At 42.7% G+C, this 72,089-nt stretch overlaps 2 protein-coding genes across 5 annotated transcripts; both read left to right on the top strand.

Annotated features, from left to right (window-relative positions):
• The first annotated feature begins 33,527 nt into the window (after positions 1-33,527).
• LOC123043872 (rho GTPase-activating protein 7) lies at positions 33,528-44,764 on the top strand. Of its 4 annotated transcripts, none has more exons than XM_044466462.1 (22): positions 33,528-33,998; positions 34,982-35,018; positions 36,669-36,745; positions 37,426-37,496; positions 37,656-37,734; positions 37,842-37,986; positions 38,079-38,198; positions 38,324-38,401; positions 38,526-38,581; positions 38,697-38,766; positions 39,952-40,039; positions 40,401-40,644; positions 40,788-40,997; positions 41,397-41,717; positions 41,929-41,978; positions 42,198-42,258; positions 42,337-42,420; positions 42,620-42,733; positions 42,821-42,921; positions 43,789-43,858; positions 44,084-44,266; positions 44,366-44,764. In XM_044466462.1, the coding sequence occupies exons 1-22, from the start codon at positions 33,960-33,962 to the stop codon at positions 44,552-44,554; spliced, it is 2,487 nt and encodes an 828-aa protein (XP_044322397.1). In that variant the 5' UTR covers positions 33,528-33,959; the 3' UTR covers positions 44,555-44,764. The 4 variants fall into 4 exon arrangements, with proteins under 4 accessions (XP_044322397.1, XP_044322395.1, XP_044322396.1 ...); XM_044466460.1 differs by having other exon boundaries at positions 33,529-33,998; positions 42,821-42,981; XM_044466461.1 differs by having other exon boundaries at positions 33,529-33,998; positions 42,815-42,921.
• A 3,454-nt stretch (positions 44,765-48,218) lies between these two features.
• LOC123043873 (uncharacterized) lies at positions 48,219-54,398 on the top strand. Its single transcript, XM_044466463.1, has 6 exons — positions 48,219-48,594; positions 51,257-51,389; positions 51,506-51,612; positions 52,352-53,173; positions 53,266-53,418; positions 53,824-54,398. Exons 2-6 carry the CDS (start codon positions 51,293-51,295, stop codon positions 54,205-54,207), a joined length of 1,563 nt encoding a protein of 520 aa, XP_044322398.1. The 5' UTR covers positions 48,219-48,594; positions 51,257-51,292; the 3' UTR covers positions 54,208-54,398.
• The last annotated feature ends 17,691 nt before the right edge of the window (positions 54,399-72,089 follow it).

Raw genomic sequence — 72,089 nt, 5'->3', positions numbered from 1 at the left:
AACCAAACTCAACAAGATTGATAGTAACTACTCCCACAAGCGCCTAGAGGCTAAATCATGCATTAAAACTACTTTGGACCATATAAATTTGACATGCAAGCTCAAGAGCAGGGTCACCTCAGTAGCAAAAATTGCAATAAATAAAGCATTAGAACAAAAACTAATTGGACCATTGGAGGAGTCACATACCAAAGAACAATCCCCCAAAGCGGTTTTGTGAATGGAGCTTTGAGCAAGGAGATCGAAAATGGCAGCAAAACGAGCTAGAACGCGGGTTTGAGCTATGGGATGATTTTTCTAGAGGAAGACGAAGTATGTGGGTGCTGGAATAAGTGGAGGGGGCCACGTGGGGCCCATGAGTTAGGGGGCGCGCCCTAGGGGGTGGTCGCGCCCTATGCCCTTCTGGCGAAATGGTGGGGGCCCCTGGTGTGTTCTGAGTGCTAGAAAATCTTAAATATTCAACAAAAAATCATACTCCATTTTCAGGGCATTTGGAGAACTTTTATTTTTGGGGTATTTTTTATTGCACGGATAACTCAGAAAACAGTCAGCAAAATACTACTTTTGCTTTATTTAATCTAAATAACAGAAAGTAAAAGGAGGGTACAGAGAGTTGTGCTTTCTAACTTCATCCATCTCATGCTCATCAAAAGGAATCCACTAACAAGGTTGATCAAGTCTTGTTAACAAACTTCTTCCGAATAACACGAAACCGGAGAATTTTCGAACAACACTTGGTTACCTCAACGGGAATATGCATGTCCCCAACAATAAGAATATCGTATTTCTTCTTGACAGTAGGAAGAGGGAATTCAAAACCTCCAATAGTAATCGTTGAAAATTTTCCAATAGAATTGATACTATGAACTTAAGGTTGTTTCCTTGGAAAGTTTACCGTATGCTCATTACCATTAACATGAAAAGTGACATTGCCTTTGTTGCAATCAATAATAGCCCCTGCAGTATTCAGAAAGGGTCTACCAAGGATAATTGACATACTGTCATCCTCGGGAATATCAAGAATAACAAAGTTCGCTAAAATAGTGATGTTTGCAACCACAACAGGCACATCCTCACAAATATCGACATGTATAGCAATTGATTTATCGGCCATTTACAAAGAGATTTCAGTAGGTGCCAACTTATTCAAATCAAGTCTACGATATAAAGAGAGAGGCATAACACTAACACCAGCTCCAAGATCACATAAAGCAGTTTTAACATAGTTTCTTTTAGTGGAGCATGGTATAGTTGGTACTCCTGGATCTCCTAGTTTCGTTGGTATTCCACCCTTAAAAGTATAATTAGCAAGCATGGTAAAAATTTCGGCTTCCGGTATCTTTATTTTATTTGTAACAATATCTTTCATATACTTAGCATAAGGATTCATTTTAAGCATATCAGTCAAACACATACGCAAGAAGATAGGTCTAATCATTTCAGCAAAGCGCTCAAAATCCTCATCATCCTTTTTCTTGGATGGTTTAGGAGGAAAAGGCATGGGTTTTTGAACCCATGGTTCTCTTTCTTTACCGTGCTTCCTAGCAACGAAGTCTCTCTTATCATAACGTTGATTCTTTGATTGTGGGTTATCAAGATCAACAGCAGGTTCGATCTCTACATCATTATTATTACTAGGTTGAGCATCAACATGAACATCATCATTAACATTATCACTAGGTTCATGTTCATTACCAGATTGTGTTTCAGCATCAGAAATAGAAATGTCATTGGGATTCTCAGGTGTGTTTATAACAGGTTCACTAGAAGCATGCAAAGTCCTATCATTTTTCTCTTTATTCTTCTTAGAAGGACTTGGTGCATCAACATTAGTTCTCCTTAGAATCTTGCTCAACTCTCTTAGGATGGCCCTCAGGATACAAAGGTTCCTGAGTCATTCTACCACCTCTAGTCATAACTCTAATAGCATTATCATTGTTTTTATTATTCAACTCATTGAGCAAATCATCTTGTGCTTTAAGCACTTGTTCTACTTGAGTGGTAACCATAGACACATGTTTACTAATAAGCTTAGGGTCACCTTTCAGTCTAGACATATAATCACTCAAGTGTTCAACCATATAAGCATTACGTTTCAATTGTCTACCAACATAAGCATTGAAGTTTTCTTGTTTAACAATAGAATTATCGAACTCATCCAGGCATTGGCTAGCAGACTTATAACGAGGGATATCACCTTCATCAAATCTATAGAGAGAATTTACCTTACTACCTGTGTCGGGTTATCAAGACCAAGTATTTCTTCAATAGGTGGTAAATTCTTAACATCTTCAGCTTTAGTACATTTTTCTTTCATAGATTTCTTTGCCTCTTGCATATCTTCAGGAATGAGAAATAGAATACCCCTTTTCTTCGGAGTTGGCTTAGGAGTTTTTTCAGGAAGTGTCCAATCATTATCATTGCTCAATATATTATTTAATAGTAACTCAGCTTGCTCAACAGTTATTTCCCTGAAAACACAACCATCACAACTATCCCGGTTGTCTCTGGAAGCCTCGGTTAGTTTATTATAAAAGATATCAAGTATTTCATTTTTCTTGAGAGGATGATCAGGCAAGGCATTAAGTAATTGGAGAAGCCTCCCCCAAGCTTGTGGGAGACTCTCTTCTTCAATTTGCACAAAATTATATATTTCCCTTAAGGCAGCATGTTTTTATGAGCGGGGAAATATTTTGCAGAGAAGTAATAAATCATATCCTGGGGACTACGCACACAACCAGGAGCAAGAGAATTAAACCATATTTTAGCATCACCCTTTAATGAGAACGGAAATAACTTAAGGATATAGTAATAACGAATTTTTTCCTCATGAGTAAATAGGGTGGCTATATCATTCAATTTGGTAAGATGTTCCACAACAGTTTCAGATTCATAGCCATAGAAAGGATCAGATTCAACAAAAGTAATTAACTCAGGATCGACAGAGAATTCATAATCCTTATCAGTAACGCAGATAGGTGAAGTAGCAAAAGCAGGGTCATATTTCATTCTAGCATTCAGAGACTTTTCTTTCAGCTTAGCTAATAGTTTCTTAAGATCATATCTATCGTTGCAAGCAAAAAGGTCTCTAGCAGTTTCTTCATCCAAAACATAACCCTCAAGCACAACAGGCAATTCATGTCTAGGGGGAGAATCTTCATCATCACTTTCATCAATATTATCAGTTTCAATAATTTCATTCTCTCTAACCCTAGAAAGTTGTTCATCAAGAAATTCACCTAATGGTACAGTATTATCAAGCATAGAAGTAGTTTCATCATAAGAATCATGCATAGCAGAAGTGGCATCATCAATAACATGTGACATATCAGAATCAACAGCAGGTGCAAGTGTTGCAAGTTTACTTAAAACAGAAGGTGAATCAAGTGCAGAGCTAGATGGCAGTTCCTTACCTCCCCTCGTAGTTGAGGGAAAGATCTTGGTTCTTTCATCTTTTAAGTTCCTCATAGTGATCAACAGATATAAATCCCAAGTGACTCAAAGAATAGAGCTATGCTCCCGGCAACGGCGCCAGAGAATAGTCTTGATAACCGACAAGTATAGGGGATCGCAACAGTTTTCGAGGATAGAGTATTCAACCCAAATTTGTTGATTCGACACAAGGGGAGCCAAAGAATATTCTCAAGTATTAGCAGTTGAGTTGTCAATTAAACCACACCTGAAAGACTTAATATATGCAGCAAAGTATTTAGTATCAAAGTAGTATGATGGTAATGGTAACAGTGGCAAAAGTAACAGTAGCAGTTTTGTAGCAATCGTAATAGTGGCAACGGAGAAGTAACTAAGCAAAGATCAATATGTGAAAAGCTCGTAGGCAAAGGATCAATGATGGATAATTATGTTGGATGCAATTCATCATGCAACAGTTATAACATAGGGTGACACAGAACTAGCTCCAGTTCATCAATGTAATGTAGGCATGTATTCCGAATATGGTCATACATTCTTATGGAAAAGATCTTGCATGACATCTTTTGTCCTACCCTCCCGTGGAAGCGGGGTCCTATTGGAAACTAAGGGATATTAAGGCCTCCTTTTAATAGAGTTCTGGACCAAAGTGTTAGCACTTAGTGAATACACAAACTCCTCAAACTACGGTCATCACCGGGAAGTGTCCTGACTATTGTCACTCCGGGGTTTGCCGGATCGTAACACGTAGTAGGTGACTATTGACTTACAAGATAGGATCAAGAAATCACATATATTCATGAAAACATAATAGGTTCAGATCTGAAATCATGGCACTCGGGCCCTAGTGGCAAGCATTAAGCATGGCAAAGTCATAGCAACATCAATCTTAGAACATAATGGATACTAGGGATCAAACCCTAACAAAACTAACTCGATTACATGCTAAATCTCATCCAACCCATCACCGTCCAACAAGCCTATGATAGGATTACTCACGCACGGCGGTGAGCATCATGAAATTGGTGATGGAGGATGGTTGACGATGACAATGGCAACATATTCCCCTCTCCGGAGCCTTGAACGGACTCCAGATCAACCCTCCCGAGGAAGATTAGGGCTTGGCGGTGGCTCCGTATCGTAAAATGTGATGAATCCTTCTCTCTGATTTTTTTCTCCCCGAAAGTGAATATATGGAGTTGGAGTTGAGGTCGGTGGAGGTCCAGGGGCCCATGAGGGAGGGGGCGCGCCCTTCACCCTCGTGGACAGGGTGTGGGCCCCCTAATGTTTATTCTTTCGCCAATATTTTTTATTAATTCCAAAACATATCTCTGTGGATTTTCAGGTTATTTCAAGAACTTTTATTTCTGCGCAGAAATAACACCATGGCAATTATGCTGAAAATAGCGTCAGTCTGGGTTAGTTCCATTCAAATCATGCAAGTTAGAGTCCAAAACAAGGGCAAAAGTGTTTGGAAAAGTAGATACGTTGGGGATGTATCTTCGACTACATGACACTTCACCATATTTGGGCATAAGGGTTGTGAAGTAGTTATTAGATGATGGGTTGTGAGAGTGACAGAATCTTAAACCCTAGATTATGCGCTATTCCGTAAGGGACCGATTGGATCCAAAAGTTTAATGCTGTGCTTAGAATTTATTCTTAATACTTTTATGGTAGTTGAGGATGCTTGCAAGGGGGTTAATTATAAGTAGGAGGTTTGTTCAAGTAAGAACAACACCTAAGCACCGGTCCACCCACATACCAAATTATCAAAGTAGCGAACACGAATCAAACCAACATGATGAAAGTGACTAGATGAAATTCCCGTGTACCCTCAAGAGCACCTTGCTTATCATAAGAGATTGTTTTGGCCTGTCCTTTGCCTCAAAAGGATTGGGCTACGTTGCTGCACTTTTGTTACTACTACCGTTACTTGCTCGTTACAAATTATCTTGCTATCAAACTACTCTGCTACTTATAATTTGCAGACATTACTTTGCTGAAAACCACTTGTCATTTCCTTCTGCTCCTCGTTTGGTTCGACACTCTTACTTACCGAAAAGGGTACAATTGATCCCATATACTTGTGGATCATGAAGCCACCACCGTGGCGGGATCGGAGCAACTTCCTCCTCTGCATCCGGCGGAGTTCGACGATCGCCGTCACTGCATCCCACGCCTCCTCGAGCAGCTCCCCGTCACTGCTGTGAGCAGCCGTTCGCTTCCCTGCCTTTCCCCTTTCGTTTTTCTACCCGAGGTTTGCCTCGCCGCTCAACCGCGAGCTCGGTGTTGCCGTTCATGTCGTCGCCCCAGCCACTGCTAGCCCCGCTCGCGCCTGCGGAGTGCACCGTGCTCCTGAGCTCCCTAGGAGGATAACGGGCCCCTCGGTACCGCTCGTTGTGCCCCCTAGCACCGTTACCGCCGACCTCCCGAAGCCGCTGCTGTTCATCGCCGTTGCCATGCTCGTCTCAGGCCATGCCAACTGCTCCCACCCCTTCCATTCGACGCGACGCGACGGCCGTATCCGAATGTCGCTGTCCGCTTGCCTTCCCAAGCCCGGCAGCCCCGATCCCGTGTTCTCCCAACCTCGGTGCCCGCCAAGCTCGACGCCGACAATGTTTCCAGCCTCCCCACCACAGACCGTCAGCACCACTCAAAGCGGCTCCCTCCCAGCTTCCAAACGCCGCCTCGCGCGCAACAAACGGAGAACTGTAGTGCTTTTCTGGCTAAATCTGGCGAGGAGCCGCCATGAGAATGCTCGCCAAAGCCCCATCTGGCACCGGCCGACGTGGCTGCCCCGGGGCCACCCCCAGGGTCACAGCCCGGTGGCCCCAGGACCCCCTTGACCTGTTGACTACGGCCAGCGCTGACTTTAAAACTCCCCTTAAGCTAATCAAAACAGTTTTAATTAATTAATATGATTAGTTAAGCTAAGTAGGCACTGGATGTGGGTCCCTATTAGTTAAATAGATAATTAGTTTAATTTTAAAACTCGGTTAGCCTCATTGTGAATGACAGGTGGGTCCCCCACATCAGTTTGACCAGTCAACACCCTGTTGACTGTTGACGGCATGATGATGTCGGGCTGGCGTCCTATTTCTGTTCTTTTGAATTAAGTTAAATAATAACAATTTCAGAATAATGTTTAAACTTTGAAAATTCATTTAAAATAATCCGTAACTCAGATGAAAATAATTTATATATGAAAGTTGCAAAGAAAAATCCAACGAGTCTGTATTTGCAACCCATTCATCTGTCACATGCCCCTAGCATGTTGAACATGGAACCGTCCCCCTCTTTTCATCTGTCTAGAAAATGCCAAATGCCGGAACAACCCCTCTGGATGGTTTCCTTCTCCGTCTTCAACGTGTAGTACTGCGTTAGGTCACCCCTAGCACCGCGTATTGCCATATTATGCTTTGTGATGCTTTGATTGCTCTATTATTTATTGTGTTCCCCCTCTGTTATTTCTTTTCGGTAGACCCCGAGACCGCGGATGAACCAGTGATCGGCTACTTCACCTTCGAGGGTCTGTATCTGCCTGTAGAGCTTCCAGGCAAGCAAACCCCCATTGATCATTCTAATATCGCCCATTTCTTTCCCTCTCATGCTTGCATTAGAACTGCTACTACTTTTGTATGATCCTATTCTGATGCATAGCCTATTTTTGTTACCTGCTTTCATACCTTACCTGTTTATCCTAAACTGCTTAGTATAGGTTGGTTAGTAATCAACCAGAGACCCCTCTCCTTGTCCTAGTCGCCCCCGCTTGACGACCGATGACTCGATCAACGTGATCGATGTCCAGACCCCGACACCACACATCACCCCACTTAGTTGTACGACTCTGCAGGGCTACTATCGGGTGCCGAGGGTGATACCTCATCAGCACTTCTGATGTTAACCCTGTAGTGTAACTATTCGATCATGGTCATCAAGGGTGATTCCTCCTTCACCACTCCCGATAACGACTCTGCCATGCAACCCCTCAAGTGTGGACCATCGAGGGTGATTCCTCCAAGTCCACCTTGACGGTTACATCGAGTGGGAATCCATTGACGTTGATTCCTCGGGTTTCCCCCTTACTGTTTCAGACACATGATTACATTGACTTAACACAGAACCATGATAACATCGAGTCGGCCCCGAGGGGTACCCATGAGTGATGTGAAGTCGGGTTGACTTGCAGGGTACCCAAGAGATAATTATGTGGCGGCCCTTGCTGTAAGCCCACGAGACGGGGCGACGGGGTCACATGCTCGTGAGTCTCTGCTCATTACCACGCACTACCAAGACACTGACGGTTTGGATATTTGACCCGAGTAGGCCTCTGGCCTTTTCGCACTGACCACCACATGGGAATAAGTATGGGCACTCTCAGAGTTATAGTAACGAGTCGAGTCGAGCTAGCTCGTTAACGAAACAAGCTCTAGTGAGTCGAGCCGAGCTGGCTCGACTCGGCTCGAGTTCCAGCCCTAGCACTCTACATCGTATGTATCAACTGAATGCTCAACGGATGTCAGCGATGGAGTGGCGCGCGCCGGGTTGGACTGTGTAAGCACCTTCCTTATTTAAGGAGGTAGCTAGGTCTGATCACCGGCCGCGTTCGCAATGTGCAGGAGTGCAAAGGGCAAGGGGCCCAAGACCCCTGCGCGCTTAGGATGTAGACTGGCGTGGTGGCCTCTTTGGTGAGCCTAGGGATGCGGCGTATTGATCGGCCAAGGCCGGTCATGACCTGATGGTGTGTCCGAACGGAGTTGATCGAATAGTTGTGTCTATTCGAATAGTTGGGTAAGTATGTGCACCCCTGCAGGGAAGTATTTTATCTATTCGAATAGTTGTGTCCACGGTAACGGACGCTCGGAGTTGCATAGCGATCGATACAACTAGAACTGGATGCTGAGGCATGAGAAATGGATATGATGGCTCCGAGATTTTTTCTCGCAGGGAGTCGAGGAAGTGATTTCTGGGCGATGTTACAACATACCTACTAATAATATAATATGCTACTATTATGTCTTCTGATGCTGCAAGATGCTTGAAGATGCTAGTCTTCGATAGGTTAGGCTTTCCCACTTCACTTCTGGCATTCTGATGTTCAGTCCACAGATACAACCCATTTCATTGATACCAATGCATATGTAGTGTAGATCCTTGCTTGCAAGTACTTTGGATGAGTACTCACAGTTGCTTTGCTCCCTCTTTCCCCCCTTTTCCATTCTTACCGGATGTCACAATCAGGTGGTGGAGCCCAGGAACTAGACGCCACCGTCGACGACGACTACTACTGCCACGAGGGTGCTTACTACTACATGGAGGCCGCCGCCGACCATGAATAGTTAGGAGGCTCCTAGGCAGGAGGCCTCGCCTTTTCGATCCATGTTGATGTTTGTGCTAGACTTCTTAAGGAAAACTTGTCTAATTTATGTCTGTGTTTGGATATTGTTGCTTCGGCTAACTCTTGTGTATCTGAGCTTATGTATTCGAGCCCTGGAGGCCCCTGGCTTGTAATATAATGCTTGTTTTATTTTAATTTGTGTCTAGAGTTGTGTTGTGATATATTCTCGTGAGTCCCTAATCTTGATCATACACATTTGCGTGTATGATTAGTGTACGGTTGAATTGGGGGTGTCACAGGTTGGTATCAGAGCCGACTGCCTGTAGGTAGTCCCCTTTCCAACTCTGATGTCTACTACGCAACCTTCTTCTTGTAGACGTTGTTGGGTCTCCAAGTGCAGAGGTTTGTAGGACAGTAGCAAATTTCCCTCAAGTGGATGACCTAAGGTTTATCAATCCGTGGGAGGCGTAGGATGAAGATGGTCTCTCTCAAACAACCCTGCAACCAAATAACAAAGAGTCTCTTGTGTCCCCAACACACCCAATACAATGGTAAATTGTATAGGTGCACTAGTTCGGCGAAGAGATGGTGATACAAGTGCAATATGGATGGTAGATATAGGTTTTTGTAATCTGGAATTATAAAAACAGCAAGGTAACTAATGATAAACGTGAGCGAAAACGGTATTGCAATGCGTGGAAACAAGGCCTAAGGTTCATACTTTCACTAGTGCAAGTTCTCTCAACAATAATAACATAATTAGATCATATAACAATCCCTCAACATGCAACAAAGAGTCACTCCAAAGTCACTAATAGCAGAGAACAAACGAAGAGATTATTGTAGGGTATGAAACCACCTCAAAGTTATTATTTCTTATTGATCTATTCAAGAGTCCGTAGTAAAATAACACGAAGCTATTCTTTCCGTTCGATCTATCCTAGAGTTCGTACTAGAATAACACCTTATGACACACATCAACCAAAACCCTAATGTCACCTAGATACTCCAATGTCACCTCAAGTATTGATACGTCTCCAACGTATCTATAATTTTTGATTGTTCCATGCTATTATATTACCCGTTTTGGATGTTTATGGGCTTTACTTTACACTTTTATATCATTTTTGGGACTAACCTATTAACCGGAGGCCCTGCCCGAATTGTTGTTTTTTGCCTATTTCAGTGTTTCGAAGAAAAGGAATATCAAACGGAGTCCAAACGGAATGAAACCTTTGGAAGCGATCTTTTTGGAACAAATATGATCCAGAGGACTTGGAGTGGAAGTCAGGAAACAAGCGAGGTGGCCACGAGGGTGCCCGACGCGCCCCCTACAGGTGGGTGCGCCCCCCACCCTCGTGGGCCCCTCGAGCGTCCACCGACCTACTTCTTCCTCCTATATATACCCACGTACCCTGACAACATCAGAAGCGACCACGAAAAACTATTTCCACTGCCGTAATCTTCTGTATCCACGAGATCCCATCTTGGAGCCTTCGTCGGTGCTCCGCCGGAGGGGGAATCGATCATGGAGGGCCTCTACATCATCTCCAAGGCCCTTTCGATGAGTTGTGAGTAGTTTACCACAGACCTTCAGGTCCATAGTTATTAGCTAGATGGCTTCTTCTCTCTCTTTGAATCTCAATACAATGTTCTCCTTGATCTTCTTGGAGATCTATTCAATGTAACTCTATTTGCGGTGTGTTTGTCGAGATCCGATGAATTGTGGGTTTATGATCAAGTTTATCTATGAGAAATATTTGAATCTCCTCCGAATTCTTTTATGTGTGATTAAGTTATCTTTGCAAGTCTCTTTGAATTATCAGTTTGGTTTGGCCTACTAGATTGATCTTTCTTGCAATGGGAGAAGTGCTTAGCTTTGGGTTCAATCTTGCGGTGTCCTTTTCCAGTGACAGCAGGAGAAGCAAGGCACGTATTGTATTGTTGCCATCGAGGATAAAAAGATGGGGTTTATATCATATTGCATGAGTTTATCCCTCTACATCATGTCATCTTTCTTAATGCGTTACTCTGTTCTTTATGAACTTAATACTCTAGATGCATGCTGGATAGCTGTCGATGTGTGGAGTAATAGTAGTAGATGCAGAATCATTTCGGTCTACTTGTCACGGAAGTGATGCCTATATACATGATCATGCCTACATAATCTCATAATTATTCGCTTTTCTATCAATTGCTCAATGGTAATTTGTTCACCCACCGTAATACTTATGCTATCTTGAGAGAAGCCACTAGTGAAACCTATGGCCCCCGGGTCTATCTCTTATCATATAAGCTTTCAATCTACTTTTATTTGCATCTTTTACTTTTCCAATCTATATCATAAAAATACCAAAAATATTTATCTTATCATATTATCTCTATCAGATCTCACTTTTGCAAGTGGCCGTGAAGGGATTGACAACCCCTTTATTGCGTTGGTTGTGAGTTCTTGTTTGTTTGTGTAGGTGCGTGGGACTTTTGAGGAGCCTCCTACTAGATTGATACCTTGGTTCTCAAAAACTGAGGGAAATACTTACGCTACTTTGCTGCGTCACCCTTTCCTCTTCAAGGAAAACCAAGCAAGCTCAAGACGTAGCAAGAAGGATTTCTGGCGCCGTTGCCGGGGAGGTCTTCGCTCAAGTCAAGACATACCAAGTACCCATCACAAACTCATCTCCCTCGCATTACATTATTTGCCATTTGCCTCTCGTTTTCCTCTCCCCCACTTCACCCTTGCCGTTTTATTTGCTCCCTCTTTTCAAATATCCTCTATTTTCACTTGCCTTTTGCGTGCTCGTGTGTTAAATCATTTATCTCGTCGTTATGGCTAGTCCTCCTATCCTCGTTATTACTCCCGAACATGAAATTCTTAATTTTAAGCAAAAGGAGGGAGAAAATCTAAAAGATGCTTGGCATAGAATTTGTAATGCTCAAAATAGATCTACTAGGAAGCTTTCTATTTCCGTTCTTCTTCGCAATTTTTATGTGGGTATTACTCCGTCGAATAGATGCATTCTTCATACCAGTACCGGAGGAATTTTTTTGGATAGCCATACCTTTGATGCTTATAATGCTATGTTAGATTTGTTTGGTCCTCCTCCTCTCTTGGTAAATGGGACTATTTTGACTCTAGAACATGTGATGCAAAGGCTTGAAATTATTGAAAATAAAATTGCCACTGTTGAGTTAATTGAACATCTAGATGAAAAGATTCATAACCAAATTAACCAGTATGGATCTAGGGTTGGAGTTACTTTGAAATTTTTTAAAGAGAAAGAACCTATAGTTAATGAAAGAATAGATCTAGATTCTACGAGAATCGGTAAACTTGAGGATATCATTACCAACTTAGGGTCGGCCTTTTTATCCGTGAAAAACACTCCAAATCCTCCTACCGAAACTTCCAAATTTATTTAAGTTCCTAAAAATAAGGGTGAATCTTCTAATAAGGGAAATGCGGATCTCAAATCAATAAGTGTTCATCCCAAATGCGGACCTTTTGCTACAAATGAATTTCTTGAATTCTTCCCTAAGGGTTTAATCGTTGCTAAAAAGGGAGAAACCCCTAAATATTATAAGTGCTCCATTGAGGAATTAGATGCCAAAGATGGCACTACTTAGATCTATCCTCGCTTTTATGCCTAGCTTGGGGCGTTAAACAATAGCGCTAGTTGGGAGGCAACCCAATTTTATTTGTGTTTTTTGTTTTTGCTTCTGTTTAGTAATAAATATTTCATCTATCTTCTATTTAGATGTTTTTTCATGTTTTAATTAGTGTTAGTAGAACCTATAGGATAACCTGTGGTGATAGTTAATTTGATTCTGCTGAAAAACAAAAACTTTGCATGGACGAAAATAATTTTAGTAATTAACAGAAATGTGATTTTGCGTTGATTCTTTTTGCAGTAGATCAATAGACAAATTTCCCAGGACTTCCTATTTTGGTAGGAGTTTTAGAGTTCCAGTAGTATTCGGAAGTTACAGATTGCTATAGATTGTTCTGTTTTTGATAGATTCTGTTTTTCGTGTGTTGTTTGCTTATTTTGATGCATCTATGGCTAGTATCGGGGGGTATGAACCATAGAAAAGTTGGAATACAGTAGGTTTAACACCAATATAAATAAATAATGAGTTCATTACAGTACCTTATGTGGTGGTTTTTCTTTCTTGCACTAACGGAGCTTATGAGATTTCCTGTTGAGTTTTGTGTTGTGAAGTTTTCAAGTTTTGGGTAAAGATTTGATGGACTATGGAATAAGGAGTGGCAAGAGCCCAAGCTTGGGTATGCCCATGGAACCCCAAGATATTCAAGGACAACCAAAAGCCTAAGCTTGGGGATGCCCCGGAAGGCATCCCCTCTTTCGTCTTCGTCTATCGGTAACTTTACTTGGAGCTATATTTTTATTTCACCACATGATATGTGTTTTGCTTGGAGCGTCTTGTATGATATGAGTATTTGATTTTTAGTTTACCACAATCATCCTTGCTGTACACACCTTTTTGGAGAGACACACTTGATCTGGAGTTTATTAGAATACTCTATGTGCTTCACTTATATCTTTTGAGCTAGATAATTTTGCTCTAGTGCTTCACTTATATCTTTTAGAGCACGGCGGTGGTTTAATTTTGTAGAAATTGTTGATCACTCATGCTTCACTTATATCATTTTGAGAGTCTTATATAACAACATGGTATTTGCTATGGTTATAAAATTGGTCCTAGAATGATGGGCATCCAAGTTGGGTATAATAAAAACTATCATAGAGAGTGAATTGGATGCTATGATCAATTTGATGCTTGATAATTGTTTTGAGATATGAGGATTGTGATATTAGAGTCATGCTAGTGGAGTAATTATGAATTTGAGGAATACTTGTGTTGAAGTTTGTTTTTCCCGTAGCATGCACGTATGGTGACCGCTTTGTGATGAAGTTGGAGCATAATTTATTTATTGATTTTCTTCCTTATGAGTGGCGGTCGGGGACGAGCGATGGTCTTTTCCTACCAATCTATCCCCCTAGGAGCATGCGCGTAGTACTTTGTTTTCAATGACTTGTAGATTTTTGCAATAAGTATATGAGTTCTTTATGACTAATGTTGAGTCCATGGATTATACGCACTCTCACCCTTCCACCATTGATAGCCTCTCTAGTACCGCACAACTTTCGTCGGTACCATACACCCACCATATACCTTCCTCAAAACAGCCACCATACCTACCTATTATGGCATTTTCATAGCCATTCCGAGATATATTGCCATGCAATTTTCCATCGTTCCATTTATTATGACACGCTCCATCATTGTCATATTGCTTTGCATGATCATGTAGTTGACATCATATTTGTGGCAAAGCCACCATTCATAATTCTTTTCATACATGTCACTCTTGAATCATTGCACATCCTGGTACACTGCCGGAGGCACTCATATAGAGTCATATTTTGTTCTAAGTATCGAGTTGTAACTCTTGAGTTGTAAGTAAATCAAAGTGTGATGATCTTCATTATTAGAGCATTGTCCCAAGTGAGGAAAGGATGATGGAGACTATGATTCCCCCACAAGTCGGGATGAGACTTCGGACTTTATAAAAATAAAAGAGGCCAAATAAGCCCAAATAAATAAATAAAATAGGCCAAAGAAGCCCAAACAAAAAAATAAAAAAAAGAGAGAAAAAGAGAGAAGGGACAATGTTACTATCCTTTTACCACACTTGTGCTTCAAAGTAGCACCATGATCTTCATGATAGAGAGTCTCCTATGCTGTCACTTCCATATACTAGTGGGAATTTTTCATTATAGAACTTGGCTTGTATATTCCAATGATGGGCTTCCTCAAAATGCCTAGGTCTTCGTGAGCAAGCAAGTTGGATGCACACCCACTTAGTTTCTTTTGTTGAGCTTTCATACACTTATAGCTCTAGTGCATCTGTTGCATGGCAATCCCTACTCACTCACATTGATATCTATTAATGGGCATCTCCATAGCCCGTTGATACGCCTAGTTGATGTGAGACTATCTTCTCCTTTTTTGTCTTCTCCACAACCACCATTCTATTCCACATATAGTGCTATGTCCATGGCTCACGCTCAGTATTGCATGAAAGTTGAAAAAGTTTGAGAATACTAAAGTATGAAACAATTGCTTGGCTTGTCATAGGGGTTGTGCATGATTAAATACTTTGTGTGATGAAGATAGAGCATAGCCAGACTATATGATTTTGTAGGGATAGCTTTCTTTAGCCATGTTATTTTGAGAAGACATGATTGCTTTGTTAGTATGCTTGAAGTATTATTACTCTTATGTCAATATGAACTTTTATTTAGAATCATTTGGATCTGAACATTCATGCCACAATAAAGAAAATTACATTGAGAAATATGCTAGGTAGAATTCCACATCAAAAATTCTGTTTTTATCATTTACCTAGTCGAGGACGAGCAGGAATTAAGCTTGGGGATGCTTGATACGTCTCCAGCGTATCTATAATTTTTGATTGTTCCATGCTATTATATTACCCGTTTTGGATGTTTATGGGCTTTACTTTACACTTTTATATCATTTTTGGGACTAACCTACTACCGGAGGCCCAGCCCGTATTGTTGTTTTTTTTGCCTATTTCAGTGTTTCGAAGAAAAGGAATATCAAACGGAGTCCAAACAGAATGAAACCTTCGGGAGCGATCTTTTTGGAACAAACGCATTCCAGGAGACTTGGAGTGGACGTCAAGAAGCAGCCGAGGCGGCCACGAGGTAGGAGGGCGCCCCCCCCCCCCTCGTGGGCCCCTCGTGGCTCCCCTGACCTACCTCCTTCGCCTATATATACTCCCGTACCCTGAAAACATCCAGGAGCACCACGACAAACTATTTCCACCACTGCAACCTTCTGTATCCGCGAGATCCCATCTTGGAGCCTTCGTCGGCGCTCTGCCGGAGGGGGAATCGACCATGGAGGGCCTCTACATCATCTCCAAGGCCTCTCCGATGAGTTGTGAGTAGTTTACCACAGACCTTCGGGTCCATAGTTATTAGCTAGATGGCTTCTTCTCTCTCTTTGAATCTCAATACCAAGTTCTCCTCGATCTTCTTGGAGATCTATTCGATGTAACTCTTTGTGCGGTGTGTTTGTCGAGATCCGATGAATTGTGGGTTTATGATCAAGTTTATCTGTGAGAAATAATTGAATCTTCTCTGAATTCTTTTATGTGTGATTGGTTATCTTTTCAAGTCTCTTTGAATTATCAGTTTGGTTTGGCCTACTAGATTGATCTTTCTTGCAATGGGAGAAGTGCTTAGCTTTGGGTTCAATCTTGCGGTGTCCTTTCCCAGTGACAGCAAGGGCAGCAAGGCACATATTGTATTGTTTCCATCGAGGATAAAAACATGGGGTTTATATCATATTGCTTGAGTTTATACCTCTACATCATGTCATCTTTCTTAATGCGTTACTCTGTTCTTATGAACTTAATACTCTAGATGCAGGCAGGAGTCGGTCGATGTGTGGAGTAATAGTAGTAGATGTAGAATCGTTTCGATCTACTTGTTGCAGACGTGATGCCTATATACATGGTCATGCCTAGATAATCTCATAACTATGCACTTTTCTATCAATTGCTCGACAGTAATTTGTTCACCCACCGTAATACTTATGCTATCTTGAGAGAAGCCACTAGTGAAACCTATGGCCCCCGGGTCTATCTTCTATCATATAAGTTTTCCATCTATCTTTTATTTGCAATCTTTACTTTCCAATCTATATCAGAAAAATACCAAAAATATTTATCTTATCTTATTATCTCTATCAGATCTCACTTTTGCAAGTTACTGTGAAGGGATTGACAACCCCTTTATCATGTTGGTTGCGAGGTTTTTGTTTGTTTGTGTAGGTACGAAGGACTTTTGAGGAGCCTCCTACTTGATTGATACCTTGGTTCTCAAAAACTGAGGGAAATACTTACGCTACTTTGCTGCATCACCCTTTCCTCTTCAAGGGAAAACCAATGCAGTGCTCAAGAGGTAGCTTACTTGGCAATAGAAGACTTGGTAGTTTAATCCTATCCATCTTACTAATGAACTGGTTCACCGAAATGAGTTTCATATACTAGTACATGCTAAACCTATTATGTGTCTTCTTGTTTCTTCTTTAAGAATGCTGACGGCATATTGGGGAAGAGTGCCTTATTAAGCAATGGTAAAGGAAGTAATGCAGATAAGGTTTAGGATAGTGACACATCCTTGTTGGTCTCCAACAAAGCTGATAAAACAGCTAAGGAAGACTATCTTGAAGACAGTGAGACAACCCCAAAGTCCTGTCTTGGTTTAGTGTTCGAGTTACTGGCCACTACCGCTTGCACAAGCTATTCGAACTCACTGTTTGAATCAGTTCGGTTCTTGAGTCTCAACTACAAGATGAAAGACATCGATCAGTTGTGCTGCGACAAGAAGCGGAAGGACTGCGGAACTCCCTGGAGCATTCAGATGCATACTTTCTGGTGCAATAACAAGCGTTGGAGGATTTTAGCGCCAAACAGGACAAAGCCAATAAGCTTGCTAAGCTTATTGCCGGCATGGTGGATACCCAGGATAACGTTTCTTGAGCTCTTCTGAAGTTGTTTCTGTTATGCTCTTGTTTTGCTGCCGCATTTATTTGCACTGGTGGCCAATAATATGCTGCTTTGTTCCCTATACTTGCACTGGTGGCGAACTTTGATGCCCAGTGGATGTAATATCTGTAATAGCGGTAATAGGCTAGCGTTAATTACTTGCTTATTTATTTCCTTATTGTCTTGTTTAGTTGTTTGCTTGTAGTCACTGCAGTTCTTTTTCTGTGTTTTTCTAGTGGCCACAATAGCCTATTTTGGTAACTAGGCCCAAATAATCATGGAAACACACGGACTATTGTAACCATGGGCCTCCCGCGGGCCGTATGATCCATGGGCCTTCTATGGGCCGTAGGATCCATTGGCCTTCTATACGGGCCGTAGGATCCATGGGCCTTCTACGGGCCGTATGATCCATGGGCCTTCTACAGGCCATACAATCCATGGCACTTCTACTGGACGTACGATCCATGGGCCTTATACGGGATGTAGGATCCATGGGCCTTCTACGGGTCGTATCATCATTTTGCCAATCATGGGCCATACTATTCATGGACCATAATGGGCCATTAATAGGCCGTACTTGATAACTCTATGAAAACAGCCCAATGAGTTTTTTTGACATGAAAAAGGCCCAACGTACTAACGGGCCACAAACGGGCCGACTGTAACAGCAGGCTGAATTTGGCCCACAAGCAGAAAATGACAGTAACAGGCCGTAAGTAACCGAATGCTGGAAATGAGCCCAAGAATAAATGAGCCCTGAGAAGGCCGAAAGATAACTTGGGCTGGAAATGGCCCAATGGAATAATGGGCCGTTAATGGGGTATAAAGTGATACACTGTTCATTACGGGCCAGTTTCACCACGGGTCGTTAATGGGCCAATAGTTACAAAGGGCCTCATATGGGCCGAAAGAAGTCATGGGCCATACATGGGCCGGAAGTTGAAACAGGCTGGAATCATATCGGATGGCCCAGATGACGCTACTGGGCTAATTCGAAGAGGTCGTAATGGGCCTTAGGTTAGCAGGCTGTAAATGGGCTATATGCGAACAGGTCGTTAACAGGCTTTCCATGGGCCGGCCCGCCACCTTTTGACCAACTCAAACGGGCCGGTCTTTTCACAGAAATGGGCCTCTGTTGGGCCGTGCCATGTTTCGACATATCATAGGCGCCTTGGGTCCAATGAGTGGATGACATCTGTCCCAACGGTGAGCCGACACGTGTTTCCTCCAACCAATGATGATTTTACACGTGGAAAATCCCCATTGGTCGGGGCTGTTAACGGGTTATCGGATCCAAAACCGGACCCGATAGCTTAACGGTGTTCCGTTACGGTGGATGCCACGTGTCGGTCACCCTTGACGAAAGCACTTCTGTGACGCGTGATTTATCGTCATGGAAGTGGACACTTCCGTGATGATAATTTTGGCAATGTCATGGAACACTTCTACGACAGCACAGGTATGACTATCTTGATTCTGTCATAAAATCGTCATGGATGTACATGCATAACACAAAACGTAACCTACTGTGACAAACACGTATCATCACGGAAGTGTATTTTTTTTGTAGTGAGTACCCCCACACGAGTAGTTCGTAAAGCAACTGCAGTGCCCAAAGCACGAAGACCACCACAGCTAACCCAAACTCCACGTTTAAAGCAGAAGAGCAACTGTTCTCATGTCAGATTCCGTAGCTATTGTCCATACTCCTTTGTTGTTGCATCACTGTATTTACTCATACCAACTACTTTCGAATTTGAAGGATCCAATTGAAACTCCAATGGCGCAACAGGTATGTTTTAAACCTATTTCTTTGACTGGATTGTTGTTCTAACTTCTTGCTCTATGTTGATTTCAGTTTCAGTTGTATAAACAGTTATGTTCTCATGTGATGCACATTACAAGTGTTGCCAATGTTGTGTAGTTTCTCACACATATATTATGTCTATGTTGTTGTGTCTTAAAAATATATGAGTTGAACCGTGTCTCTATCTTGATTAGGCAACATAAACTAGAATGATATGGACAATACAGTGACCATAGTACATAGATATATGTTTGTTTCATGATGTTATCATGTGCACCTTACTACTGAACCGGTTTACCAAAAAGAGTTTCGTATACTACATGCTAAACATGTGATGTGCCTGCTTGTTTCTCGTGTAGTATGCAAACAAAATATTGGAGAAGAGCACCCCACTATGCAATGGTAGAGAAAGTAATGCAAATAAGGTTCAAGAAAGTGAGACAACCCTGTTGGTCTTCAAGAAAGGTGATAAAAACAATCTTGTAGACAGTGAGAAAACCCCACAGTCCTGTGTTGATGTAGTGTTCGAGTTACTGGCCAGTACCGCTGGCACAAGCTCTTTGAACTCGCTGCATGAATCACTTCGGCTTCTTCAGTCTCAGCTACAAGCTGAAAGGCATCAGTCAGGTGTGCTGCGGCAAGAAGCCGAAGGACTGAGGAAGTCCCTGCAGAATTCAGATGCATACTTTCTTGTGCAACAGCAAGCGATGGAGGGTTTAAGCACCAAACAAGAGAAAGTTAATAAGCTTGCTAAGCATCTTGCCAGCATTATGGGTACCCAGGATATTGTTTCTTGAGCTCTTCTGAAGTGGTTTCAGTTCTGGACTTGTTTTGCTGCGACGTTTATATGCTGCTTTGTTCCCTATATTTGCACTGGTGGCGAACTTTGATGCCCAGTGGATGTAATATGTATAATAGCCGTGATAGCCTAGCGTAAGTTGCTTGCTTATTTATTTACTAGTTGTCTTGTTTATTTGTTTGCTTGTAGTTAGTGCAGTTCTTTTTCCGCGGTTTGCTAGTGGCCGCAATAACCTATTTTTTAAAACTAGGCCACAATAACCATGGGCTACATATTTACTGTAGTGACACTGGGCCTCCTACGGGCCATAGAAACAATGGGCCTTCTACGGGCCGTATCATCGATGGGCCTTATACGGGCCGTATGATCGATTGGTCAAACATGGGCCAATAACAGACCGCATAATTATCGTAAACGGGCTAGAGTTGGAATCGTCCATTCATGGGCCGACCATAACGGGCCATCGTTAATAGGCCGTATTTGATGACGCTATGAAAACGGCCCAATGTATTAATGGGCCACAAACGGGCCGACTGTAACAACGGGCTGAATTTGGCCCACAAGCAGAAAATGACAGTAACGGACCATAAGTAACCGAATGCTGGAAATGTGCCCAAGAATAAATGGGCCCTGAGAAGGCCAAAAGATAACATGGGCTGGAAACGGCCCAATGGAATAATGTGCCATTAATGAGTATAAAGTGATATACTGTTCATTACGGGCCAGTTTCACCACGGGACGTTAATGGGCCAAGAGTCACAAAGGGCCTCATATGGGCCGAAAGACGTCATGTGCCATACATGGGCCGGAAGTTAAAACGGGCTGGAATCATATTGGACGGCCCAGATGACGCTATTGGGCCTAATTCGGGTGGGTCGTAACGGGCCCTGTGTTAGCGGGCTGTAAATGGGCTATATGCGAACATGTCGTTAACAGGCTTCCCGTGGGCCGGCCCGCCACCTTTTGACCAAGTCAAACGGGTCGGCCTTTTCATAGGAATGGGCCTCTGTTGGGCCATGCCACATGTCGACGTATCATATATAGGCGCCTTCAGTCCAATGAGTGGATGACATCTGTCCAAACAGTGAGCCGACACGTGTTTCCTCCAGCTAATGATGATTTTACACGTGGAAAATCCCCATTGGTCCGGGCTGTTAACGGGTTATCGGATCCAAAACCGGACCCGATAGCTTAATGGCGTTCTGTTACGGCGGATGCAACGTGTCGGTCACCCTTGACGAAAGCACTTCTGTGACGCGTGATTTATCGTCATGGAAGTGGACACTTCCATGATGATAATTTTGGTAATGTCATGGAACACTTCTACGACAACACAGGTACGACTATCTTGATTCTGTCATAAAATCGTCATGGATGTACATGCATGACAGAAAACGTGACCTACTGTGACAAACACGTATCATCACGAAAGTGTATTTTTATTGTAGTGAAGGTGGTTGGCCTTGGTAAGGTGGCCATCTCACATGATAGCTCCATACAAAATGTTATGCGCGTTGAATCTCTTGGCTATAATTTACTTTCTGTATCTAGACTAGCCGATTTCGGTTTCAATGTCCTATTTACTGAAGTAGATTGCCAAGTGTTTCAAAGAGATAATCATAATATGGTCTTTACCAGCATATGTAGAGGTGATCTATACATTGTTGATTTCACTAAAAAGGCTCAACCTAGAACTTGCTTAATTGCTAAATCTTCTAAAGGCTGGTTATGGCATAGATGGTTAGGTCATGTGGGCATGCAAAATCTTGACAAGCTTATTAAAGGTGATCATATGCTTGGTGTTAAAGATGTTATATTTGACCAGGATAAACTTTGTAGCGCTTGCCAAGCAGGAAAACAAGTTGGAGGAAGTCTAACATCATGACCACGAGAAGACCACTCGAGCTACTTCACATGGATCTTTTCGGTCCCAACCCCTACAAGAGTCTCAGTGGTAACTCATTTGGATTGGTAATTGTTGATGATTTTTCAAGATTTACATGGGTGTTCTTTCTTGATGATAAATCGCAGGTCCAAAAGATCTTCAAGAACTTCGCTAGGAAGGCCCAAAATAAATTTGAAGTGAAGATCAAGAAGGTTCACAGCGACAACGAAATGGAGTTCAAGAACGCCAATGTGGACACCTTTCTTGACGAAGAAGGGATTTCACATGAGTTCTCGTCTATGTACACACCTCAACAAAACGGAGTTGTTGAGAGGAAGAACCGGAGGCTCATTGAAATGGCGAGAACGATGCTTGATGAGTACAAGACGGCAAAACACTTTTGGGCGGAAGCGGTTGAGACAGCTTGCCATGCAACGAATCGTCTATATCTTCACAAGCTACTCGGCAAGACGACATACAAGCTTCTCACCGGTAACAAACCCCAAGTTGGATACTTCTGAGTATTCGCCTCAAAGTGCTACATTCTTGATAAGCATTGTCATTTGAAATTTGCTCCTAAATCTCATGAAGGTTTCCTACTCGGTTTTGGCTCAAACTCTCACACATACCGTGTCTACAACAATTTCACCCAAAAGGTTGAAGAGATGGTAGATGTGAAGTTTGATGAATCTAACGGCTCGTGAGTAGAGCAATTGCCAATTGATGTAGGTGACAAAGATCCTTCGAAAGCAATACAATACTTTTCTATTGGCAAGATTCGCCCAACGGAGGTAAAGGAGAGTACCTCGTCGGTCCAAGTGGAAGCCTCAACTTCATGCCAAGGTGAACCACAAGTTGACTTGGAGGCATGCACAAGTGGAGCACATCAAGACGATGTAAGCAAGGATGTACAACAAGACGAACCTCGTCGACCTCCTTCTCCACCTCCATGAGAGAACAATAACGCCAACAACAACAAAGAAAGACAAGAAGAAGAACAAGACAATGAAGAGGATGTTCCACCCCGACCCAAACAAAAGCTCTCATGAGTTCAAGCAAGAGTCTCAAGAGATCATCCCATCGGAAAAATCTTTGATGATATTCAAACCGAGAGAATTACTCGCTCTAAAACTTGTTTGGCTAGCTTTTGTGAACATTACTCATTAATTTCTAGTATTGAACCTATGAAGGTTGAATATTCTCTTGATGGTACGGATTGGGTGAACGCCATGCATGAAGAGCTACACAATTTCGAGAGGAACCAAGTGTGGACGTTGGTTGAAAAGCCCGATGAGAAGCACAATTTCATTGGAACCAAATGGGTGTTTCGGAACAAGAAAGATGAAGATGGACAAGTTGTACGCAACAAGGCTCGTCTCGTCGCTCAAGGCTACACTCAAGTCGAAGGTATGGACTATGGTGAGACATATGCCCCCGTTGCTAGACTTGAATCCATTCGCATCTTACTTGCTTATGTCAATCATCATAATATCACTCTATATCAAATAGACATTAAAAGTGCCTTTCTTAATGGTGAAATTGAGGAGGAATTTTATGTTAAACAACCTCCCAGCTTTGTTAATCCAAGAAACCCGATCATGTTTACAAACTTCACAAAGCTCCTTATGGTCTTAAACAAGCTCCTAGAGCATGGTATAAATGCTTGACTAAATTCTTTATTGAAAAAGGCTTTGAGATTGGAAATTTTGATTCTACAGTTTTCACTAAAAGGGTTAATGGTGAATTTTTTTGTGTGCCAAATTTATGTGGATGATATCATATTTGATTCGACTAACCCTCATTTTAGTGAAAAGTTTGGAAGGCTAATGTCAGAGAAGTTTGAGATGTCTATGATGAGTGAACTCAAGTTCTTTCTTGGTTTGCAAATCAAGCAAACAAAGGAGGGTACCTTTGTTTCTCAAACAAAGTATACCAAGGACTTATTCAAGAAGTTCAACATGCAAGAATGCAAAGGTATGAGTACACCCATGCCTACTAGTGGACATCTTGACTTGACAAAGGATGGCGAACCGGTTGACCAAAAGGTTTACCGCTCTATGATTGGTTCATTGTTATATCTATGTGCCTCCCATCCCGATATTATGCTAAGTCTGTGCATGTGTGCATGATATCAAGCGGCCCTCAAAGAATGTCATCTTAAGGTTGTGAAAAGGATAGTGAGATACTTAATTCACACACCAAACTTTGGCATTTGGTATCCTACGAGGTCTTGTTTTGATCTTGTTGGCTACTCCGATTCGGATTATGCCAGTGACAAGGTTGATAGAAAGTCCACTTCGGGTACTTGTCAATTTCTTGGTAGATCTCTTGTGTCTTAGTCCTCCAAGAAACAAAACTCGGTATCCTTATCCACCGCTGAAGCGGAATACATTGCCGCCGGTTCATGTTGTGCTCAATTACTTTGGATGACCCAAACTCTTAAAGATTATGGGATATATGTGAAACATGTTCCATTGCTTTGTGACAATGAAAGTGCTATTAAAATTGCTCATAATCCCGTGCAACATTCTCGAACTAAGCATATTGAAGTTCATCATCATTTCATTTGAGACCATGTTGCTAAGGGAGATGTCAATCTTAAACATGTTCGTACCGATAAGCAATTGACAGATATTTTCACCAAACCGCTTGATGCGAAAGTATTTTGCCGTTTGAGGGGTGAATTGAACATCATTGATGCCTCAAACTTGGAGTAGAAACTCCATTTGGATGCATGCAAGGCATGAGCCTTTCTATGACTAATCCTTGATATTTCTCTTATGATGATGATCATATGTCTCGGATATACTTGTACTCTTGCATGCTATCAAACCCTTGTAGGTACTTGGATAAGACCCACTCCATGAGATTGCAACTCAATCACAACCTAAGAAATCTCTACATCACCAAGTCTCTACAATATGGTGGTTGAAGACAAGGAAGCATGAATCCTTTCAATATATCCTTTGACAATTTCTATAACATTCCATGATTGTCACTTTGGATGCACAAGTTCTCTTCATTGCAAAACTAGCCCATGTAGGAAGATGAACTCAAACTACAAGCGGTGCTCCCAACTCTTGATGAACTACATCATCATTGAGCATCCTACACAAGTTCACCTACATGATCAAGATCAACACCACCACCAAGGTATGTCATTCCATCTTAGAGAACCTTTACCCCAAGACATGGGTCAAAGCAGCTCAACAAGATGTGAATACATCAAAATGCTTAAACGAAAAATGGCAACCCCATTTTGAGCTTAAATGATGAGTACGACCTATGATCAAGTGTCCTCACTTGACTCCTAAGTCAATATACTCTAACATAGGAGACTTTGTCGCTGACCAATTCTAGATGAAGTTCTCTAGTGTTTTTCTGTGTTCTTGCATTTGCCTCTTCCCCTTTAAAAAAACTTCATCTAGATTTCTTCTCTTGTATTTCTGCATTCCCTGCATTTAATTCATTGCAAATACTTTAGTTAATTTCCTGCAAATCTTTGTGAGATCCTATTTGCCTAGTGAGCTGAGATGACAAATTTTTTCTCCGTGTTGAACTCAGCCTCACCGATCTTTTCTTATCGGCTAGACCAAACCAACTCGGTGTCACCGAAGGAAAAGATTCGATGTTACTGATTTCACTACTGAGGAAATATTTTGCCATTTGCATCCTGCATATCTGATCTAGCTCCACTCGATGATTCTTATCCTCTACCTGCATCACAACCTACATGCTGCTTTGTCATGTGACTCCAGGACCAAACCTATTTGGCTTATACTCCAGCAGATCCCTTCTTGGAAATTGAGATATCACATCAAAGCTTAATCACATCAAAGGGAGAGAGAGAGACCCTATGAGAGAGAAAGACTTCTTAGTCTTCCCAGATGCTTGATATTCAAAGAGGAGAGAAGCCACATGTCTTTAAGAGGGGAAAGACATGTTAGTAGAAGATGTTTCTTTGTGTCTTTTGCTCTGTTTTTCATTTGCTCTGATTTTCTATTACCCTATCTTCTCCCATTATCCAATATTAGATTCAGGGGAGAAAGACATCTAAGGGAAGAAAATCTCTGGAATTCATTGCGTATCTTTATCCCTTGGGGACATGTCAACATCCAAATAGAGTACTAAGTACTCACTCTACATGTCATCCCAGTCTTGGTACTCTTGTGGTTTCTCGTTCTTGCTTTGATTAGTAGATGTTCCTGTGTTATCTAACCCTGTTTTCTCAGGTTCACCTCTTCCAAAGTCAGCTCAAGACCACAAGGTAAGTATATGCATCACACTCATGTGCATGAGGATCTCTTGCTGATGTACATATTGTTTGCAAGAAGGACTCATGAACATGAAGGTACATTTTCTGCACTTCACATCATTTGCTCTGATGCATATAGCCAAGATACATGTAACTCATTGCTTGCTCTGACATGTTTATGCATTCACATACTTTTATAATCTATCTTCACATGATTGCATACATGTAGGGGGAGCCAATGCATGTTGCATGTTCTTCCAAAGCTTTACTTGTTATACTTCATATCTTTATCTAAAGCTTTGATGTATGTTGTCATCAATTACCAAAAAGGGGGAGATTGAAAGCACAAGTGCTCCCTGGGTGATTTTGGTAATTAATGTCAACATATCTCTTGTTGGACTAATACTTCTATCTATTATATTTCAGATGAGTTCAACATTGGAGTGGCAGGACAAGAGGATGTGGAACCCCTTCAAGATGCTAAGGACAAACATTGGCAAAAGCTCAAGACTCTACATTTTAATCTTAGTGATCCACGATCACATTGAGTCCATAGGAAAGCCAATACTATTAGAAGGGGATGAGGTGTTGCTTAATGGCTTGCTTGCTCAAAGTGCTTAGTGATATGCTCCAAAGCCCTCAACCACTTTCTCATTTCCACATATGTCCTAAACCTAAAGTCAAACTCGGCCCCACCGATTTGATCTATCCGGCGCCACCGAGTTCACTTGACATAGCCACTGCCAGAAACCCTAATCAATTCGATCTCACCGATGGGATCTCGGTCTCACCAAGATGGCCCTGCAAACTCTCTGTTACCTATTGCAGTTATTTCGGTCTCACCGAGATATGCAGTCGGTCCCACCGAGTTTGCTTGACCAAGTCTCTGTTTGCTTATTGCTGAAATCGGTCTCACCGAGTTCATGCAATTGGTCTCACCGAGATGAGGTTTTGCCCTAACCCTAGCACATCGGTCTCACCGAGTTGACCTTGTCGGTCCCATCGAAAACTCTAACGTTCACATTTTGAACCAGATCGGTCTGACAAGTTTCACTATTCGGTCCCACCGAGTTTCGTAAATTGTGTGTGACGGCTAGATTTTGTGTGGAGGCTATATATACCCCTCCACCCCTTCTCCATTTGAGAGAGAGCCATCGGAATGTGCCTACACTTCTACTACTCATTTTCTGAGAGAGAACCACCTACTCATGTGTTGAGACCAAGACATTCCAATCCAACCACAAGAATCTTGATCTCTAGCCTTCCCCAAGTTGCTTTCCACTCAAATTATCTTTCCACCATATCCAAATTTGTGAGAGAGAGAGTTGAGTGTTGGGGAGACTATCATTTGAAGCACAAGAGCAAGGAGTTCATTATCAACACACCATCTATTACCTTTCGGAGAGTGGTGTCTCCCAGATTGGTTAGGTGTCACTTGGGAGCCTCCGTCATGATTGTGGAGTTGAACCAAGGAGTTTGTACGAGCAAGGAGATCGCCTACTTCATGAAGATCTATCCAAGTGAGGCAAGTCCTTCATGGGCGATGGCCATGGTGGGATAGAGAAGGTTGCTTCTTCGTGGACCCTTCGTGGGTGGAGCCCTCTGTGGACTCGCGCAACCGTTACCCTTCGTGGGTTGAAGTCTCCACCAACGTGGATGTACGATGGCACCACCTATCGGAACCACGCCAAAAATCTCCGTGTCTCCAATTGTGTTTGCTCACTCCAATCGCATCCCTTTACTTTCTTGCAAGTTGCATGCTTTACTTTCCGCTGCTCATATACTCTTGCCATGCTTGCTTGAATTGTACTGTGAATGCTTGAAATTGTGCTAATCTCCAACCTTAACTTAAAAACTTAAAAAGTTGCTACCTTTACTTGTTGAGGGTCTAATTACCCCCCACTAGACACCTCTTCACAATCCTTTAACCAGGCTTTTGGAGATGAACAAAGCTCATGGGTTTCCATACATGTTTGGCTCCATTGATTACATGCATTGGAGTTGGAAGAACTACCCGACAACATGACATGGATAATTCAAAGGACACAAAAGGATGCCACCATCATTCTTGAAATCGTAGCAGACTAGAAGGCATGGATTTTGTATGCATATTTTTGGATGACATCAATGTGCTCTAGCGGTCACCTCTCTTTGCAAAGGTAGCCAATGGGGAATTATCACTGGTGGAGTTACAAGCAAATGGACGCACATATAACATGGGTTACCACCTTGCAGATGTCATATATCTGAAGTGGGCTACTTCTGTGAGGCCAATTTCAATCCCCCATGGTAAGGCAAAACTCTACTTTCAGAATGCTCAAGCGGCCGCTAGGAAAGATGCAGAGAGAGCTTTTTGGGATTTGCAAGCCCAATTTGCTATTGTGCAAGGACCAGCTAGGTTTTGGGATCAAGAAATACTTTGGTACATCACCATAGCTTGCGTGGTCATGCACAACATGTTCATTGAGAATGAGCGTGGGATAGATTTGGATTACAACTTATGTGATCTCATGGGAAAATTTGTGCGGACGCGGAGAAGGCAAGACCGAGTCCAGCGCTTTCTTTAGGCCTACCATGACATTAGAGTTAGGGATTCCAATACACATGTAGATCTTTAAAAATATCTCATGGAGGAGAGGTGGATATGACATGAGCAACAAGACACATGGTTTATCTCCATGTTTCATGTCATGTGTGTTGAACTTTGTTGTATTATTTGTTGAATATTTTGTGTTCACTTTGATGTTGTGGATTGATTAATTTGTTGTTATGTTTGTACTATCGCCAGCAGAAGTGTATCCACAACATCGAACAAAACACAAATTATTCATCAAACAATATAACATCAAACTGAACACAAAAGGTTTCAGCCATAAGGGTATCCAAGAAAACAAAAGTTTTCAGGCATTCTTTAATACACATTGAACTATGTAATAATTAGTTGTTGTGGATTGATTAATTTGTTGTTATGTTTGTACTACTTATTTTGGATTAAATTTTGATGAGTTTGATGTTGAATTGTTGCTATACATATGCAAACTGTGAAGAAGAAATATGTCGTGCGGCTCCTGTTGGAGATACACATTTTTTTGCTGTCCTAAACTTTACTCTGAGCACTTTTTTATACCCTAAAATAGAACTGTTGTTGGAGATGCTCTAACTACCCCAAAATTTGACCTATAAATTGTGAGTCATAGCCACAAAGTGAAACATAACTCATATTTTATTTGTCAAACTTGTGGTCAACTTTTCGCAAAAAGATGTGGTCAAATTTTGGCATAAGATATAAGATTTGAGGGGACTAATAATCCCGAACGAGGAAAATATGGATCATCAAAGTAGCAAAACTTTTCTTTTTCTACATTCAAAATCCCCGAACGCTGACCAGGACATCATTCATTGATTTGTGTGGAAAAAAAAATACGTTTACATTTCAAACTAAGTCTGCAGTTGGTTGCTAAACTATACTGGCCCGGTACTGTGACAGCTGCTTTCTACGAAAGGAAAAGTCAAAAGATACAAAGAAAAAGGCAGTATACAACAAAGCGAGTTACCACAACAAAGTAACCTTTGAACGGGCACTCACTGCCACAAGCTTAACTTACCCAACCGTGACAGAAAAGTTTACCTTTCGAGGAGGGAAGTTTACAGTTACCCAGACCACCTGCTGCGAGATCTCTGCCACTCGCACGGACATCAGAAAATGCCTGAAAACTTTTGTTTTCGTGGATACTCTTCTGCCTCCTGCGAGAGGTTCGCATCGCCGGCTACGCCGAAAGTGACAAGATTCAGCCGGCCATGAGCATGCACGTGACGTGATTGTGTTGTCTCCCGGTTCAAAGCAATCTTTTTACGGACGGTGTACGTATACTATGAACTGTAATTGAGTTTACTTTCAGATTACTACTTGAATGTGTTTTTCCACGGCGTGCAAGATGATGTGAAAAATGATTGCAGGATACGGGGCGGACGCTGCTTGGGTGCCGTAACTGCACCTGCAGTTGGGTCAATGGTATGTGGGCCAGCCGTCTGTTAGGCCCACATGTCAATGGCCCAACTGCAGGTGCAGTTACGGCACTGAAGTTCAGTCCGGGGCAAGATGATAGGCCAACGTATGGCCACTGATTTGCAATCATACGCTACCGTGCCTTACGCAGTAAAAAGCTGCTAGTGATCCGCAATCATAATACCCTGTATTAGTTAGTAGAAATAGAAACATGGGATATCAAGTACTCCCTCTAAACGATCTTTCTCATGTCTCCGAACAATAGGGAAAAACAACAACAAAACAATCAAAAACCAAAAACACAATCCAACGTAATCTTGATTACCGGATTTTGGGGAGCGCATAGAGCTATTTCTCACCCGTCTCCCATGAATTTTTTTTGAAACAACAACAATAATAATAATTCAACATAATCTTATTTTTTTGGAGAAAAGGGAGTTTTATGGGGGTCCTTGACCAAGCCACGCACCAGTGGCCCGTTCATTACGACTATATAAACCTAGGATCTGCTATCCTATTTTGTTTTCTCATAATCTTCTGAGGAATAAACTCCCGGACAAGCATCTGTTACTTGATCTCTGCAACTAAGTGCTCGTACGTTGACCTAGACAATCTATTATCAGAGAGACTTCTGAAAAGGGGTTTCCCCCTGCTTTGTATTATCAGAGAGACTTGACAAAAGCTTCAGATGAATCAAACTGAACAATGATCTTGATTACCCCACCGGGGAATTTGGGAGCGCCAAGAGCTCAATCAATATCTCTCAATCATCTCACATGGAAAGCAATAGAAAAAGAAAACGACAATGAAAAAAATCAGGACGAATCTCCGTGCATACAAGTATGGCATGGATTGAGGTATAGCTATTTCTCAATCGATTGAGAAATAACAAACCCGCGAGAATCTTGGTAGAGCAATGAGGTTGCTGATGTAGACAACCATTTCCACCTTTTTCTTTTGAACCGCACAAATTATAGTAATCAATAAATGGAGTACAGTTGCACATACACGTGAAAAATATCAGAAAAACCAAGACACGATAAATGTCCAAAAAACTTTACATAAATAACCCAAAATAAAACAGTATTACAAACAAGTCATGTTGTCCCTGCAGCCAACCAGATCTAAAACCGCCGTCGACCGTCAGCACCACCAAGACGCACACCCGACAAAGAGATGTAAGACCAACAAACCGGAATCCAGGAGAGGGCCATAGCCTTGAAGCGTTGAGAGCCAAAGATCAGACCTGAAGAACATACACTTGGCAATGTGGCGTGCCGGTTGAGGAAGATCCCCACGCCAACCTGGATCTAAATTTGACACATCCATTGTCATTGCGAAGGAAGACCGCCAAACCCGCCACCGTCGTGCCACCAACCTTGAATCAGCACCAACATATCCAACTTGCCTGCGCCCCCAAGAAAGGCAGCAACCACCAGACAAGGGAAAACTTAAAGCCCACCGCTTCGAACGAACCGTGAGCAGATGAGGCCATCAACACAGTGTTGCCGTCAGAGAGAACATCACAGTGGTAAGGAGAGATCGAAGCCACCTTATTCGACGGAGCAGCAACCACATAAAACCGGCACTACTAGATGAAGACGAGCCCTAAACCAATGGACCAATTGGAAAACAAACGAGAACCCACCTCCCCTCCACCAGCAGTGGGAGCGGCGTACAAATAGGGGTGGGGATCACCGCCTCGCCGGTGTCCAAAGGAGCATAGGAACTGTAGCTTCTCTCTGTCGTCAAGGGGAGAGAGCGGAGCGGTTAGTGCTCTCATGCCATCCTTCTGATACATATATTGCAAAGCAATTTGTCGACGGTAAAAATACCTCGTGAATCTTAAAGGAAGCCTCTCTTTACCCTCCCACTAGTGATTGTCTTTTGGGTTTATAGATAGCTTCACATCACACATGCTATGTTGCCACTAGTGAAATCTCGTTGTGTAGACATCAGGCCATTTCTCTTCCAAAAGGACGACGACGCGCTCTATAGTCTTCATCTACCTCTTGACCCACTCGAGACGAGGTTAACATCACCCCATCCATCACACATCCAGACGTTCCACATTCATCCACCATCGCTTTCGCGCGACTACGAAGAGGACGCACGCATGAAAACACGCACATTCACATGAGCACGTCCACTTGGTCACGGACTGAGCCTGAGCACCAGTAACTCTCACTAAGCCCACAGTAACCAAACTCCCCCGCGGGTCCCACAAAAAGATAAATGCCCATGTGGGAGTAGATAAATAGCAGGTCCAAGTTAGATTTGTTTTACTATTTTTCTCATTTCACGAAGGAAGGATATTCATTTCAGATTCCCCTCAGCAAACCCGCCGGAGAGAAGCACCAAAAACAAATGGGTCGCCATCGGTCCGTTATTATGGCACCACCAGCCAAAAAAGCTCACTCAGCAACCCCTTCTCCCCCATCCAAACGGCGGTCCTCCACGACGCGGGACTGGCCCGGCCCGACCCGACCCGAAAGCCCCCCTGCTCCAACTGGGCCACTGTAGCAGGTAGAAATAACAGGAAAGAAAACGTTTTTTTTTACCCCACCGCTCGTTTTCTATGCGGAAAAGAAGCCTTGTATACTGGCGCGTCGCACCTAATCTCCCTCTCTCTGGCCGGGTCGCACCTACTCCCTCCCCGACGGCTCACGCGATGCCAAGAGCGGGCCTTGGGAAACGTATCGATGCTTTGCGCACCCCGCTGTTCTCGTTAATAATGATCCGTGACATTATAGTAGTATGTGCAGTTAGTTAATAACCTATCATTACAGTTTACAAGTCACATTTGCATCATGGTTGATGGCCTGGCTGACGGGTGGACGCGTGGGGGCTGTGCGGTCCGGCCAGAGTTATGGGATTGTACCGCGTAGATTTATTTGCTGCGTACAACAATGTTGTTGCCGCCATGAAAACGGTCGCGTCCCACCTACCGGATACAAGTACGCCACGAGCCTTCATGCCCTTTCGACCAATTTTTTTTTAAATTCAATTTTGCAGTAATAAAATTCCGGTGAGGCTTGTGTGAATCATACGTATATCGAACAAAAAGACGTGATTAGACGACCGAACCATATAGTAGATGCAATTTTTCTTGTGCCAATGCATGGAGCCCAGGAGACGGACCAAAATGAGCCAGCCGTAAAGCATCGTCCATGGATGCACATTTTGTGCTGGTCACGCTTCATTTCCCAACCATTTTTGCCGAGAAAAAAACCGAGGGCGCGATCTAGTTTAAGGTAAGATCCATTCCAGAGGGGCAAGGCCAGGATAGGGCGGAAAGGCTAGTCTAAACTCTAAAGCAAGTGTGGACAGCGCGGCAGCGGGCCTTAAGAAATCGAGAAAGCTTTCGGAGCAAGCTCCCCACCCCCACCCCCACCCCTCCACCCAAGCCAAAGTGGAGTGGACTCCCCCCCAAGCCCAAACTCCTCGCAGACCGGAGAGAGAAATTTTACAGAGAGAGGGAGAGGGAGGGAGAGATCGCGGCGGGCAGGCGGGCAGGCAGCCCGTGTGTGTGTGCGTGCGGTCGCGTAATCGCTGTCGCATTCGCTCCTCCACCACCTCCTCTCCTCAGCGGCAGCGGCGCCTCCAGAGAAACCCGAGCACCAAATCCTAACAACCGCCTAATCCCCGTCCCCCGCCCCCCACTCGTCGCGGCGCTTCCACCGCACGCCAGATCGGCGGCGCGGGGCTAGATCCAATGCGGCCGCTCCTGCTTCTGCGCTAGTGGCTGCTGCAGCTGCTCCGGTGGCGGCGCTGGTTGGCTGGCTGCTTGATGCGGACGATCTGAAGAGGAGGAGGAGGCGCGGCGGGGATGGCGGCTGCGGCGGGGGCGGCGCCGAGCGGCGGCCCGGTGAGTGGCCTTCTCCCTTCCTCCTCCTGTGTGCGCTCTCTCGCTCTCGGATTCCTCGCTTGCGTTTGGGGGAGATGAGGTTATTTTTGGGGGTGATGGGTTGGAGTTTGGTATCTCATGCCCGGGCGGCCGAGAGATGCTCTGCTTTGGCGTGCGGACAGGCGTTTCACTGTTTTTGTTTGTCGAATTTTCGGGGTCGAGCTCTGGGAGGCGAGATGGCGTCAGAGGAGAAATGCCGCTCAGGGGTGGTGTCATGTGTGGCGGCTCTGATGCGAAAGGCAACAGAGCTATGGATGATGCGAGCTCGCAGGGGCAGCTCCTGCCTCTGGGTTTTGGCTGGACTGGAGAGACAGAGAGTGTATGTCCTATTACTCGAGCATAAGCGGATACGGATTTAATTTGGCTTGGAGTAGTAGCTGATTAGTGATTAATACGGCACATGAATGCCAATGGAACTGTTTGGGGGTGGTTACATTTAAGGAAAATGGACGCATTCTAGTGCCATACCGACGTTGAAACGAGGAACTGTTTGTGTGTGTCCAATTGGCTCCAGAGATGTGTGAGTTCACTGATTACTTTGCAGGCTGAGGGACGAGGCTTCATTCTTAAGGTGCCCTATGACTAGATAAACAAGGATTTGTAGTGCAGGGGGGAATTTAATTTTAGGAGCATGGTGAAGAATTTGCTGGAGCTTTTCCTCGTTTCGTTTTTGTGTGCATAGGGGAACAAGCTGCGTACATTCATTCGACTACTTGGATAGCTAGCTTCCACCCGTTTCACTATGAGAGACGTCTCATGATTCAGTTTGCTCATTATGTAATCTATCAGATATGTAGGTTCCTGTTGAGCTATCACTTTAACAGTGTTTCGTTTATCTGGGTAATGAGTACCCAGTTGACTGACTTCTAAGCATTCAAGATACTGTTATGTGTTATCATTAATTCTTTGTGCTGTCTCTGACATCAAAATTACCTCATAACCAGGTATTTAAGAGTGGCCCTCTCTTCATATCATCCAAAGGTAAATTTATTTACATCACACATAAGTTAACTATCCCTTTGGGGTCATAATATGCTGCTTGCCTTATTCTGTTTGAAGCAAAGCTACATACGCAAGTGTCTACATCGAGCATTTACATTTGCTTTTAGTACTATGTTAAAGGTAGCAGTAGTGATTTTCTTTCTCTTTGTTCTTGAAAAATCACCATCAAGAAGAAATGAATTATATGCAGAGCTAAAACATGTAGTATATCTTATTGATGCTGCTGCTGAAGGTTTCTCTGTATTAGGTACAAAAGATAATTAAGATGGGGGCTAGACCAAGTCGAGTTGCTTGTATTTTATCGCTCGAGAAAACACGAAAGTCTTGTGCCTTGAATTGATAGAAAGAAGATTTCATAATTACAGCCTAATCCCCATACAACACTAAACAAGAGCACTAGTGCCCATTGCCAGGATCAGCCGTAACTCTGTCGCACCTGCTGTTTCCCAAGACCTTTCTTCCACCTGAATCTGTATGAGCAAGCACACAATATTTGGTTGGTTTCAGTCGAGGACACATGCATTCCAATGCTTCCAGATCAGCCATGTGGTGAGCTGTTTCATGGTTGCCGTTCCATCCCCTTGAACCATCGGCGCGGAGTTGATTGCCAACCTCCACCACTCAGAAATGTCGAGTTACTTGTATACACATAGTGAATCCGTTGGTTGAATTGGATTGTAGATTCGAGCTACAGATGGAGATGCATCAATTAATAATACCATTATGGCACTATAGTTTTTTTTGAGAATAACTTGTGGCACTATAGTTAGTTGTGTTTCCTGTCCATGTGGGAAAGTTCCACATGGGGCCCATTCCCAGTTTCCCCAATATGTTTTCAACATCACAGTCATCAATATCTGTTACAGGCCCAAAGTAAGAGAGGAAGCTATAGGTTCTATATTCTTTGTGACCAAGTTAGAATCCGTGTCATTGGTTTCCTTTTAATACCTTTTCTCTTATGAGTTCCCGAGTCTGCCATAAATTTTGAAGTAGTTAAGTTGTATCCTGATACCTGACTATGATTTCAGTTGTAGATCATCAAATTCAAAATTAGTACAATTAGCTAATTCCTATGAGATACTCGGAAACCCTAAACTGAATCTTGTATAGGGAGGCACTATAGTTAGTTGTGTTTCCTGTCCATGTGGGAAAGTTCCACATGGGGCCCATTCCCAGTTTCCCCAATATGTTTTCAACATCACAGCCATCCATATCAGTTACAGGCCCAAAGTAAGAGAGGGAGCTATATTCCTTTTAATACCTTTTCTCTTATGAGTTCCCGAGTCTGCCATAAATTTTTAAGTAGTTTAGTTGTATCCTGATACCTGACTATGATTTCAGTTGTAGATCATCAAATTCAAAATTAATACAATTAGCTAATTTCTATGAGATATTCGGAAACCCTAAACTGAATCTTGTATAGGGAAATTCTCATAGTTTAATTCTCATTCTAGTTATTCGATTTGTTTGATTTGTGCTTAATCCCTCTACTATATGGGTTATGGCATGAGTTTTGTCAATCTACTATGTACATATTCTTATCATTAAAAGCAAAATCAGAATTTTTCCTACTTATACAGTTTTATTTTGCTTTTACCTGAAAATGAATGTTGCTCGTGTGATTTCCAGGAATTGGATGGAAATCTTGGAAAAAGCGTTGGTTCATTCTCACCCGAACATCGCTGATTTTCTTCAAGAATGACCCTGTCAGTATTTTCATTTTTGTCCATGGTGTAGATGTAGATATTATGTATACTGGAAAGCACAAACTAAGCAGATTTATCAGACCAGAAATTATTTTTCGTTCTGCTTGTTGGTCCAATATTTCGGAACACGATCTAGTATAATATCCAGCTAGATGCTTTAACCACATTCCTTGATCACTGCCAATTTGTAAGTCTGGTTTGATGTTCTTACTTTTTTCATATGCCCTGACATTTATGTGTGTATATTGTATACCATGGTCAATTTCTTGTGTGAGTATACACTGTCTTGAATTTAGTGCTGAATAGCAGAATGGTTACTTAGGCTTTGCTGTTTTCAGTTTTCTTTTCGAGCGGAAGTTTTTTTTAGTTCAATCTCAGTGATGTCTTCTCAGCGCTTGCTGCTTGATTTGATTGCAGCTTTATTTCTTTTCTTCCGGTATTCACCAACTTCTCATGTGGTCCTTCACTTAGAAAGTAAAAAAAAATACCGAATTATGTTCAGTAGTTGATGCTTAGCTGGCGTAAACCTGCTTATTCTTGTTCTTGCCCCTACTTAAACCGTGAATGCTGTTTAATGGAGCTACTTGTTAGAATATTATACAGTCCATTCATTGGTCCATCACTCCATCGTATGAGTTAATTCTCACTTCCTTGACAAATGCTTCTTCTCGACATTGCAGAATTCCTTACCCCAAAGAGGTGGTGAAGTGAATGTTACTTTGGGAGGAATTGACTTGAATAATTCTGGGAGGTACGTGTCATAAAAAATATATTCTTTTGTTAATCTCTTGGTGCCTTTTGCAACAATATTGCTGTATTAAATGTTATTCATGGCCAGTGAAAAACAAGTCCTTGTTTTTTTTTTTTGCTGTTTTCCCAGTGTCATACTAACAGTATTTCCCGTTCACAGTGTAGTGGTCAGGGAAGACAAGAAGTTATTGACTGTCCTATTTCCAGATGGTCGTGATGGTCGTGCTTTTACCTTGAAGGTATATATTTTCCCATTTAAATTGGCAGATTCACTTCAGCAAATGCAACTTTATACCTTTTAATGCTCCTTCAAAAGCTAAATAGAAGGGCTTGCTACTTTTAACAGGCAGAAACATCTGAAGATTTGCTTGAGTGGAAAACGGCATTGGAAGAAGCTCTTGCACAGGCTCCAAATGCAGCTCTCGTGATTGGACATAATGGGATATTCCGTAATGACACACCAGATGCATACGAAGGAGCAGCTCCAAATTGTTGGTTCCTCACACTATGTTATGACTTATTGTTGCTCATGACAAACTCAATCTCTGATTGTTCGCTCATACCTCTCCTCTGACGGCTGCAGGGAGAGAGAAGAGGCCTACCAAATCCTTGGTTGTTGGAAGGCCAATTCTTCTTGCACTAGAAGATATTGATGGCAGCCCTTCTTTTCTAGAAAAAGCTTTGTGTTTTCTTGAGAAACATGGTAAGACTAAAAAGAGTCAACTATCACTAATGTTTGGAACCGTCCGCACTTTGCACTTGGTAGCCGTATGCTGCCTCACAACCAATCTGGAACATTTAACCAGAAATGTGAACATCTTCTTGCAGGGATAAAGGTGGAGGGAATTTTGCGTCAGGCTGCAGATGTGGAGGAGGTTGACAGAAGAATGAATGAATATGAGCAAGGTTTATGTCACTGCATAGTTGACATTTAGAACAGTTCTGTTATTAATTGATGTTTTTGGTTTGGTAATTTTAATGTCATTGTACCTATAGTTCAATTTGGGCACCTGTTTCTGTTTTATTCCAGGCAGGACTGAGTTTGCACCGGATGAGGATGCTCATGTTGTCGGTGACTGTGTAAAGGTACCTTGCTGTGATTCATTTGTGTCTTTTTTTTCAAGTATCATACAAGTCAATTAGAGTTTCAATAGTTCACGTTCTGCTTGCCAACTATATTCATGTGAACATACATCTGCAGCATGTTCTGCGTGAGCTACCGTCTTCTCCAGTGCCTGCTTCCTGCTGCACAGCATTATTAGAAGCTTTCCGTAAGTGCTCTATTCATGTTAATCTAAATAGGTCTTGCAAGAAGATATCTGTTAGGGTAGTTGATAGGTTATATGTTTTTACCATAACTTTGAGAACTATTAATAAATATAAGCAAATTCACTATTTTACACGATATTAGAATAAACATTTGCAGTATGCTAGATACTGCATTTAACCAACATTAAATGCTATTTAAGAATACTTGGAGTATTTACTGCTTTGCACTCGTATCCTTGACCGAGTTACCAAGTACATCTTCTAAGAAGCATGGAGGCCTTTCTTCTGTGCATCTTTCTATGTCAGGAAAACTATGGATTCATCGGCTATTAAAGCAGCATAAGGTTGGGGAGGAGCATCTCCACCTTGCTGCTGTAAAGTGTATATCACTAGTTTTGAAGGAACTACTTCAACGTGCTGCACTAGATATCGCTCTAGAAGCGAATATAGGCCAATATGACAGCAGGAGACCAGGAGTTCAGTCCAAAACTCCTAGAACACAAGATATAGTCCAAGATCTTAGATAAGAACACTTAAATTCTATTATAGATAGGGGGTGGGGGTGCATAGTCTGGTTACAAACTAGAGGTGATGACCTCGATTTATGGCTTTGGGAAGCCTTCACGTCTCAACTTCTACATATGGCTAGAACACTTCAGAAAACATTACTTAATATTACTTAAGATTCAGTATTCTACTCGTAGCTAGAAGACTCAAAACAGTGGCTAGGGTTAAGAAAACAAAACAAATACTAGACTGGATGGACTAGAAGTATCGTAGTCAAACAGATTTCACTTCTGTTTTTTTCCTTCTACTTCTCTCTATTGTTCCTCATCAGTTATATTGGTGTTGTAGGCTAAGAGCCAATTTTAAAGGGTACATTGGACTCATAGACTAGACAAAAACCAGTAGCATTAAACCTAAACTATTTGAACATCTGACTAAACTCTTGTAACATTTGGTACCTTAGCAAGTAGAATGCTCATATCATGGCCATGGATTGAGGCTATCTTATCAGAAGTTGCAGTTTAACAGAGGTAGTTAATATATGAAATTTCATAATTTTATTCATTTAAAAAGATGGCTGTAGAAACCTAATGATTGGTATATCTTAGTTATCTAATGTTTTGTGTTAATTCATATTCTGCTCTTTACCATTCTTTTTCACTTCTACCATCCTTGTTTAGGTCTAGAGAGTAAGGAATCTCGGATAAATTCGATGCGTGCAGCGATGTCTGAGACATTTCCCGAGCCTAATAGGCGGCTGCTACAGAGGTTAGTCTTCTTTTTTGGGTTGAAAATGGGTAAACAATTTTACCTGCGGGGATATCATGCCAAACATTACATTCTAAATATAATTCTTTTTATGATCAACCATATGGTGAACCTAATAGTTTATGCAACTGGAACAGAACATATGTCTGTCAGTGGTGGAGCTTGAATGCAATTTTAGGAGGGGTCAAAAGTCCAGAACATAGTTGAGGGGGAGGGGGCTACTGTGCTTGTTTGTGTGTGTGTGTGTGTGTGGGGGGGGGGGGGGGCGTTCATTTATAGCCATCAAACTTGTTAGCGACATCATTTCATTATCAGTAATCAAGTTAATTCTTCAATTAGCTCATAAGCATGATGTTTGCAGAATTTTGAGGATGATGTACACTGTTGCTTCTCATACTACTGAGAATCGAATGACTCCATCAGCAGTTGCTGCTTGTATGGCTCCTCTCTTGCTGCGTCCACTTCTGGCGGGTGAATGTGAGATGGAAGATGACATAGACATGAGTGATGACAGTTCTGCTCAGCTTATAGCTGCTGCAAATGCTGCTAACAATGCTCAATGCATTGTCACAACTCTATTAGAGGAATATGAGAGCATATTTGATGTAAGTTTACCTGATGCTATCCCAGAGTTCATTGCCCTGATGATGCTATTCTAGACAATTTAGGCTGATACATTTGCTACTTGTCCTTCCACTTCCTGAGTTACTGTAAAAGCTGCTTATCATAATGTTTATCACTTCTACAGGATGAACACCCAAGGTGTTCCCTCTCACCCGATTCTCGAATTCAAGATAGTGGAAGTGAAGAGTCTACAGATGATGAAACTGTGGATGCCAAAGATAATGGGTTTCATGATGCAGAGAATGATGTAGATCAAGAATTAGATGAGCGTATACTGAGTGGAAACTTGAGTGAAAGCAGTGCACGTACTGGTGCTGACCTCTATGACTACCAGGTTTGATATGGTTTGCAATTTTGAAGTTTCTAATCTAGAAATTCATGGTTTGATACGAATCATATATTTGCCTTATATATTTTTAAGATAGCTGATAAAATCGATTTGCTTCCAGTTTTACTGATGATGTATTTTTCTGCATGTTAATAGTGTGGATCAAATTATGGCTACAATATCCTAATCTTATAAAGCTTTTTTCCGGCTCGTTTCCCTGTAGAAAATTCCTACCTAGCCTATCCTCAGTTTATAGTTCATTTTATTAATGTTTGTGGTGTGAAGTTCCCAGTAGTCCAGTCCGAAACTGACTTGATTTTCAATGTTATTCGGCTAGCAACTCCTTTTGTGTCGATATCATTATGTGGTTTTTCCTTTCTTACTCATCTTAATGTGGCACAACAGGTAGACCCTGGTGATTCAGACGCCGAACGTTTTGTCACAGATAAGGCTTTGGAAGCAAAGTCAGATTTAAAGGATGCTCCACACAGCCATTTAAATCAAAATGGAACGATAAATGTCCAGAGATTACCGAATGGAAATGATCCAACAAATCTGGCTTCCAGTCATGAGTCTCCATTGTCAATGGGAGAGATTCTTTCGTCTTTGGATGCAGGAGTTCCTTTATCTGGTCCTGGAGCTGAACATTCTGCAGATAGGCAGTCCATCAAGTCCAATGAAACTCAGTTACATGTGAAGCGTTCTAATATTTGGGGACGGAGTAATGTAAGCGAGTCGTTACCTTTTGTTGTCTTCCTCTATATGTTTCTGCTAGTTCAGTGAATTTCATTCTGTTGACTTCCATTGTTTTGTTTTTAAAACTAGTCATGGTTTTGGAATAAATACACTCCTCTAGTTACTCTTGAAGAAGCATCTGTAGTTGTCTGCTGTAGCTTTTTTTTTTGACCTTGTGGATTTAAACATGTGGTTTACACAGGCAAGAAAGAGCCAGCAGTCAGAGTTTGCTGATTCATCGGGTGAAGAAGAGTAAGTTCCCAGTCATTCTAAGTACTAATTCCCTATTGAGAAAGTTGCTGCTATTAATTTAAAAGTTTCTGTGCTATCTTTGTGGCCTGTGCTACCATTGATGGGTGTGGCCATGCTTGTAGCGTAGCTTTTACTTTTCATTGGATCACATATAGTGACATTATCATTGAAGGGTTGATTTTGTACTTAACTATTTCACTATGCAAACGTACCTTTCAGGCTTGCTATCCAAAGACTTGAGATTGCAAAGAATGATCTGCAAATTAGGATTGCGAAAGAGGTAAGAAGGAACACATATATTCTGTAATTGTAGGCCTGTGATGTGGGATCTTGCAAACTAACTGAAAATTCTTCTCAGACTAGAGGTAATGCAATCTTACAGGCTAGTTTGGAAAGAAGAAAGCAAGCTCTGCATGAGCGCCGTTTGGTGCTGGAACAAGATGTATGCCATATTTTCCACTATATGAATCAACTACATTTCACACTTGTATGATGGGAATTTACCCATAATTTCCATCTTTTATATTTGATTTTGTTGCGATTTCTGTTCAACAACATCCCATTAAACAATTAATAAAAAATTCTGTAGGATTAAATGATGGCTTGATTATTTGTTTGATTGCAATTGTTTGTCCCTGTAGGTATCAAGGTTGCAAGAGCAGCTGCAGGCTGAAAGGGATCTTAGAGCTGCATTAGAAGTTGGATTAAGCATGTCTTCTGCGCAATTTTCTGGTTCACGTGCTATGGACTCTAAGGTACTGAAATGTGAATCTAGCAGCTGGCCAGCAGTTATCGTACTTTCAGTTTTTAGCGGTGTCTAATTTCTTTGCCTTAAGACAAAGGCAGAGCTTGAGGAGATTGCTCTCGCAGAAGCTGATGTTGCAAGGTTAAAGCAGAAGGTTGCAGAGCTGCATGTCCAACTTAGTCAACAGCGCCAACACCAGTACGACTCTTTTGTAGATGAGAATGACCGTTATCAGCATCGTCCAAGTCATCTCCCACAGTAAGACAATGATTGATGTACTCCCTTTGTCCCAAAATAAGTGTCGCTGCTTTAGTACAAATTTAGTACAAAGTTGTACTAAATCAACGACACCCAAACTGTTAGTATATCAAATTAGAAGTGGATGTATCAGGTCCAACCCAAGCTGTTATGGTTAATTGTGCAATGTGGCTTTTGTCAGGCCAGGGCATCAAACAAACATGACAAATTCAAAAAGTAAACAAATGTTGGTGTATTCTGGAGCGGGGGTTACACATTTTAGAATTTGAACTAGTGTATTAGAAGGGTGAAAAGATAGTTTTAAGTTTTAACTATTAACGTGTGCCAGTTTTTTTTTCTATTGTCCTTTTTAATTTTACTCTTAACACAAAACGAGTTTGAATTTGAAATTTATACATAGGTAATGTAAACTGAGAGTACATGGTTTTTTATTTGGGTATTTTCATATTGATTTGGGCCCTCAACAGATCAGGTACTCTTTGAACCCACCCATGAATGGTCTGTCTCGAAACCTAGATGTGCAAGCATGAGATTCCCTACTTCCGGATATAGCGGGTTACACTTGCACCTGATACATTGCCATTAAGCTAATATGTACAATTACTTTTAAATATTAACATATGGGCGGTATGCTAAATGTCCACCACGTTTTGTGCTTAGTATTTTAGTACCAAAAGCAGGATGTTTATGTAGCAAGGTATCGTATCAGCTTAAAACACATGGTTTGAAAGTTGGATGTGTTCCATTCTTGAATTATTCTTTCATATTGTAATATATTAACAATTGCAAATATTTTATTGCCACCAGGAGCTTTGTTCAACCAGGGTTTGATACTAAACTTGCTTTCTGTAATCAAGAGAAGAAGCAGAGGAACGAGGTTTGACAAAAACGCCCCTATCAATCTACTACCCTTTAGAAGTCTTCCAACCAGTTAGCTGAATCAAATCCATTATTCATTGCATTTCCATAATAGTTTACAGAGCTCAGTTTGTTTTAGTTGTAAAAGGGCAAGCCAACAATGAAAAACTTAACTGGTGTGATGTTAAACTGGTGTTGCATGAGGATCATACTAAGAATTGAAGCCACGTTAACTTTCTGGCAGGAGAGCTTGTCGGGCGCATCACACTGGAGAAGTATCAAACAGCACGTGCTGACCCAGGCTTCTTCGAAGCCCTTCTCCCGCAAGCACTCCCTGGATGCCTCTTCGAGCGATTCAAGGGAGGTGTCGTCAAGCATGCCAGTGGAGAGCGGTTCGATGTCTGCGAACAATCCAAGAGCAGGGGAGGTAAGGGAAATCATTGCATCTTACGGTCATGCCTTAACGCCAAGCACACCAATCCTTTTCAAAGCAACCAAGGTGTTCAACTCTCTTGTTGTAACGCAGGCTGTCGAGTACGGGAGACAACCGCCCGTGCCGTCGTCCACCCTGGTTGAGCTGACGACCAGACTGGATTTCTTCAAAGAACGGAGGTCGCAGTTGATGGAACAGCTCCACAGTCTTGATTTGGGACATGGATCCGCGCCGCATGGTTTTCAGTACAAGTCTTCGTCACCTTGGAACAGTCCGAGATAGGAGGTTTTGGTTTCTTCTAGTTCCACGTTTGTATATTCTTGGTAAAGGATATTCGCCCCTTCTTTCGTTAGTTGTAGCAGCTGCTAGCGAGAATGTATATTCCTTTTTCTTGTTTATTTTTTGGCTGTGCAGCAACCTCATCCGAGTGTGATTTTGTAATGTAATGTATGTACGCAACGATTTAAAGGGTTGACACTTGTTTTGAGTGCATATCTCACAGATGATGTGTAAACGCCGGTGCTCCCAGAAAACCGCCTTTTATGGCACTTCGGCAAAAAATGGTGCTCCAGCAGATGATGTATTTGCAGCAACGTTGCGGGTGATGTAAAACTCCATCACGCACCACCACACGAAAAAGGGCCGTTTACACCACCTTGTGCCAAAAACACTGTTGGAGGTGATATATATGCACAAATGCAGCCAGGAAGAAAGAAAAAGCCATTTAAGGCATCACTTTTACATTGCCTGTTTGAGCAACAATCATTGCGGTGATGCAAAAGCAAAAACCTTCCCTTTCTCCGGTCCTAAAACTAAAAACTACGGAAACACTAACGCCCACACGCGTGGATTCACGTTCATTTGTGGGTGCATGAATCTTGGCATGTTTGTGGTGCCACATAGGACTGGGCTGGTGTGTGGGCATTCATCCGGTCACCCACACGTCCGTTTCATCACACGGAAGGGCCGGCATGTGGGCATTTAGCAGTTCGCCCACACGCCAAATTTCACTCACGCACAAGGACTGATGTGTGGGCATTTGCCATCTCGCCTACACGTTCGTCTCCTCTTCCACACCCAAGCTGCCAGTTGTCATGTGTTTTGCAGTGTATATGGCAACACCCAAGCTGCCAGTTGTCATGTGTTTTGCAGTGTATATGGCAACTGCCCTAGTGTGCTTGTAAGCAGATGGCAATTCTTTTTTTTATCCAAACATGTCAGTTGCCATGTGTTTTGCAGGGTACACGACAACTGCCCTAGTGTGCTTGTAAGCAGATGGCAACTCTCTCTTTTACCCGAACATGTCAGTTGCCATGTGTTTTGCAGGGTTCACGACAACTGCCTAGTGTTAGTAGGTGGCAACTCTTAAAGTTTTCAAATCATGGCAACTGTAGTAAACAGACTATACATGGCAACTGCGTAGTGTTAGTAGGTGGCAACCCCTAAAGTTTTCAAATCATGGCAACTATAGTAAACCAGACCATACATGGCAACAGCTGCAGTTGTCCAAAAATGGCATCTGGCACTTGACTTGAGATGGCAACTGCAGTTGAGCAACCATGACAACTTCAGTTAAACGAACATGGAAAAGGGTCCAGACCATGGCAACTGCGGGCGCGTGGTGACTGTCACGCGGGACGTGCGGGACCATGAGATAGGAGGCCTGACGTACGGGCGTGTGAGCGTTATCTATTTTGCCCATTCGTAGGCATGTGAGAGGGGACCGTGAGAAAAAAAAGACGTGTGGGCATTACTTATTTTGCCCACACGTAGGCGTGTGGGCTGATCCTCTTACACCACATAAAACGTGTGGGCAGACCTCTTAACGCCCATACGTGTGGGCGTTATCGGCGTCCAAAAACTAAGGACGCTGATAACACCCACACGTATGGTGAGAGCAACACCCGCCCACACATCATGTGTGCTGTGAGTAGGAGGCAGCACCCGCCCACACACTGTGTGTGCTGTGAGCAGGAGGCAGTCCGCATGGGTCATGTGTGGGCGAACATTAGAACAACCCGCACGTGTGGGCGCACGTACTTCGTGCCACACACCCAACAAATACTACTCATCCCCACCTCGCACGTGTGGCACAAAGCAAACATGTCCACATGTTCTGACGCAGCTACGTTAGTTACCCGCGGGATGAACACTTTAGTTACCCCAGGGATGGCAACTTTAGTATCCGGGATGGCAAATGTGGTTGTAAAAATATGGCAACTCTTTCTGTTTTGGTTAATTATAGTTGGCATGTCTAATTTATGGTAGTTGTCGCGTGTAATCAAAACATAGTTGTCGTGTGTGATTAACTACTTGCCACATGTGGTCAAACAATAGTTGTCATGTGTGTTTACCTAGCCCACACATGCTGTTCAACCATAGTTGTCATGTATGGTTAATCATAATTGCCATGTGTGTTTATCTGGTTGCCACGTATGCGCAACTGCAGTTGCCATCTGTCAAGAAATTTGTAGTTGCCACATGTATTTATCCTAGTTGCCACATACGCGCAACTGCAGTTGCCATCTATCACCGTACGAGTTGTCGTGTGGGCGAAGAGCACTTCACCCACACGCGAGCGGACTAGGTAGTGAATGTGTGGGCGAAAACTGATTCACCCACATAATGCAGCCGGCAAACAGCACGCTGCAGGTCATGTGGGCGAGCTCTCTAACGTCCACACAACATGCTATGCCTATGTGACACTAAAATTCTAACAGATTTATTTAGGATTCGTGCAAAACAGAATCAAGCTGGATTAACATGTGTGTGGCCGAAGTGCAAACGTGCCACACGTGTGGGCGTTATCATTTGAGAAAACTAATTTTGTGCCATCTCAAAAAATAAAACTATTTTTGTGCACTAATTTATGCATCAAAACTATTTTTGTGTACCAACTTATACATTTGGAAATGCTCTGACGTCGGCCCTAGACACAAGAGAATAAAGACATCTTAAATGTATGAATCAAATTGTGTTCCTCATTTGTCCGTGGATATTTTTCACGCTTTTTGACATTGCTTTCTATTCTTAAATAATTCAAACAGTACTTTTTAAATAACAAAGTTCAAAATAAATATAATTCGAAGGACATGGTTCAACCACAAAAATATTCAAAGGACATATGCTTCTATTGGTTTCCATGATGCACCTAGACATGCTCCACTAGACCATTGAGAAATTGTCGATGCACTTGATCTCAATTTTTTGATGCTTTTCGAGAAAATGTTCAACCTGAACCGCCTCTTGTGCAAGTTTGGTAGTTTCCCATGAAGTGAAAATCAACATTAAGTACACCTTCACCCTATCCTTCTTGATTGTCAAGGAAAAAAACCATCCTTAGAACCCTTAAAGTTGAGGACATGCTCCTGTTTAAGTACACTCATCATCATAAGTAATTCGTCGTCCGAACAATTGATGACGATTCGATGAACTCATTGTAGAAATACTCATCATCATTGTCCACCGCGTGCCCCCTTTAGATGTACAACAAAACGGGTGGTCATGCTATGCTCGATCATTTCATCGAATAGGATGTGAGTGACAACGGTTCCAGGACGTACCAAATAACGTAAGAGGAGCGTTGAGTAGATAGAAGCGTGTGTCGAAGGACAATCTGTCCAGATTGAAGAGAGAGGCGACGCTTATAGAGAGCAGGGAAGAAAGAAGAGAGGGAGAGGGAAGTGACCCTGATGGGCGGGACCGATGTGCCCTAAGCGGATGTCCGGACTCTCCTACTCCAGTTCACGATTGATCCGAGACCGATCCGAGGGTTTTCAAATCGTTTGAACAAATTTTTTATTTATTAATTTTATTTTGAGCTCTTAGGATATCAGCCCAATAGTAGTACATGAATCCGTGTCGGAGACCCAAAAGTATCCGAACAATTCGGATATTAATTAATGTCAGAGCAGGGATCGTTTATTTATTTTCCCTGCCTCTTCTTTTCCTTTTGCCGAGCGAGACGGGAAGACCCAAATCGCATCGTTGATTTTCTCCACGCACCGCACCTCTCCATCTCGTCACGGCCGTCGCCCGTCGCGCTGCCTTCAGTGAGCGTCCAGTGCAGGCTACAGTCAGTTGCTGTCCTCACTCCGCACCCCCAGTTAGGCTACCTCCACTGTCCTTTCAGTCAGCGGCGACCGGCGGCCGGCGGCTTCACGCCCAATCGCACCCGCCCGTCCTCAATCCCGTCCACCATCGTAGGTGATCCTTCCCGCCGCCTCGACTCCGTCGACCGTCGCCGCCGACTACGCCACACCTTTGTGTCGGCATCTCCCCCGACCACCGCGCCGCCACCCCCGCGGGCCGTGGGCACGAAGGTACTACTACATAGCTGGCAAAAGAATTCCCCATTTTTAGGGCGTTCCTGATCTGTTCCCTTTTTGGGCTGTAATTTCAAATTTCTGAGTTGTTAGAAGTTTTTATTGATAATGCACAAGCTGTTTATTTTAGAGGAAAAAAGGGCACCCAGCTCCGGCTCCATTTTTCATTAAAATGAAACCAAACATTCCACATAGCGCATGAGCACGCAGCTGCAAGTCAAGCTCTGTTTTCAAGCTCCAGGCGCAATCCTGAGCTAGATGCCGTCTTCATTTTCAATCAATCCGCGGGAGGATTCCTCCGCATGTTTTGCCTGCCCAACAATGGAGGCTTCCCATCCAGCGGCATCTTCAGAAGCCGGCAATCCTGACAGAGACGAAGGCCTCAACCGACGCCCCATCAGCCTGGATCCGGCCACAGCTGTAGAGTTGGGCTCATGGCAAGCGCCCAGAGTGAAGCTGTGATCTCCAGCACGCGCTCTTTTTGCATGGCCAGAGCACAAGATTGCCCACTGAGAGAACACTACTGCTATGCCTCTCAGGATCACCTGCACACCAGTCCATGAACTTCTGTTAAAACAGAGTTCATTCCTACATTTCCACAGACCATAGAGTTGCTGCATGAACTAGGTTAATTGTCTGGTGTTTTTTGTGACTGATCCACCACTTTGCAATGTACCTCAAAGTTCACAGTAGTGTTAACCCAGCGAGGGTACTAATATTTCTCCACACCTTAGTGGCAACAGCACAGGCAAAGAATGAGCGCGTACAGGCATCTTCATTACAGAATAGGCAGGATAAATTGTCAAGATTTTGCCTTTTAGCTAGGTTATCTCTAGTGAGCAACTTATTATGAGGTAAAAGCCAAAGAAAAATATGGATTTTAGGAGGAACATTAAGTTGCCAAACAGCAGGAATATGAACAGGGACGACCCCCCTCACAACAGCATATAAAGACCGACAGAGTAAATACCATTGGATTCAAGCTTCCAAATCACAACATCGGCATCAGTATTAAGCCGAATAGACTCAGCAATATGAACAAAGTCAAACCACTGGAGGAACAATCTGTTGTCCACACACCTTCTAAAAGTAATCCTAAGGTTAACACCATCCCATGTATCAGCAATAGTGATGTGGCTATTGTACTAATTACAGAATAATACATGGCCTGTATGTGGCTAGCGTACTAATTTATAGTTTTTTTTTTTCTAATTTAGGGTCCGTTTCGATTGTTAAAAGTTTGTGTTAATTGAGCTGAAACCTACTGTTCATGGAGTTCAAAGCTCAGCTTCTTTCTCCTCCAACACGAAATCTCAAATTTCATGGTTGAAAGTTCCTATTCTGTCAGCTGGAAGTTGAAATCATGTCATTTCAAAGCTATGGATTCACATAGTTGCATGAGTTTGCTGTTGAAATCTTTTCTTTACTGAGTTGAAAGGTTTTTAAGACAAACAGGCATATGCCCTGCTTTATACTACCTCCGTTTTGAAAACTGACGTGGTTTTAGTTCAAATTTGAACTAAAGTCACGCCAGTTATTTCCGAATGGAGGGAATACTAGAAAGCGAACTTTTTTTTTGGTCTTCTGGGTCACCAGGACATTCTTCCTCCTGAAGCAAACGGTAGCAAAAAAAGAAAGCACACAACACCCAACTTAAGAAGGACGAACAAGCACTCCAACTGTCCCACATAAGATAGAGATAAACTCAAAGCTCCCCGCAACTCCATACAAGTACTCCCTCTGTCCCAAAATAAGTCTCAACTTTAGTACAACTTGTACTAAAGTTAGGACAAAGTTGAGACACTTATTTTGGGACGGAGGGAGTATCATACAGAGCAGAATCCTAGGCATACCAAGAACACAAACCACTAAGCTGAAAGTTGTCACATGGAGTGTTCTTTTTTTTACCCATTGTCTCCTACGGTGGCAGATTGCGGGAGACAGAAGAGGATGGAGTGAACAGGGAGCCATCACACCTTTTCCGTTTTTAAGCCTGAACCAGTGAGTTTAAGTGCTTCTGATAAAATCCAAAAGATGTTGGGACTCATTCATTCAAAGTTCACAAATTAGGCTCCCTGTTTCTCACTCCATCGTGTTCTCTGTCCCACGGTGACCTCTTTAGCTCCCTCTATTGTTGTTGTGTTCGAAAGAAGGGTGACGATTTTTCTTGGGCCATGGATCCTTGTGTGAGAGGCGGTGGAGGAGGCATGAGACCTCTCCGCCTGCCCCATATCATACTCCTGTCCAGGTCACCCTGGAGACATCGATATTTCACGGTTCAAGTGTGCCTCATGTAAGTTACTATAATATTATGTTGGCTTCACTTTGATGCTACCTCTATAGTTTCTTATCCAGGTTGAAAAATAGCTTTGCGGCAACTCATGAATTTATGGATTGTTCAAGTCTCTTGACCCCACGAGACTTTAGATCTGGAATAAACTGATGCCATGAATGATTTTCTTTGATTTGGGTTTGTTTTTGAAATGAAATTTGTGTGCTACCGTGTGCTGAGATGGAGTTGTCACCTGTATACAATATGTTGCGTTACTGCATGCTATTTCTTCTGCCATTAAACAAATGCTTATTTTTATGCTATTACATTAGTCGAGTTGGTAATTAAGTGATTTGACAACATGAAAGAATGCTACCTTCTCATCAGCTCCTAGAGTTTGCTACAGTAACCTCCAACCCATCGATGGCTTCCTCCTCATCCTCAGGTCCACTCAAGCCTGTTGCTGACCTTCCATCATCCTGCAGCCCTGCATCTCATCATCCTCTTCAGTTTATAACTGGTAAGGCCTCAAGCTGCTTATAATTATGTGTAGAGTTTGTAGTTGTGTTGTAATTGCATTGATCCTTGGTCATTCTCGTGTGCTATATTGTGACCTTGTCGGATTGTGGACTACAGATGTTGGTTTGGCTGCCTCTCATGCTGAAAGCAAGGTTTCACCTTGCCGACAGGCTGATGGTTCTCCAAGTGCTGAAGTAATGGGGCCAGAGGTTAGCCTTCCAGAGGTATGATGAACTCCCCAAAAAATTACTACCTCCTTTCAGAAAGACTCCTATAAAGCACGAGGTCAATCAGATATGATGTGAAAATTGACATTAGATTCGTCATGACAAACATTTTAATAAAAAAGGGCAGCCCAGTGCATGTAGCTCCCGCTTGCGCAGGGTCCGGGGAAGGGTCCGACCACTTTGGGTCTATAGTACGCAGCCTTTCCCTACATTTCTGTAAGAGGCTGTTTCCAGGACTTGAACCCGTGACCTCATGGTCACAAGGCAGCAGCTTTACCACTGCGCCAAGGCTCCCCTTCCATAACAAACATTTTAATAATGCCATAATTTTTTTATATACTCCCTCCGTTCCATATTAAGTGTCACTGATTTAGTACAACTTTGTACTAAATCAGCGACACTTAATATGGAATGGAGGGAGTATAAGTTTACTAACATACTTGTACGAAAATTCAGTCAAAGTTGCATGTTGGAGGCCGAGCCCAAGTCCAAAACATGTCTTTTGGCTGCCTGTACTTGATGCATTCTCTCTTGTTATACTTTTCGTTTTGGCATAAAGTAGCTCAGTGCTCAATTTATGTACTTGATAAAGTAGTCCATTTGTAGTGCCTGACAGTTCTGAATCAATGTAAACGCCCCACAAGGTGTACAATTCATCTCCACTAGTAATGTAGAGCAACAAGTCATCACTGCCAACACTATTTCAATACTTCATTTTTGTATCATGCTTGTGCAGGATATCATTTGGAAGATACATGCCCTTATGCCTATTCAAGATGCCGCTCGTGCTGCCTGCTTGTCTCATGATTTTCTTCACTCTTGGAGATGCTATCCCAAGCTCATATTTGATATGAGAGCACTAGGCAAACAAACAAGGGATTTTATCAACATAGTTGACCACATCATGCGGAATCACTCTGGCGTTGGGGTGAAGACATTTAAATTGCAAACTCGCGATGAGTTCACTGTGCATCCAAGTTATCTTGATCGCTGGCTGCAAGTTGCAATTACACCTGGGATCAAAGAATTTACGCTAGGGCTCCCCATAAATAGCAAGCTGAAATATAACTTTCCTGGTTCACTTCTATCTCCTGAGGCAGCACACTCAATCCAGTATTTTCACATCACTAGCTGTGCTTTTCATTCTGTAGGCAAAGTTGGTCGCTTGAGTGGTTTGAAGACTCTTTGTCTGCATGATGTTGGTATTACTGGGGAGGAGTTATATCTACTTCTGTCCAATTCCTTCTTGTTAGAGCATTTGGATCTCGAGTCCTGCTACGATATACATTGCTTAAAGATACCACATTTTTGGTCGAAGCTTAACATCCTGGAAGTGCAATGTTGCAAAATGTTACAGATGATTGAATGCAGTGCTCCAAACCTCTCCACCTTCAATTATGATGGTCCCCTGATACATATCTCGCTTGGAGGTTCATTGCAAGTGAAGAAAATGCAAATGACATGTGCTATTGTGCCTAACCTGCTCCATTATGCTAGTGCCAAGCTTTTATCCATTGCGCCAAATGTCCAAACTCTTTTTTTACACTCACTTTATGAGGTTAGTTTTAGCTTTCATGTACTCTAATTCAGTAATTTCTTGATCTAAGTTATAAACCCTGACAAGTCATATCTTTGGGTATTCTTTTTCAGACAGTCAATACACCTGTGGTGCTGGGTAAATTTCTGCACCTCAAGTATTTGGAGATAAAACTTTTCATGCCAAGTCGTTCTCCAGGTTACGACTTCTGTTCTTTGGTTTCTTTTCTTGATGCTTCTCCCACCTTGAAGACTTTCGTCTTGCGTGTAAGTCATTCTTCATTTCCCAGTTTTTTTTTTTTGAAATAACTATTAATAGATTATATCTTGTCCAACTTATAGCTAGGCAGATTAGTTTGGCTCGTCGTGATCTTTACTTGGCGAATCATCCTTTATCCTTTTCCTTCCAACAATATTATGTTATGTCACTGTTATGTCACGGGTGCAACTAATTGCTACACAACAACTGTGATACCTTACCTGTTAGGCTGTTACTACCTTGGTAAACTTCTTACTGAAAAGCACTTGTTCTTGGTGTTACTTCTCTATATTGTCCTTCTGAACTCTTATGATCAGCCGATTTACTATGCTGTACGTAATATAATAATATACTAAGAATATTATGTGTCTAGTTTTGCTTAAGAAATTGACAGTGGAAGCAAACATATGCAGGTGGAGGCTCCTACCATGGAAGGTGGTTTGATTCCTGGAGTCAATATTGGCGAGGACTCCTCACTGGCAAGTTGTCTTCCGAAACACCGACATCGCAAGCTTAAGAGTGTGATCATCACTGGCTTTTGCCCCTGGAAGACAATGATTGAGCTAACGAGATGTATTCTTGATTATGCAACGTCACTGAAGCACCTTACCCTGGACACTACTAGTGGATATCATAGGAGGAGGTGGGGCAACTGTTTCCCTTTGGGTAGGGATACAATTATGGAAGCCCGGAAGGCTATTGCGGCTATCAAGACATACATAGAGGGGAAAGTACCTTCAAAGATCAAGTTTAAGGTTCTTGAGCCCTGCAACTGCAATAAGTGTCAAGAATGTTGAGTTATGTTATCATAATATATTGTTATGTTATGAATATAGCTTAGAGCCCCTAAAAAAAGTGTAATCTATTCAATGACATCTCTACTACTCCCTTTGACCCACATAGGACATTCCTAGTTTTAACTACATACATACACATAATGAACTCAAAACATTTCAAATATCATTTACTACTTATTTTTCCTATACAATTGACCAGCCAACTTGGCAGTGTGCGTCGGTTCATATCATTTATGTTATTGGAGAATCAGAGAATGTATGTTGGATAGTAATGACCTCGATGACTATGTCGCTATGAGCGGTGTATGTTCTGTTTGGAGGAATGCCATTGCACCTCCAATCGAGGGTGGCAAGCAGGGCGACCTCGAGATCCTATGTGCCCGACCGCACCAATGGATTGTTCTTCAGGAAGAAATCATCAAATTCGATGATGGAGGTGTAGACCGTTTAGCGGCCGATCTTTCCACTGACCGGATGGTGAAGTGTTGCTTTTCACTCTTCGGATCTTCAGACAGGCTACCGATTTTCGTTGAAGATAATGAACCGTACCTTGTCAACTATGCGAGCTGTTCATTGCCTATCTTGTGCAATTTCCAGTAGGGGTCATCAATGAGCATTACTCTCATTTTGCCGTGTAGACTCGTGGTACTCCGAGGTTGTTTTTTGGAGTAAATTGTATAAAACCACCACTTTGAAGGCAAGGTTTGTGAAAACCACTACAATACTTTTTTCTTTTGTAGAAAACACCGTGTCTTCGGCAATCTTTTTGCAGAAAGCATTGATCGGCGGATCAGTCTCAGTTAAGCTTGTTTATGACAGGTGGGGCACTTTTTTTGCGTACGTGGCACCGTCGGCTGTCCCGACCGCCGTTAGACGGCGTTAGACGGCGCCGTGTGCCTTCATGCCCCCTCTGTTCGTTTGTCCCCCTCGCCCCCCCTCCTCGCGTCTGCCCGATGTTCCCCTTCTTCCCCCCTCTCCTATCCGCTTTCTCCCCTCCTCGCGTCGCGTAGGCAGATGGCTACTCCGGCTAAAGCAGGTGGTGTTGGCGGCGGCGGTCCTCCCTGCAGTGGCGCAGGCGACGCGGATCCCGACCCAGGCGGTGAGCTCTGCGGGAGCTCGAACCATAGCAAGACGACGCCCAATGTGGAGGTGCAATATTTGGTGGAATACGCGGCGGCTAGATCTTTTGCCGCGGCGGTGAAGGCGAATCCGATTGGAAGCCACCACATCGCCTCATCCTTCGGCGGTGTATAGTGAGATCCCCTTCCCCATCTCCATTGCATATTGTTGGGTCTATGGTTGTTATTGCAATGATTTGTTTATGAAATTAACTCATTATGTTTAAATTAGGTGATGTTTGTGTCTTATTTAGTTGAAATAAGCTATGATTATATAGTTGGAATTAGGTGCCGTGTTGATTTGTATTGCAGTAGTTCTTAATGAACCAAAGCTAGGGTTATTGTAGTGTTTTGCTTTCTACTACATTGGTTACTTAAGTAACCCAAAGCTTCGTATTGCTCTTGTTTGTTGCTGTTCTGCTTTTTCATAAGTGTTATAATTGAACACTTATACAACACTATGTTTCTTTATAAATTTCCAGTCTGGATGATGAGGTTTGGGAATTGAGGATGCATTTTCATGACAGAGACAATCTTGAGAGAACTATGATGTTGTCTGACATCACATTTTACAATCTAGTAGCACTGATAGAGACTGAAGGATATGGTTCGAGGGATTACATGTACTATGTGAAGGATCCTGGCCTAGGGATAGAAGGAATGCAAGAAATAGAGGATGATGACATATTGGAGGAAATTCTACACCACATAGTACAACAGAAGCAGAAGATCTTCAATGTGACAGTTGTTAGGGCCAGTTCCCCCAAACCTGCAGATATAAATAGCAGTGGTAATGTTATTGAGCAGCAGATCCCTCTGCAGGAAATTGGAGAGCCCCAATTGTATCAGGTAGATGAAGAAGGAGTGTTGTTCAATGCACATCATGTAGATCTAGCAGCAGAAAATTCAGATGCAGCAACAGAAGTAGCAGAAGAAGAACCACTACCAATACAGTTTCAAACACAGCAGAGCACAAACAATCCAGAGGAGCAACGGCTGCAAAGGGAGCAAGGGCGGCTTTCTTGCCTCCAAGACCAAACAGTGGTTCCCAGAGAGTCAGAAAGCCAACCCAGAAGATCAAGGACTACCTGACTGCTTCTGGTGCAGCATGGGATTGATGTTGTGATCCAAAAAATGCTTTATCATGTTGTGGCACTGCTACTATTTTGATGATCAAGTGATCATCAAGTTACCATATGCTAGTATTGTAATGACCAACTTATGGTCTCCTACTATTGTGATGAACTAGTTTATGTTATGCTACTAATGTTCTACTACTATTGTGATGATCAAATTATGTTATGGTACTATCAAATTATTTTCTGGTACAATTGTGATGATCAAGTTATGTCCTGGTACTATCGAGAGAACCGTAAAGTGGCATCGATAACCCTTTTTGATGCCTCGATGTCGAGAGAACCCTAAAATGGCATCGATAAGCCTACTTGATGCCTCGTCGTCGAGAGAACCATAAAGTGGCATCGATAAGCCTACTTGATGCCTCGATGCCGAGAGAACCCTAAAGTGGCATCGATAAGCCTACTTGACACCTCGTCGTCGAGAGAACCCTAAAGTGGCATCAATAAGCCTACTTGATGCCTCGATGTCGAGAGAACCCTAAAGTGGCATCGATAAGCCTACTTGATGCCTCGATGTAGAGAGAACCCTAAAGTGGCATCGATGAGCCTTTTTGATGCCTCGATGCCGAGAGAACCCTAAAGTGGTATCGATAAGCCTTTTTGATGCCTCATCGTCGAGAGAACCCTAAAGTGGCATAGATAAGTGTAAGTGCATCTAGTGCCCCTTAGTGATTTTGGTGTATTGAAGACTCATAGGTTAAGGGACTAATGTGTTTGTGAGTGTACACAGGTCTATAAGTCTATGAGGAGTTTGATATTTACAGGGAAAGTCGACCCCTAAAAATGAATATCTTCGACTGAAGATTTTGGTATTTCTGAAGACTTTCATGAAGACTTTGAAAGTGAAGAAATTGGTGTAACCGTGAAGACTTGATATTCATGCGAGGAATATGAAGCTTGAAGACTTTCGTTTTCATAGTTTTGTTTTTCTCTTTCTTGAGTCATAGGAAACACCGTACTGTTAAAGGGGATCGAGGAAATACTAAGGAAAAATTTCCAAGTGATGCTCAACTCAAAATCCTACACCTACCAAACCCTTCGAGTGAAGCCTTTGGAATCTCATATAGTTCAGTCAATTTCTTCAGTGACAGAGATGAAGTTCTTCTGGTCGCTAAGGAATTTGTTCTGACTGAGGAGTTAGGAATTCGCCAGTGCGGATTGCCTACACAGTGAGGAACATGATAGCCCTGAGGAATTTGATAGTCAAATTTCCGACCGTTGCTGTGCTGCGCGCCAGCTGTCCCAAAATATCTTATCCACCTAATGGTCATATCAGACAAGGGCATTTATGTCTTATCATGTCGGGCTGCTCCCTAGGCTATAAATAGCCGCCCCCTACAACCACTAGCTGGTTGGCTGCTCCGAGAGAAACTAACACTTGTCATTTGAGAGCAACCTATCCTCCGAGGACTTTGAGCGAAAATCATCGAGTGAGGAAAAACCCCAAACCCAAACACCTACAAACCCAAAGTGATTGAGCATCACTGAAGAGATTGATCCTGCGTGGATCCGACGCTTATTACCTTTGAAGACTGTGCTTCTTCCAGACGGTTAGGCGTCATGGTCTAGAGCATCCAAGAGGAATTGTGGATCATCTAGTGACCGAGTCTGTGAAGGTTTGGAAGTCGCCTGAAGACTTACCACGAGTGATTGGACGAGGTCTGTGTGACCTTAGTTCAAGGAGAATACGATGAGGACTTGGTGTCCTGAGCTGCGTGCTCAGCGACTGGGTGCCCGGGACTGTGTGTCCTCGAGTTTAAATACTCAGCCGCTCCAACCATACGTACAACTGAGACAGCAGTTGGAACTGATCTACCAAATCATTGTCTTCACCAACCTTACTCGTTCTAATTCCTCAACTCTTTCATTTCCTCATTACTGTGTTGAGTGATTGTTCATATTTGTGTTTGAAGACTTTGACTGAAGACTTTCTCAATTTCCTCAGTTCAATTTCTTCAGTCTGTTTGTCTTCATCTTGTGTTATCGTGTGTTTACGCTTCCTGTACTCTGTGCTTGTCTTCATTTCATCATGATGACTATGTTTGTATCCTGTTATGCTTATTTCTGAGTACTTATTCCGCTGCTAGTAGTTCTTCGCTAAGGAATTTCCTCACCGACAAATTCCTCAGTGAAGAATTCATAAAAATCGCCTATTCACCCCCCCTTTAGTCGATATAACGCACTTTCAATTGGTATCAGAGCGAGGTACTCCCTTGTTCTGTGTGATTTTGGTTTAACCACCTGGAGTTTTAGTTATGTCGACCATAGGTATGATCAAGGTCTCCGCTGGGTGTCCTACCTTCGATGGCACGGACTACCCCTACTGGAAGAATAAGATGCGAATGCATCTTGAAGCAATTGACAATGATCTCTAGTACATTGTGGAAAATGGTGTTCCCTCAGTCACACCTTCTCTGAATGCTGCTGATGTGAAGAGATTCAAGCAACTCGATTCTCAAGCGAAGAATATCATATGTGGTCATCTGAGTAAAGGGCAGTATGGTAGAGTGAGTTATGAAGATCTTCAGAAGGAGCGCGATTCATTGCTTGCTCAACAAATCAGCGCTTCTCAGGAAGAATTTGTTCCTCCATGCTTAAAGTGCATTGAACGTGAATCTGCTAATTCTTCACCTGAATGTTCAAATGCTTCAACTGTTATAAATTCTTCACCTGCCTCTGCTATCACTAATTCCTCATCTGAGGACATTGCTAGTATCACTGACGATGCAGGGCTGAAGGAATTGTACACGACAGGCATGTACAAAAGCCTCAAAGGGCATCAGACTCTTTGTGATGTGCTCAAAAAGCAGATCCTCAACAGAAACCCTAGGAAAGAGGGTATTGCCTTTGAGAGGAAACTCAATGCTGATGGAACATATTGGAAGCCTGAGTAGTACCCCAAAACCTCATGGGTTGCTGCAAAGGGACCTCCAGTTGATCCATCTAACTTATCTGGCTTCACATGTGAATCTCCTCATTCTTCTGATGAGTCATTTGACTCCAACTATAAACTGTTCAAAAATCAGAATGGTGAAGTATTTGCTAGATATGTTGGCACTAACTACAGGAACGGTTCCCCTATGAAGAAAATCCGGGTTCCCAAAAGTTATGTTGAAAGTCTTCAAGTGAATGTCCTCATGACACCACCAGTGAAGAATAGGAACCCCAGATCCAATTCTTCATATGGACCCAATTCTTCACATGGATCAAATTCCTCAAGTGGATCAAAGTCCTCATATGAACATCATCGTGCTAACCCTTCTGTTTCGCAGGGTAGAGCTAAGGGCTATGAATATGCACATTATTCTTCAAATGATTATGTTCATAAGTCCTCGAAGAATTTCTCTGCTTATTCATATGCTTACCCTAACCCCTCTTATGTGAAACAAAATGGATTGGCCTCTATGCCACCTTTCTCATATGGTGCTTGCAGAGTGATGAACTCTTTGCCACCCCTTCAGATGTGGGTGGTGAAGAAAAAGAACTAATCTCCTATGCAGGGTCAGGTCTCCAGACGTGCTTTGAACGTCTGAAGAATTTGCTGGAGGCCTGACAAAAATGCCTGAAAGGACGCAGGCGAATCATGATGAAATGAATTTTCATTTCACACGTCCTCATACTGAAATATCTGTTTTACTGCTTAATGAAATTCATCTGATGAACTTGATATCATATTCTTCACTGATGAAGTATATGAGATCGTAAGTTGCACTAATTCATCTGCAGGATGATCAGCCCAAAGCCAACGAATGGGTTCTAGATAGTGGATGTACAAATCACATGACGGGTGACAAGAGTCTATTGATGGATGCTCCTTTATCACCGTCACATCTGAAGCATATCATCTTCGCCGACAAAGGCAAAAGTCAGGTATTGGGTCTAGGTAAGGTTGCGATCTCAAAGGATTGACACATGGACAAAGTCATGCTTGTCGAGTCCTTAGGATACAACCTCACGTCTGTCTCAATGCTTTGTGATCTTGATATGGTTGTTGTCTTTGGCAAGTATCGTTGTGTTGTGATCATGGAAGCTGACCATTCCAAAGTCTTCGAAGGCTTTAGGAGAGGAGATATGTATATTGTTGATTTCTCTACAGGACAACAACCAGCCGTGTGCTTACTTGCAAAAGCTTCAGAAGGCTGGCTATGGCATCGATGACTTGGTCATGCTGGCATGAGGAATCTGAACACGCTTGCGAAGAAGAAGCATGTCATTGGCATTGAGAATGTCAAATTCCTCAAGGATCACTTATGTGGAGCTTGTGAAGTTGGAAAGATGACAAAGGCCAAGCATCCAGCAAAGACTATCATGACCACTACTCGTTCATTTGAATTGCTTCACATGGATCTCTTTGGTCCTAATAATTATTCTGCTGTTTCAAATGATCTCTATATGGCTTTGTTATTGTTGATGACTATTCTCGTTACACATGGGTACACATTGTCACTTACAAACATGAATTGCAGGAAATCTTCAAACAATTTTCCTCGAGGGCTTCAACCAACTTTGGTGTGAAGATCAAGCACATCAGAACTGACAATGGGACCGAGTTCAAGAATTCCGGTCTTGATGGCTATCTTGATGAACTTGGTATTACTCATGAGTTATCTGCTCGTTATACTCCTCGGCAGAATGGTGTCGTGGAGTGCAAGAACAGAACCCTCGCTGAAATGGCTCACACTATGCTTGATGAATACAAAACGCCTCGTCGTTTTTGGATTGATGCAATTGATACTGCGTGCCACATCATCAATCGGGTATATCTTCACAAATTCTTCAAGAAGACTGCCTATGAACTCCTCATTGACAAGAAACCCAATGTGAGTTATTTCAAAGTCTTCGGTGCTAAATGCTGGATTAGAGATCCTCATCACAATGCTAAATTTGCACCGAAAGCACATGAAGGTTTTATGCTTGGTTACGGAAAGGACTCGCACACCTACAGAGTCTTCAACAACGTTCTTCACAAGGTTGTTGAAACTGTAGATGTGTGGTTCGATGAAACTAATGGCTCGCAAAGAGAGCACCTACCTTCTGTGATAGATGAACCAACACCTGAGGATTCTATCAAGTTCAAGGCTACTAAGGATTTTATTCCTACCGAAGAATCTGTTGAAGAATTCATTCCAGAACGTGAAGAAAATCGAGCTGGTGCACCTAATGAAAATGTTGAAGAAAATGGTGCTGAAGAAAATGCTGATCAAATTCCTCAACGACAACCAGCTCATCCTCGCATTGCAAAAGAAGTGCAAGTGGAAAAGATCATCGATGACATTCGAGCGCCAGGTCCTCTCACACGCTCAAAAGCTTCACATTTATCTAACTTTTGTGGGCACTATTCTTTTGTCTCTATTACAGAGCCCACTAAGGTAGATGAAGCTTTTCTGGAGCCTGAGTGGATTCAGACCATGCAAGAAGAATTACATCAATTCGAGCTCAACAATGTTTCGGAACTGGTCAAACGTCCAGATCCTCGCAAGCATAATATCATCGGCACAAAGTGGATCTACCGCAACAAGCAAGATGAAAATGGCCTTGTGGTGAGGAATAAGGCACGACTTGTAGCTCAAGGCTACACACAGGTTGAAGGAATTGATTTCGATGAAACTTTTGCACCTGTTGCTAGACTTGAGGCTATTCGCATATTACTTGCTTATGCTAACCATCATAATATCACTTTATATCAAATGGATGTGAAAAGTGCATTCCTCAATGGTAAGCTTGAGGAAGAAGTATATGTTGCTCAACCCCCAGGTTTTGAAGATCCAAAGAATCCTGACAAAGTCTTCAGACTCAACAAGGCCCTATATGGCCTCAAGCAGGCCCCTCGGGCGTGGTATGATACTTTGAAGGAATTCTTCGTGAAGAATGGCTTCACACCCGGTTCACTCGATCCTACTCTCTTTACTAAATCTTATGATGGTGAACTGTTTGTGTGCCAAATATATGTTGATGATATTATCTTTGGCTGTACTGACCAACGTTATAGTGATGAATTTGCCTATATGATGAGTGAAGAATATCAAATGTCTATGATGGGAGAGTTGAAATTCTTTTTAGGTCTTCAAATTCGTCAACAGCACAATGGCATATTCATATCTCAGGAGAAATACCTCAAGGATGTTCTGAGGAAATTCGGCATGCAAGATTGCAAAGGCGTCAAAATTCCTATGCCCACAAATGGCCATCTATGCACTAATGAAAATGGTATTGACTTCGATCACAAGGTATACCGCTTCATGATTGGATCTTTATTGTACTTATGTGCATCTAGACCAGATATAATGCTTAGTGTTTGCATGTGTGCCTGATTTCAAGCTACACTGAAGGAATCACACCATAAGGCCGTGAAGCATATTCTTCGATATCTAGCTCATACACCAACACTAGGATTATGGTACCCCAAGGGCTCAACTTTTGAGCTCATTGGATATTCTGACTCTGACTATGCTGGTGATCGTGTGGACCGCAAGTCAACATCTGGTACTTGCCATTTCCTCAGACGGTCTTTGGTCTGTTGGTCCTCGAAGAAACAGAACTGCGTATCATTGTCTACTGCTGAAGCTGAATACATTGCTGCTAGTTCTTGTTGTGCTCAATTGCTATGGATGAAGCAAACCCTCAAGGACTATGGCGTCAACGTGAAGAATGTGCCTCTCCTCTGTGATAATGAGAGTGCCATCAAGATTGCTCACAACCCAGTTCAGCACTCGAAGACAAAGCACATTCAGATTCGTCATCATTTTCTTCGTGATCATGTGTTGAAGGGCGACATCTCCATCAAGCACGTGAAGACTAAAGAACAGCTAGCCGATATCTTCACAAAGCCCTTGGATGAGAAGAGATTTAGCAAGTTGCGGTGTGAGCTAAATATCTTAGAATCTTCGAATGTTCTCTAAAAAGGACACACATCCTGACACTTATGCAAAATTGATGACTTAGATGTGCAACACATGAAGAAATGTTTTTCTTCAATCAATGAAGAAACACTCTAAGTGTGAAGAAATTAATGAAGAATTTGATTCTCAGAACCCTACGACAATTGTACGCTGTGTCTGAAATCATCATTCTTATATGGTGGGTCACGCCACCACCAAAGTTGAAAATCTTCATTTTTGAAATTCCTCAGTTTTTGAAATTCTTTAGTTTTCCAAATTCTTCAACTTTGCAAAATCTTCATTGTTTCCGTCATTTTTCTTCATTGGCTATATATATATATGAGTTTATGTCCTCTACAGCATTCACTTATGGCTATTTCTTCAAGTTGCTTCTTCTACTAAGTGAATGTGATCGGACCCTTCCCCCTCTATGCTATACTCAACCCAATCTATTCACAAATTCTTCTTGTGCGTTCTATTTGAAACTCGTTCAATATCTTCACTGTGTCCTTGACAGCTGAAGAATTTGCTAACGGAACTTTAAAATTAATCTTATCCAAATTTAGACATCCAAATTTTCGGTTTTACCGCTCAATCCGTTCCGGATCCCACGATAAACTTATCTATTCACCCACGATCTAACACGATCTCCACTTCTTAGTACGTGGGTGACACATGTCAAGCGAAGGAGAAGGGTCAGGGGCAGGTTCGTCCTAAATCTTCGGGCAAACAGTTTTTCACTACCACTATAAACCCCCCTCTCCCCTTCCTCACTTCCTTTACTCCGCTCGACCGCTCTCTCTCTCTCGCTCGAGCTCCTCAAACCCTAGCGCCGCCGCTACTCCATCGTCGCCAGTGAGGAAGAGCTTCACTGCCTCGACCTCGTCGCCGTCGTACTCGCGCCGACTGCGGAAATCTTCACTCCGCCGCCACTGTAGCTGTCTTCCTCCGCCAAGTTAGGGCGTGGAAGATCTACACCGACGAACTTCACTGTTCTTCTTCACAGTTCGTCGTGTTCTTCATCAAGGGTAATTAAAAGTTACTTTTACTACCCTTTTTGATTCAAAATTTCACTACAAAATCTTCAAAGGTGTTTATTTCCTCAAATCCTCACACACAAAACACCTCACTAGTCATCTGTTCTTGATTCGTTTCTCTAAGCATCATTTTTCCTCAAGATTCCTCAATTGTGTGGATCCTCGATCTATACAACTCTGGAACCTAAGACAAAGAACGCTTAGCGAAATTCTTCAAGGCTCATCTGGTCAAATTCCTCAAACTTGTTTTTTGAAAAAACCTTCTGAGAACGCATATGACCTCTCCAAATTCCTCGCAACTATACTCTGTTCACAGGTACTCATGTCCGCTGCTGAATCACTAGGTTCTCATCAACTTAACTCATTTGCAGCGTTCCTTGAAGAAAAGTTGCATACTTCTTCAGAAAATTCGATTGTTCAAATTCCTCATCTGAAGAATATGGCTGATGGTAAGAAACCGCAGAAAGGAGGAAAGAAACCTGAGGTCATGACTGCTTTTGAAATACCTGAGGCCATCTATGCTGATTATTGCACACCTGATGAGGCTAAGTACGGAAAATAAAATAAAAATCAGCGCAAGGTGCGCATACAGAAGATTGAAAGGAGATGGGCAAGAGAATGGAGGGAGTACAGATATGTGACTCCAAAGTATATGAAGAAATTCGCACTTAATCCTCCATGCCCAAGAGCTCCATTGGCACCTGGCCAAGAAGCTGACCCCACCAGCATCAAGCGTGGTGAGGACTTTCCTGAAGAATGGGCCAAGCGCCAAGCTAAGTTGGCAAGACAAGCCAAAGAAGCAGTGAGGAAATTCAATGAAGACTCTGCTGCTGCTACTGCCACTGAGGCCTCTGTCAAGCCAAGAAAATCAATGGCAAAGAAGCCCGCTCACAAGCCAAGTGCTTCACCAACTATGCCCTCACGGCCAAGTTCCTCAACAATGCCCTCACAGCCAAAATCTTCAAAGCCCTCACAGCCAGATTCTTCAAAGCCCTCACGACCAGATCCAACTACTGCTCCTCCTCCAAAGTCCTCAGCTGCTCCGGCAAAGTCCTCAACACCTGTACATCTGGCCACGTGCCAAAGGACTACAGGCATCTCTATTGCCTCTGGTGCCTCAGCAAGTTCCTCAGCTGCACCAAAATCTTCATCAGGCCCCACTCTGCTGAAGACTAAGGCAACGGCTGGTCGAGGTCCTCGGCCAAGTCCGAAGAAGGAACAGGTTGCCTTCCAAGTGCCATCTGATGATGAAGCTGATGATGATGAACTTGCAGAAATCATCAGAGATCGACAAGAAAGGGCCGCTAGAGCCAAAGGCACAAATGTGCCACTGCTTTTGGATCCAAGGGCGATCCTTGATTACATTGATCTCTGGCACAAGGATCCAAATACTCCTATGCCTGATTTCAATTTGACTCCTGGTCAAAGTCACATGCTGACCCGTTTCATCACTGAAGATAAATGGAAATTTGAGAAGGCCAGGCAGATCAACAAGACTCAATTCAGAAAGGAGAAGTTCCTGAAGAATAACGTTTTCAATATGACAACTGATGAACTCCTCAAGATCCAAGCTGAAATCAAAACCCTCAGCGATGATTTCAATGCTTACTATGCTGATTGGCAAGGAGCCAAAGTCAGGTTTGTGAAACTGACTGAGAAATTCACAAATGTTGCAGCCCCATCGCAACAAGAAATTCCTCAAGCTGAAGCGTCTGCTCAGCCAACTGAAGAACATGCCAGCACCGCTGATGACATTCAGGCTGCTGATGAAAATGCTAGTTCCAGGGCTGATGACTCCATTCCAGCCGCTGAAGAAATTGTCAGGGCATCCACTAGTGGTGCGCCTGAAGAAACTGAAGAAGTCAGGGCAACTGCATCAGTTGCGCCTGAGGAAATTCAACCAGATTCCTCAGTTCCATCTGCGCCTACCCCAACTCCAATTCTTCCATGTGCATTCGATGTGAAGAAGACCAAGGCTGCAGAGCGAGCTGCAGTGAAGAAAAGGAAAGCATCCAGTGCTTCAGAATCTTCAGCTCCAAAGAAGATGAAGCCTCTGACAAGCTCTATTGAAAATCCAATTGATGTTGTTCCGATTTCCACCATGCCATCAAAGGACCTTGTTCCTTTTGATGAGGAATATGTGATCCCTAGCAGATCTAATGAAGAACCTCAATCTGCTGCTTCATCAGAGCAGGTTGATGAAGAAATTGAAGTGGATACGATCCCTTCAACGCCTGTTGCTTCCTCGCCAATGCCTTAGTTCACAGCTGAAGAGGCTGGCGTTGAAGAAATTGAAGATGAAGACGTGGACATTGGCTGCACAACGCCCGTGATGAATGATGACTTTTGGGAAAGTCAGCACCCCAATTCTCCACTCTTCACCCCACTACAACAAATACCTCAGTCCCCTGCACTAACAGTTCAAATGAGCTCTGAAGAAACTCACCCCACCTCATTTATGCATGAAGACATTCCAACCGCTAGTGCTGAAGAAGCTGTTGTTGTTGAACCTTTGAACACGCAGACTGCTACTGAAGAGGAACCAGAAATTCCTCAGCCTGAAGAACCTGAGATTGCGATTCCTGAGGTTGTGATGCAACTCACTGACACTCCAGTGCCCAAGCCAACGGATCCATTCTCACAGAAGCAAAAGTTCAAGGCTGAAGATTTCTTCAGCGAGCATGTGTTCTTCACTGACTATAACCCCTATGACTCTGCTCGCATAAGGAAGAGGCGTTTCTAGACTGCTAGTCAAGCCAATTTCTATTCCTCAGTACTGTTCAACAAAGACAAAGTCTTCGATCATGAACATATTCCTCATGTGGACATGGAATCTCTGCCGTGCTTCGAGCCAGTCCTCAGTGTTCTTCACGATGCTGGATTGCTAAATTTCTGCACTGACATCTGTGACTGGAATGAAGAACTCATTCTTCAATTCTATGCAACGCTGCACATCACAGGAAACTCTGAAGATGTGAATTCATGGGTGCTGGACTGGATGTCTGAAAATACTCACTACAAGGCACTAGCAACTGAATTGCTTCGTGCCCTACCACTCAGTCCTCCCCTTGACAGTGCTCGTTGCGTCTACAGTGAACCTGAACTTTCAAATCATTTCATGCAAGTGCTGATGAAGCCTTTGAAGCCAGGGCAGGCTCCTCGAACCAAATTCCTCGTCAAGGAATTACTATATGTGCCCGGACTGTCTATCGCATTCTGACAAAGACAATGAGTCCTATCAAAGGCCACGACTCAAATGATGAAGAGGTCGTTGGCATCATGAAGAACATGCTTTTCAATATCATTCATGGCGTTCCCGTCAACTTCCATGATTTCTTCATGAGGACTCTGGCGAATATTGCTATGTCACCATTTGAACTGAAGCCTTATGCACCATGGATTATGAGATTCATCAGGACAAGGGCTTCACTAAATTACAAAGCTGACACTTTGAACCATGGCAGCTACTTGCCTCCGATTGAAGTCCTCAAACGGACATATTCCTCAGCTGATGACAAAGGCAAGGCAACTGCTGTGATAGATGAAGGCATTCGTCCATTGGATGGTCAATTTCGCAAGGCTGCATCCTACTCCACCAATGATGACTCTGCCACACATGACTCTGCCGCCAAGCAAAATCCTCAAGCCACAGCTCCCAGGGTGATGACTGATCGTGAGTTACTCCTCAGTCTTCATCAGAAGGTTGATCGCAATCATAAATGGGTCAAGCGTCAGTTTGGTTCAATTCTTCACAACATGACCTCAACACACAATGCAGTGAAGAAAAACCACTACTACCTCCATGAAACCTTCAACCGTACCTGGGCTGTTCTATCACATGTCTACAGCGCTGCAGATCTGAAGAATATGGGTCTCAAGGAAGAATTTGACTGGTCTGCACCTCCACCGAAGAAATTCAAGAAGGTCAAAGTTCCTTCCTTGGTGGCCAGCTCCTATTCTTCATCACGCGAGACTGATGAAAATGAAGACTTAGACGACACTGCGGCAGGCCCTACTACGACTACCGACCCCAACAACGCTGGCGCTCCTCCATCAACTTGATATTCTTCAGGGGCGTTAGTCCTCAGTTTCGAACCTTTTGGTCATTCGATGACAAAGGGGGAGAAATTTGAGTTAGTCTTCAAGCGGGTCTATTATATGGGCGTTGTTTTTGCTAAGTTACAACTCTCGTTCTTCTGAAACTTTATTGGATCGAGTTGTAATCTTAAACCCGATGGTGCTCTGATACTTTTGATGCACTGTGATCTGATACTCTTGATGCGTTATTCTGCATGCTTGTTCCTCATTAATATTATTGCACGCATGCTGAATTTCATCAGGCACCATATTTCATCATGCATTTCAAATTCTTCATATTATATGTCAAATGCGTGTATGAATTACAAGATATAGGGGGAGATCTCCATGATTCAACTCTTCAAGTGTGCATTGCTTCAAAAGCAAATTCCTCACTATGCACATCTTCAGGGGGAGTTCTTCTATATCTTGCAATCAAATTCCTCAATATCAGTACTTACACTTCACATGTTTATCCCCGTTGAAAACTTAACCTATATTGTCATCAATCACCAAAAAGGGGGAGATTGTAAGTGCATCTAGTGCCCCTTAGTGATTTTGGTGTATTGAAGACTTATAGGTTAAGGGACTAATGTGTTTGTGAGTGTACACAGGTCTATAAGTCTATGAGGAGTTTGATATTTACAGGGAAAGTCGACCCCTAAAAATGAATATCTTCGACTGAAGATTTTGGTATTTCTGAAGACTTTCATGAAGACTTTGAAAGTGAAGAAATTGGTGTAACCGTGAAGACTTGATATTCATGCGAGGAATATGAAGCTTGAAGACTTTCGTTTTCATAGTTTTGTTTTTCTCTTTCTTGAGTCATAGGAAACACCGTACTGTTAAAGGGGGTCGAGGAAATACTAAGGAAAAATTTCCAAGTGATGCTCAACTCAAAATCCTACACCTACCAAACCCTTCGAGTGAAGCCTTTGGAAATCTCATACAGTTCAGTCAATTTCTTCAGTGACAGAGACGAAGTTCTTCTGGTCGCTGAGGAATTTGTTCTGACTGAGGAGTTAGGAATTCGCCAGTGCGGATTGCCTACACAGTGAGGAACATGATAGCCCTGAGGAATTTGATAGTCAAATTTCCGACCGTTGCTGTGCTACGCGCCAGCTGTCCCAAAATATCTTATCCACCTAACGGTCATATCAGACAAGGGCATTTATGTCTTATCATGTCGGGCTGCTCCCTAGGCTATAAATAGCCGCCCCCTACAACCACTAGCTGGTTGGCTGCTCCGAGAGAAACTGACACTTGTCATTTGAGAGCAACCCATCCTCCGAGGACTTTGAGCGAAAATCATCGAGTGAGGAAAAACCCCAAACCCAAACACCTACAAACCCAAAGTGATTGAGCATCACTGAAGAGATTGATCCTGCGTGGATCCGACGCTTGTTACCTTTGAAGACTGTGCTTCTTCCAGACGGTTAGGCGTCATGGTCTAGAGCATCCAAGAGGAATTGTGGATCGCCGAGTGACCGAGTCTGTGAAGGTTTGGAAGTCGCCTGAAGACTTACCACGAGTGATTGGACGAGGTCTGTGTGACCTTAGTTCAAGGAGAATACGGTGAGGACTTGGTGTCCTGAGCTGCGTGCTCAGCGACTGGGTGTCCGGGACTGTGTGTCCTCGAGTTTAAATACTCAGCCGCTCCAACCAGACGTACAACTGAGACAGCAGTTGGAACTGGTCTACCAAATCATTGTCTTCACCAACCTTACTGGTTCTATTTCCTCAACTCTTTCATTTCCTCATTACTGTGTTGAGTGATTGTTCATATCTGTGTTTGAAGACTTTGACTGAAGACTTTCTCAATTTCCTCAGTTCAATTTCTTCAGTCTGTTTGTCTTCATCTTGTGTTATCCTGTGTTTACGCTTCCTATACTCTGTGTGCTTGTCTTCATTTCATCATGATGACTATGTCTGTATCCTGTTATGCTTACTTCTGAGTACTTATTCCGCTGCTAGTAGTTCTTCGCTAAGGAATTTCCTCACTGACAAATTCCTCAGTGAAGAATTCATAAAAATCGCCTATTCACCCTCCCTCTAGTCGATATAACGCACTTTCAATAAGCCTACTTGATGCCTCGATGTCGAGAGAACCGTAAAGTGGCATTGATAACCCTACTTGATGCCTCGTTGTCGAGAGAACCCTAAAGTGGCATCGATAACCCTACTTGATGCCTCGTCATCGAGAGAACCCTAAAGTGGCATCGATAACCCTACTTGATGCCTCGTCGTCGAGAGAACCCTAAAGTGGCATCGATAACCCTACTTGATGCCTCGTCGTCGAGAGAACCCTAAAGTGGCATCGATAAGCCTATTTGATGCCTCGATGTCGAAAGAACCCTAAAGTGGCATCGATAAGCCTACTTGATATATTCTAAACAACATATTCCATATCACATCCGTCTAGTCTAAACAACATATTCCATATCACATCCATCTGGTCTAAACAACATATTTCATATCACATCCATCTAGTCTAAACAACATATTCCATATCACATCCATCCAGTCTAATCAACAAAGTTCATATCACATCCATCAATTCTGAACATCACATTCAGCAACTCTAAATACCATAACATTCAGCAACTCTAAATACCATAACATTCAACATAGCTTCAAATCCATACATACTCATAGTACTACATTAGTACATTCAAATCCATAGTTTAGATAATTAAAACTACTATCATTACAGCACAACCAAACCACACCATGCAAAAGGTCAGCAAATGCCTAATGATACTGCCTAGTCTTCTCTTCCACAGCCACTTGCTCATCCATTTATGATGGCCTTGATCCCCTCTAGGTTCACGTTGTTTTGTTCCACTGTCTTCTGCAACTCATCAATTTGGATCTGCATATTCTTCCTCTCTTCAGCTAGCTTTAGCCTGATGTTCTTAATGACACTAGCTTGAGTAGCTGCTAGGTTCTTAACCATGTCATACTTCTCTTGAAGCTTGCTGCTTTCAAGATCTTTCCTTTCTACCTCTGCCCTCCTTTCCCGAGCATCCAAAAGTCCATTGACATCTTCAACCAACTTCTCATAGCTCTCCTACATCTTCTTCTTCTCTTGTGTCAAGTCAGGAACAGCAAATGAATGCATCAGATTGTCCTCAGTCCTGTCTCTCTTACTTTGTTCATACATAAACCATAACTCGGATAATGCATTCTCAAGGGTGTTGGGCCAAGCTGGATCAATCCATTCAACTAGTCCACAGTTTTTACCTTCCTGAAAAAAAAATCAGAATTAACATAAACAAATACACTAGAATGCTTCCAAGCAACAATGTTTAAATTGGTTACATGCTACATTATTTAAATACTATCCTCAAATTCAGAGCTTGCAAGCTGAAGAGAGGACTACCTAAACATGTCCTAAAGTAAACAATGTTGTCCTGCTCTAAAGTAAACAAAAGCAATCAAATGACCTTGATGATGCTTTGAAGTCTGCTCTAAAGTAAACAAAAGCAATCAAAAGACCTAACATGGCAGACTAAACAAGTTGCATCCTCTGTTCTGTTCCACTAACCCATGCATATTCTGTCTTAAATTATTAATAGCATGCTACACTAAACAAAATGACCTAACTTAACAATGTTGCCAGACCAAGGGGAA

This window comes from Triticum aestivum, chromosome 2B, assembly GCF_018294505.1.
Source record: "Triticum aestivum cultivar Chinese Spring chromosome 2B, IWGSC CS RefSeq v2.1, whole genome shotgun sequence".
Lineage (NCBI taxonomy): Eukaryota > Viridiplantae > Streptophyta > Magnoliopsida > Poales > Poaceae > Triticum > Triticum aestivum.
This window is presented reverse-complemented; position numbering and strand designations above follow the sequence as displayed.

Bases quoted from the DNA above. Each gene is read 5' to 3' on its own strand.
- LOC123043872 (XM_044466459.1), top strand. From the start codon at position 33,960: ATGGCGGCTGCGGCGGGGGCGGCGCCGAGCGGCGGCCCG. The intron at 38,582-38,696 runs GTACCTTGCTGT...ATACATCTGCAG, and splicing joins TTGTCGGTGACTGTGTAAAG to CATGTTCTGCGTGAGCTACC. The intron at 40,040-40,400 runs GTTAGTCTTCTT...TGATGTTTGCAG, and splicing joins AATAGGCGGCTGCTACAGAG to AATTTTGAGGATGATGTACA.
- LOC123043873 (XM_044466463.1), top strand. From the start codon at position 51,293: ATGGCTTCCTCCTCATCCTCAGGTCCACTCAAGCCTGTTGCTGACCTT. The intron at 51,613-52,351 runs GTATGATGAACT...ATGCTTGTGCAG, and splicing joins CAGAGGTTAGCCTTCCAGAG to GATATCATTTGGAAGATACA. The intron at 53,174-53,265 runs GTTAGTTTTAGC...ATTCTTTTTCAG, and splicing joins TTTTACACTCACTTTATGAG to ACAGTCAATACACCTGTGGT.